The 72,089-nt window shown below is 42.3% G+C and overlaps 2 protein-coding genes across 2 annotated transcripts; both read right to left on the bottom strand.

Moving 5' to 3' along the window:
- Nucleotides 1–25,437: 25,437 nt before the first annotated feature.
- On the bottom strand, nucleotides 25,438–26,598 carry LOC131008064 (uncharacterized). Its single transcript, XM_057934965.1, has one exon. The coding sequence runs from the start codon at nucleotides 26,596–26,598 to the stop codon at nucleotides 25,438–25,440; it is 1,161 nt and encodes a 386-aa protein (XP_057790948.1).
- A 24,160-nt stretch (nucleotides 26,599–50,758) lies between these two features.
- On the bottom strand, nucleotides 50,759–54,644 carry LOC131008063 (uncharacterized). The gene is made up of 3 exons (XM_057934964.1): nucleotides 54,496–54,644; nucleotides 54,324–54,381; nucleotides 50,759–51,091 (listed from the first exon to the last, which is right to left on the bottom strand). Exons 1-3 carry the CDS (start codon nucleotides 54,642–54,644, stop codon nucleotides 50,759–50,761), a joined length of 540 nt encoding a protein of 179 aa, XP_057790947.1.
- Nucleotides 54,645–72,089: the final 17,445 nt, after the last annotated feature.

Genomic DNA, 72,089 nt, shown 5'->3' with positions numbered 1-72,089 from the left:
GTATTGTTAGAACCAGCGCTATGCTGTTTTCCTTGGTCCCTGCAAATTATGAAGACATGAGAGTTCTTATATTATAAGAAAGTAAAGGTAAGCCCTTTAAATTGTTCTCTGGCATTTTTGTTACTCCCTCCCCTGGTCTGACTAGTTGACTCTGGGACGATGCAACTAGTCAGAGGATTCGCCCGCGTGGATGACGTCACTAGCATTAAATGCCCGCCCTTTCTACAGTGCTTTTTCCGTACCCCGAGGTTACTTTTTAACCTTTGCGTCTTTTCGTCTCTCCGTAGAAATTCTTAGCCATTGATTAATTCCCGTATGCCACGCGTCATTCATCCCGTATGGTGGTAGTTGCCCGCGTACATTACTTAGTCAGTTTCGAAATTTTGCTTCCCACTATTCATCTTCTCCACTTTTTCCCTAATTCCTTCATCTGCGATTTCCGGCGATTCTCTCCCTGTTCCGGCGTATTTTCCCGCGATCCCTCCGCTCCAGTTTTTACTGTCAATCTTTTCCTGACCTAGGTAACTCGCGTATCCTCTTCTCCCGATATTTTGTGTTTAGTGTAAGTAGTTTTGAAATTTGTTGGTGCTCTGATTGAGCGTGCTAGAAACCCTAGGTTTTACATATTCTGACAATGGCTTCCACTTCCGCTCCCCAGCCCTCGCGCTCGCCTTCTTCCCGAGATTCTTCGTCTTCCTCCCCCCGACTTCAGGGTCTTGAAAGCCTTCCTTCCCCTTCTATCTCGCATAGTTCTCAGGCTACTCCGAGTCCATCTGGGCCTAAGAAGAGAACCAAAAAAGCCCCCCAACCCCCTAAACCTATTCCTGAGTCTCGCCTTAGCTTTACGGCGATGGAAAAGATGAGAAGCAAGTGTCGTTGCCCTGATGGCTTAAGATTCGAAGCCTTCTCTAAAGCCTCGAAACCCCCGGAACAACTTCGTGACCACAAAACAATAGCCATCTGGCAAGCCCAGATAGACGCTGGCCTAAGGCTTCCTCCTCATCCTCTCCTGGTTGACGTCTGCAACCATTTTCGCATCCCCTTTTATCAAGTTACCCCTTCTGCCATCCGAAGGTTATATGCCTTCCATATTCTCTACCGAGCCCATGGTGTTGGGGACACCGCCAAACTATTCTGTCAGACCCAATCTCTCCGCATGCAGGGCAGTCCCTTGTATAGCTTTGCCGGTCTTCCGAAATATCCCACCTCCTTCCTTTCCTCCTTAAATTCTTTTGACAAAATTTTTTTGTTTAATTACTGTTACGTGCGCACCCTAGTTGGTTCCTGGCGCGATTACGGCGCCTTGGAGCTGGAGTGGCATAGTCCTCGGACTACCTATAAACCAGCCTCTCAGGCTGCTCCCTCCAATTTTGACCTGGGTGTCATAGCGCACCTTAATGCCATGAATAAGGCTGAGCCCCTATCCTGTAAATATCTCGCCGAGAACAATTCGGCTCTGGCGTACAATGGCTTATTTCCCCTATATCTAAAGAAATCGATAGGTAAAAAATATGAGTTAGAAAATATATTAATTTTTGTTACCCTGATTCTAACGGTGTAGAATTTTTATTTGCAGACATGGCTTGGAGGACCAAGTGCGGGCTCAATTTGGCTGCCGTTGCTTCTCCCACCCGCAGCGGGGAACATGGCTCGGGGGGCTCTGCTTCCCGTACGGACCCTCCAGGTCAACCCACTGGGTCCGAGATGACCACCACTCTTGCTGTGGTAGAGGTCCCAGAGAGAAACGTGGAGGATTTACACACATTTGATGCAGAGGAGGTTGATGCAGGTTGCCTTGTCCACAGGCGCAGACGCCCCAGTACTGGTGATGCATCCGGTGCTGGTGAGGAAGATGTCCAGATTGTGGACATTACTGATGAAGTTCCTTCTCCCAACTCAGCCCAGGGCATCGCTACTCCCGAGCTCTCGAAGAAGCGGAAGAGGGGCTCCCTGATCTCCGTGGGTGAGAAGGAGAGACAAGAAAGTATGAAGAAGACCAGCAAGTCCGTGGAGCCAGCGAAGAAATCTGCTGGTAATGTGAAGGCTCCTTCCTCTGCCGCCAGAAAAGGCAAAGGCAAAGTTGTGGCCCCTCCTGCCGAAGAGTCAGAGGATACTATTCCTGGCCCGATTTCAAGTTTGTCGGGGCAGGCCTTTATTGATGCTTTGTCTGTCCGTGTTCATTCGAAGGATAAGGAGAAAACAGAGAACTTGACACGGGGGGCTCTGGCAAGTCAACTTGGCAAGTTGACTCTTCAGGTACCTTGCAGCTTGTATCTTATCTAAAAATTTAAGTTATTAACCTCTTGACTGTTCTGGTGGAACCCATTTCTCTGAAGAAAATCATTCCTTTGGTGAAGAATACTTCTTTGTTCTGACATGATCCATTCTATTTCCTTGCAGGTGGAATCTCAGCTCTGGGGAGCTATCCAGCACATCCACGATTATGATGTGTTGGAGAAAGAGAGAGAGAAAGAGCAGGCTGCAATAGCCAAGCGTGATGACGACGTCGCCGGGGTAGTGGAACGTCTGAGCGGAGCTGAGGCGGAAATTGCTGAGTTGAAGGCCAAGCTGGCCCAAGTAGAGGTGGAAAAGTCATCCCTGGCCTCCGAACTGGCAAGGGTGACGAGGGAGAGTCACGAGAGTCTTATCAGATTCAAGGCGGGGTACGAAAAAGACTACAGGGAGGCCAGACGTGTCTGGAGGAAAACATTTGTGGAGGCTCAGAACCGTGCTTATGTCCTGGGGGCGCGAGACCAGCGTTTGGAGTACTTCTTGTCCCCTCAAGGCCAACACTTCTTGGAGGTGATGTTCGAGGGCACCTTGGAGGCCTTCAAGCGGACTCCCGAGTATCTGGAGGACTTCGGGCCCCTCTTTGCTTACGTGATAAAGCAATCCGCCACGAAGGCGTTAGAGATGGCGGGGGCGTCTCCGGAGCAGCTTGCTACCCTGGATCTGCGAGCCTTGATGGATAACCTCATGGATGAGGACATAAACAAGCTGATGAGGATCCCTGAGAATTCCCCGGAGAAGCCGGTGTGGTGGTATCCAGTGCTGGAGGAGGCCCTTCCTTATTTTACCTTTGGGGTTGAGTCTGCCTCGTTGCCCTCTGCTCCCATGTATATGCCTGCCTTCTCTGCTTCCCTGGTGGGCTTCGTGAACCGACTACGGGATCCTATTGGCAACAGCACCCGGAAATTTTCTCAATACAGCATGGAACCTCCCCTGCCCTCTGATCTGGGGGGATCCGCCTCCTCCTCCTCTGCGGTGGATCAGCTTCTTACCCTGTATAGAGACGAAAACACATATGTACAAGAAGCTGTGAAGCTGCTGGACATGGAGTCCCGTCTCCCGAAGATGAAGGAAACTGGCATGCTGCCGGTATTTACAGAGGGAGCCTCTGCTAGCCAAGTCCCTGCAATTGTCACCTCTGCTCCAGTCTCCTCTGCTCCTGCTGAAGATTCATCTGCTCCTCCCTCTTGATGTCCCCAATCTCCTCCTTCTGACTTTGACGGACATTTTTGTAACTTTTTAATTTTTAAAAAACTTGGTACTTACCTCTGATGTTCGATGTACAACTTATCTCTTTAGCATTTCCTTTTGAATGGAATTACTTCATCATTTGTCTTGCCTTTTAGATTTCTGTGCTGCTTCTGCTTTCCTTCGTATTTTGTGTTATTTTTGTTGCCCGTTGATGTTGAGTTTGCCTTCCCGGATCCCCAACTGTGGTATATATTTTTGGTATTGATGTTGATTTCTGTCTTTGTTGAAATTTGAGTGACTCCTCTGACGAGGATTTTGGCTGACTCCTCTGGCGAGGATTTTGATGACTCCTCTGACGAGGATTTTGGCTGACTCCTCTGGCGAGGATTTTGATGATTCCTCTGGCGAGGATTTTGGCAGACTCCTCTGGCGAGGATTTTGGCTGACTCCTCTGGCGAGGATTTTGATGACTCCTCTGGCGAGGATTTTGGCTGACTCCTCTGGCGAGGATTTGGCTGACTCCTCTGGCGAGGATTTTGGCTGACTCCTCTGGCGAGGATTTTGGCTGACTTCTCTGGCGAGGATTTTGATGATTCCTCTGGCGAGGATTTTGATGATTCCTCTAGCGAGGATTTTGATGACTGACTCCTCTGGCGAGGATTTTGGCTGACTCCTCTGACGAGGATTTTGATGATTCCTCTGGCGAGGATTTTGGCTGACTCCTCTGGCGAGGATTTTGGCTGACTCATCTGGCGAGGATTTTGGCTGACTCATCTGGCGAGGATTTTGGCTGACTCCTCTGGCGAGGATTTTGATGATTCCTCTGGCGAGGATTTTGATGACTGACTCCTCTGGCGAGGATTTTGCTGCCGCTTCCCGTTCAAGCCTTCCTTTGTTGTTTCCCATCCAATGCATTCCTTTGCTGCTTCCCATCCAAGCTTGAACACTCTGCGCGGAGCATGAGGACCCGGGGGGTGCAACCAACTTTCGCGGCTTATGATTAAATAGTAACCCTCTGCGCGGAGCATGGAGGACCCAGGGGGTGCAACCAACTTTCGCGGCTTACGATTAAATAGTAACCCTCTGCGCGGAGCATAGAGGACCCGGGGGGTGCAACCAACTTTTCGCGGCTTACGATTAAATAGTAACCCTCTGCGCGGAGCATGGAGGACCCGGGGGGTGCAACCAACTTTCGCGGCTTACGATTAAATAGTAACCCTCTGCGCGGAGCATGGAGGACCCGGGGGGTGCAACCAACTTTCGCGGCTTACGATTAAATAGTAACCCTCTGCGCGGAGCATGGAGGACCCGGGGGGTGCAACCAACTTTCGCGGCTTACGATTAAATAGTAACCCTCTGCGCGGAGCATGGAGGACCCCGGGGGGTGCAACCAACTTTCGCGGCTTACGATTAAATAGTAACCCTCTGCGCGGAGCATGGAGGACCCGGGGGGTGCAACCAACTTTCGCGGCTTACGATTAAATAGTAACCCTCTGTGCGGAGCATGGAGGACCCGGGGGGTGCAACCAACTTTCGCGGCTTACGATTAAATAGTAACCCTCTGCGCGGAGCATGGAGGACCCGGATGGCGCAACCAACTTTCGCGGCTTATGATTAAATAGTAACCCTCTGCGCGGAGCATGGAGGACCCGGATGGCGCAACCAACTTTCGCGGCTTACGATTAAATAGTAACCCTTTGCGCGGAGCATGGAGGGCCCGGATGGCACAACCAACTTTCGCGGCTTACGATAGCTTCCCTCTGCTCTGATGGCAGCGTGATTCCTCTGCTTTTCCCTTGACTTGCTGAGAAGCAATTTTTGGATTTTTGAATTTGAAAATTGGGGACTACGGGTATACACCCTACTCCCCCCTCTGGTGACATGTGCAATGCTCTGCATGAACATGTTAAGTAGCATATGTAACATAAAAAACGATAATTAAAGTAAATGAAACAACACCAGGGAATTCCCTAGAACCATATATCTGTTTTATTGATATTATGGCCCCGGACCTCGTTAAAACCCCTGTGGAGAAAAAGAGTATCCGGTCTACATTGGCATTAGTCCTGCTAAGTAGCAGTTATACATAGAACTTTTTGAGATTGTTGATATTCCATGGTCTAGGAAGAGCTCTGCCGTCTGGATCCGACAATGTATACGCTCCACCACCTAGGACCTCTGTGATGATAAACGGGCCTTCCCAATTAGCTTCGAACTTGCCCATTGCCTTCAACGCATCAGCTCTTTTGAGGACTAGATCTCCCTTTGACAATTTCCGTGCTCTGACCCGCTTGTCATACCCTGCCTTGATAATGCCTTTGTATTTTGCTGCTCTGACCCGGGCTTCATCCCTCTGTGCTTCCACCAAATCTAGCTCTGCTCGGCGAAGTTCAGCATTGTGCTCAGTGTCGTAGGTTGTTATCCGATATGATTCCAATCTTGCCTCCGCTGGTATTACCGCATTAGATCCATACACCAGAGTAAATGGTGCTTCACCCGTGGCTGTCTTTGGGCTAGTGCGGTAGGCCCAAAGTACAGTATCCAGCTCTTCAACCCATTTGCCTTTGCTCTGAGTCAGCCTCTTCTTGATCCCTTCGCATATTGTCCTGTTGGCCAACTCCACCTGGCCATTTGCTTGCGGATGAGCTACCGAGACGAATCTTTGAGTGATGTCCATCTGATCACAGAAATCCGCTATCCTCTGCCCTGTAAACTGGGTTCCGTTGTCCGAAACGATGATCCTTGGGACCCCAAATCTGCAACATATATTTCGCCAAATGAAGCGCTCCACAGTCACCTCATCGATTTTCCCCACAGCCTCAGCCTCGACCCACTTAGAGAAGTAGTCCACCGCTACAAGCAGAAAGCATTTGCCCCCTGGTGCCGTGGGCAGCTTCCCGACTATGTCGATACCCCACTTGTCGAATGGACATGCAGCGTACATAACGCCCATAGGCTCCCCTGGAATGTTGATTCTCCCGGCGTGTCTCTGGCAAGCCTCACACTTGCGGACGAACTCTCTGGCGTCTTTGTTGATGTTAGGCCAGTAGAACCCTGCCCGAATGATTTTGCGTACAAGGTCCCGGAATCCCGTGTGACCACCACAACAACCTGCATGAACCTCGTTTAAAGCAAAATTAGCTTCCTCTGGAGATAAGCACTTTAGTAAAGGCTGAGTAAAGGATCGTTTGTAGAGTTGGTCATTAAGCAAGCAATAATTTTCGTATCGGGCCCTCTGATTAGATTCCTTGTTCAACCACTCCCCTGTCTTGAGAAAATGTATAATAGGAGCCCGCCAGTCATCTCTGATTTCTACTGAAAAAACTTGCAAAGTCCCCATCTCTCTGGTATCACAGAGTAAAATAATTTCATCACTCCAGGTTTGTTCCACTGCACTAGCCATTCGCGCCAGTAGGTCTGCTTTCGTATTATCTTCCCAGGAAATCTGCTCGATTTTGAATTCCATAAACTTGTCCTTCATCTCGCTGATCTTGCGGTGGTACGCCCTCATGCGTTCTTCTTTGACACTATAACCCCCTGAATATTGCTGGGCCACTAACTGGGAGTCTGTCTTGATGATGACATATTCGGCCTTGAGTTCTGACAAAATATGTGCCCCTCTGACCACAGCTTCATACTCCGCCTCATTGTTGGACAGTCGGCAAGTGAATTTGATTGCAAACTGATATGTACCATACCCCGGTGATGTGATGTATATCCCAATTCCGCATCCCTCTTTTGTCACTGATCCGTCCACAAAGGCAACCCAAAACTCTGGTACGGGACGACGAGTTATTTCTTGGATGAAATCCGCCAACGCTTGTGCTTTGATCGCTGTTCTTGGCTCATACTCCACATCATATTCTCCCAACTCCACAGCCCATTTGACCATTCTTCCCGACAAATCCGGCCGCCCCAACACTTGTCTAAAAGGTAGGGCAGTGCGCACCACTACCCGGTGTGATAAAAAGTAAGGCCTCAACTTTCTTGCCGTGACCATGACCGCCAGAGCAGCCTTCTCAATCTCTGTGTAATTTAGCTCGGGACCTTGGATGATTCGGCTGATGAAGTATAGGTTTCTGGTGACTTCCCTCCTCTCTGATAAGCACAGAGCTGATGGCATCTTCCCCCACTGCTATGTACAGATACAACGTTTCTCCTGGGACCGGCTTGGTCAGAGTCGGGAGCTTTGCTAGATATACCTTGAGATCCTCAAATGCCGCTCGGCATTCCGCTGTCCATAGAAATTTAGTGCCCTTCCTTAAGATTTTGAAAAATGGCATGCTGCGCTCTGCTCAGAGCAGTGATGCGCCCGTTCAATGTCTGCACTTCCTTGATCCCTCTGGGTGGCGTCATTTCCATAATGGCTTTGACCTTTTCTGCGTTGACTTCAATCCCTGCGGGCGTAACTTTGTAGCCCAAGAATTTCCCTGTTGTAACCCCAAAGGTGCATTTCGCTGGATTCAGCATGAGCCGATGCTTTCTCACCACAGTGAAGATCTCCTCAAGATAAGAGACGTGGTCCTCTGCCCTTATACTCCGCACAAGCATGTCATCCACATACACTGAGATATTCTTGGAGAGCTGTTCTTTGAAGATTTTTTCCATCATCCGCTGATACGTGGCCCCCGCGTTTTTCAAACCGAATGGCATACTCTTCCAGCCATAAACCCCGCAACAGACGGCAAAAGCCGTTTTAGCAATGTCTCCCTTGTTCATCTTGACTTGATGATATCCCTGATATGCATCCATCATGGATAATAAAGCACATCCCGAAGTGGAATCCACCAGCTGATCAATCCTCGGCAGAGGATAGTGGTATTTTGGGCAAGCAGCGTTCAGATCTCTGAAATCGACACACATCCTCCAAGTATTTGTTTTCTTTGGTACCATCACCGCGTTTGAAATCCACTCTGGGTATTGCACTTCCACGATGTGCCCTGCTTCCAACAATCCATAGACCTGTTCCCTTATTGCAGCGTCCTTCTCGGCCCCAAAATTCCTTGTTCGTTGCTTTACTGGCTTAATTTTAGGATCCACGTTAAGGCAATGCTCTGCCAACCCTCTGTCAATTCCCTTCAAATCGGCGGTGCTGAATGCGAACACATCCGCATTTCTGCGCAAGCAAATAATGAGCTCGTCTCTGACTTGATCACTCATGGAAGACCCAATTTTGGTCTGAAAACCCTCTTTCCCTGGGGACAATTCGATCATGTTGCAAACATCACTAGTAGACACCAGCGCGGTTTTTTCTGTACTGTCCCTGTCCTTCAATATGTCCGCCAATTCCTGGCGCTCCTCTGCCGAGGCATTCGTTTCGCCCACCTTCCCCCTCTTCCGTGTATCCAATCCCTCTGTCACTCTTTCCCTTTTCTGCCCTGCTGAATGTGTAAGCATTTGTACATGGCAAGCTTTCGATGCTGTTTGATCGCCACAAACTTCTCCCACTCTCCCCCCCTCGATGGGGAATTTCATTTTCAAGTGAAACATAGAGATCACCGCCCTAAATGCCATCAATGCAGGCCGGCCAAGTATCACATTGTAGGAGGGCTTTGGCATGTCAACCACCAAGAACCGCACCATCCTAGTTTTGCTATTAGCAGCTGTAGTGCCGAGATTTAACGGTAACTCCACATAACCCAGAGGCATGACCATTTCCCCTCCGAACCCAAACAAAGGGGCATTCGTTGGCTCAATATGAACGTCGATTCCCATGTTTTGAAGGCACTCCCAATATAAGATATTCACCGCGCTGCCCGAGTCTACGAAGACACGGTGAACGATACAGCCGGCAATGTCTGCCATAATAACCAGTGCATCATCGTGCGGGTACATTAGTGTACGTAGATCCTCTGCCCCAAAGGTGATCGTCGGCTCTTCTGCCGCGCTTGTAACCTCCATAACCTGCTTATGGTAGTATCCTGACTTTACTGCTCTGACCACTTGTTTCTTAGCCCTATTTGATGTGGGCGTTCCATTCTCTCCACAAATCATATGAACTTCCCTCCGATACGGGGGAGGAGGTGCTTGTCTTTCTGGCCCTTCCCTACGATTATCCCGATTGTCATTTCTTTGATCCCTATTATTCCCCTGTTCTTGTCGCTGGTCTCGGTTATTTCTCTGATCCCTCTGATCTCTATGATCCCGCTGGTCCCTATGATCCCTCTGATCATTCCGCCTCTGGCCCTCGGTTCCTCTGTCAATGAACTGGTCGAGGTTTCCCTGGCGCACCAGTAGCTCTAACTGGTGCTTGAGATGTCCGCAATATTTTGTGTAGTGTCCAAAGGAATTGTGATACTCACACAGCTTATTATTAGGCCCCTCCTGTGGCGGCCCATCCCGGTAGGTTCCCGGTGCCCGAAAGAATGGTTGATACTTTACCAAATGAAAGATTTCCTCCTGTGGTTTATTTAAAGGCGTGTACTCAGTAAACCGTGTGACTTCGTTCACGGTACGTTGCTGCCGGGGCGGCATTTCTCCTTGGGGTGGCAGTACCCTCGGAGGTAACCCTCTGAATGGTGCTCTGTCCTGGTGTCTCTGTCTCTCTGGTGCTTCCTCAGCTCTTTTAGCTTTATGTTTATCGTTTTCCGCTTTTCTCGCCATCTTGGCGTTTTCCAATTGTAGATAGCCTGGCAACCTTGCCATAATATCATCAAAATGCGTTGCAGGTCGGATCTGTAGCTCGTCAAAGAAGAGCCCCGGCTTGAGCCCTCTGACGTAGGCACAATTCTTAATTTGAGATTCCGCCTCTGGCACCTCCAGAGCGGCTAAGTTAAATCTGGCAGTATATTCTCTCAATGTTTCATTTTGGTCCTGTTTGATATCCATCAACGACAGAGCTGACTTCCCCACCCTTCGCGAGCTTGCGAACTGACGTAAGAAGCGGGTCTGTAAATCCTCAAAGGAGTGAATAGAATTGAGGACAAGCGTTCCGAACCATAGCTGAGCTGGTCCAGTGAGAGTAGTGGAGAAGATGCGGCACTTGATGCCCTCAGTGTACATATGCAGTGTGACCAACCCCTCGAACCGATTGAGGTGGACCTCTGGGTCGGTGGTGCCATCGTAGTCTAGCGAAATGGGTTTATAGCTCCTGGGTAAAGTGTCTGCTAAAATATCATCAGAGAAAGGACTACGGTTGCTGATGGAATGAAACCTTGAAGTCTTGGCCCTTTTGTCCTCCTTGTATCTTCCCTGCTCCCTTCTGTCCCTTGGCGCGTCATGGCCGTGACGCTTGTGAGCCCTATGCCCTGGCCTGCCAGAGGAATACTCCAGCTCCCTTTCCTCTGCTCTTTCGGTGTACCGTGATTTCTCTGGACGATGGGACTTCTCTGCTCTGCACGACCGCTCTGACCTCTGTCCCCTGTCGTCCCTCCGGGATTTTTCCCTCAACGATTCTTCCAGATTCTCGAGTTGGTGTTTCAGCTGCGACACTTGGTTTTTCAACCGTGCCTTCTCCTTCGGTCTCTCTTCCTCAAACACAAGGGAGACGAATTGACTATCAGACTCGTCAACCCTCTCCTTCCTGACAACACTGTTGAGCCTAACACAGCTCCCATCTGGTCTGGCTAGTTCTCTGTCAGCAGCGTCCCCTTGCATTTCCCCAGGCATCACAGCCTGTTTGTTGATTGCCAACATGTTTGCCTCCTGAGCAGCGGGAGGTGGGGCCTCAGTGCCCTGCGGGTTGGCCGCTCCAACCGGGGGGGCTACAGTGGGGATGACAGACAGCATCGGAGTTCCCAGTGCCTGACGCATATTAGCATAGCTGAGTAAAGCCATCATTTGCTCTGCCAGCCCGAAGTTAAGCGATCCCCCTCCAGACGTGGGGGCCAGACTTGGCAGATCAGAGCCCGGTGTTACAAGAGCAAACCTCTGGGTATTGACGTTCAAACATGTTGTCGGAGTGGCTGAGATAGCCTGAAAACCCGGTGGCACAGTGAAAATGGGGTTACCCTGAAGGCCATTGAACAGTGAGGTAGGCACCTCGGTAGTGACAGCAGCAGAATCGAACTCCTTCTCCAAGTTGCGGTGAGCATCAGAGGATCCCATAGTACCTGCACATAAACAAAGTGAGAAAGAATCCATACGGCCAATGAATAGATCCTCCCTTACTGATTGAAAACCCAATATGAGAAATTCCAAGCACCGGCGCAGAGGCCGTTAAAAAATTCCCTCAAGGTAACTCTATACACTGGGAAATAAACCCAGGGCATAGATTAAAATAACAGAGCCCGAACAACAGAAATTTCCCCTGTAAACTCTTATCAAGATCCGGCAGAAAAAATAGAGTGTCCAGAGAACCAAAGTAAGAGATCCGGAGATAGACATAAACAGAACAACCACCAAGAAGCTTGTTAGCACAAAACGTTAAGCATGATATATAGTAAGGAATTTGCAAGAAAACGAACATCATAACCCGAAATTAGCACGATCGTGTGCTATTTTAACCGAAAAAACCCAAAAACAACAGAGTTATCATGGCAATCAGCCGGATTAGTAGTATAACGCGCTAAACAGGGCATAGAACGAGGATTAGTCGAAGAAAACATGGAGCACACCGATAATTATCATCCTCAGACGAAACACAACCACAAATTAACAGTGTGAACCCAATCACAACAGAAACAGAGAATTACCCCACAATCCACCGATAGAAAACGAAGATTAGCCACAAAAACATGAAAAACATCGATAATTATTACCCTCAAACGAAAAACATCCACAAATCAACAACACAAGCTAAATCATAGCAAAAATGGAGCGTTAATCAACATCCTACCGAGGCGAAACACCGTAAATCATCAACCAAAACCCAATTCAAGCAGAAACAGAGCGATACTCCGCAATTCACCGGTATAAATGTTAGATCTATAAGTAAAATCCCAATTCTACGAAGAAACCTTGTATTCACCCATAATTAAACCGATCAATCGGTAAATAAACCCATATCCCCCCGATTCATGATTTACGGCTTTCACCACCTTTCCCCATGCACCAAAAACATAATTAAACACAGATCGTAAAGGATTAAAAGCACATCAACCCGAAAAAACGTAATTAACAGCTCGCAATCATCTGGGTGTCCGAATTATCGGCTCAAATGGTACCGACACACGCAAACCCGATTGGAATTTCAGATCTGCATGCGCCGGCGTCCACAACCTCACATCCTAACTCAGTAGCCTTCCCATAGACGGCGCCAGTTGGTGAATCAAGGACCAACACCTAATCTACAAAGCGATAAATATAGACTATACCTAGTGTGAATGATCGGAGAAGGCAAAGTAAACAATCGGAAAACTCAGAACGGGAGAAAAGTAGCTGTTGTATTCGAAAATAAGAGATAGCGTAAATACAATGCACGAGCTCAGGTTCTATTTATAGATTACAAATGGAGGGTAACATGGTAAATTCATCTGTGGTGCATGCGCCTTGTGTGGTCGAAGGGTAGGATGGTAATTTCGTTTTCACGCGGGAACTCTTCCGCGTATTCTAGTGATTCCGCTGATGAAGGTAGTTCCTCTGGCGAAGGCTGCTTCTCTGGCGAGGGTGACTTCTCTGGCGAGGGTGACTTCTCTGGTGTATAAGATGCCTTTAGTGAGTAAGATCCCTCTGGTGAGGATGATTTCCTCTGACGAGTGCGCTTCCTCTGCCATACTTATTCCGCTGGTGGAGTCGATTCCTCTGATTTGCATCATTTCCCTACTCTGCACATATCACTCCTCATCACCTTAGATCATCAAGATCTACGGTTGATTCATCACCTTGTTGGATAAATTCATGGTCCTGAGTTCGAATCCCAAAGGTAACAAAAAATTATTTTTCGCAATTCATGCCTTTATACAGTTTATTCATGCGTGTTATACATAAAATTCATGCATTTTTGCTGGTTCGTAATTCTTAAAATAAGGGTGGTTTATTGAATAATCGCCCACTATATATATATATATATATATAAGCTCAATCACTTTCAAAAATAGTAAGTTATGTTTTCATGCCAAAAATCACCTTACTATTTTTGGAAATAATTTTTTTGTTTCTATTTTTTTATCAATTTCGATGATAATAATAATAATAATAATAATAATAATAATAATAATAATAATAATAATAATAATAATAATAATAATAATAAATTCATACAAAAACGTACTAAAATTTTAATAAATGTAAATCATATTAGAAATTCTATTTTTAAGATATATATATATATATATATAATTATTTATTTACAAATTTATATTTTAAGCTAAAGAGTTCTAAAATGAACAAATATAAGTTTAATCTTTGTAATTGCATTAAATTTTTATAATAAAAAATATAAAATAAAAACAATACTATATAGTAAAAATATAAAAAAATAAAATAAAATAAACAAATTTTAAAATGTTATGATCCTTGATCATGACAAATTTTAAATTTCATCTTTGCTAGGTTGTATTTGTTAATTTTATGAAAATATAAATTTTAAAATTAAACTATATATTCATTAAATATATATATATATATATATATATATAGGGAGAGGTTCAAATAAGAACCACTAAATAAAATTAGAACAGAGAACCATTTTAAACCATTCGATCATCAAGATCTACGGTGGATGCATCATCTTGGTGGATGAATGCAGATCCTGGGTTCGAATCCTGAAGGGAGCAAAAAATTTATTATTTTCGGATGCATTAAATTTAATAGCGAATGCATTAATTTATATAGTAGATGCATTGATTTTAATGGTTCTTATGTTCTCACGATAAGTGTGGTTCTCACTATAACCGCACCCTATATATATATATATATATATATAATAGATATAGATATATATATATATATATATATAGATATAGATATAATATATTAACACACTCACACACACACACACACATATATATTAGTACTGTGTATATTTTAGTAGAAATTTTGTATAAGTTATTTTAATATAATGTGTATATATTATATCATCTTTAATTTTGTCATGTATGAACGAAATTAAAATTCAGGGAAAATTCCGGAATGAGCTAAAGTTTATGTATTTATATTGCAACATTATATAGTTGAAAAAATAGCAAAATTCACTAATAGTTTGTGGATTTATAGTCAATTAACGTCTCAAAAAAAATATTATGAAATGCAAATCAGTAAAAAGTAATTAAAAGTTCCAAAAATCCTTTAAAAACCAATAGAAAATTTGAAAGAAAAATATCTAGATATTTTGGTGGAATTTTTTTAAATAGATAATAATAGTCGTTAGTTAAAAAGGTTTTGACAGGATCTTGGTCATTCATTTTATATGCCACCAATTATAAGATGATTTTATCTTCATTTTAATGCTATTATCTTTATTAGAGCTATTTTATATTAGAGCTATTTTATATAATAATATAAGTAACTTGTAGAATTTTATTTTCTAAATATAATATTCTAAAAAATATAATTTTGTTTGCCGTGCATCGCACGGGAGTAATACTAGTTATGTATAGAAAAAAAAATTAAGAGATTTTAGATAACATGGATTTGAACGATGTCGTAGATGATTTTGCATGTAAATTTTTTTACTAGATAAAGTCATTTTTTATAAGTAATGGAAAATTTATTTTTTAATATATTGATGCGCTAATATATTGAGGGCCCATTTTTATAATTTCGCCCAGGCCTCATTATTCTGAGGACCGGCCCTGTGGAGGAGGGATTCACTTTTCCGGTACAAATGTTTGAACCTCCAGTCAACATCAAAGTCAAAAATAGGAATCGTCACCAGATGAGATGGAAAAGTTGTTTTTGAGCCTGCATACGAGTACTTCTTGATGAAATTCGGATCAGAGATGAAACGATTCCAAGATTTATCCGTGGCCTTGAACCGAAGCACCTCCTTCACCGGCAGCCAATGAAAAAATCGGCTCTATCACGTCCCGATTCAAATATCTCTCCATACAATTTTTCTACCGGCATAGATATTTCTTAAAGGATGGAAATGATTTCTTGAAGCGGAAAAAGAGAGACTAGGTGATGAACGGAAGGGTTTCTGACTACATATAATAGCAGCGATCGGGAAGGGTTTCTGACTACATATAATAGCAGCGATCGACTAAAGTAGCGTACTGCAAAGTCTTCTTTTTTTTTTGGCGAGAATGTGCAGCAAACCTGAAAGAGGAGAGACATACAAAAATAATTATGATAATTGAAATTTTGACACGTATAACATTATAATTTAAAGTTTTACTATAAAATATAATGAAGATGTAAACAAATTATTGGTTCAATTACCTGACTTAAAAATTAGAAATTTTGTTATTAAATATAAAAGGATTCGTTTATAAGCCTACACTCAATAATTACGCAACTGGTTTTTCTTTTTTAATATTTAAATCCAACTATTAATATTAAATATTAAGTCTATGCTATATTAAAAAGTCAACACTCAATTGGAAATCAATTTTAAAATTGAATGATAATTTTGTAGTTATAATAAAATTGAAGATTATATATATATATATATATATATATATATATAGTTAATATATAAAACTATCCACTTTCATATTGTAAAGATAAAAATTGTCCACTAAGATAAAAATAATAAAAACTGTCCACTTTTTGATTGAAAAGACAGAAATACCCTCCTTTAAAAATGTGTAGTCTCTCTTTCTCTCCTTTCTCCTCTCTCTCTCCACTCTCTTTCTCTCTCTTCTCCCTCACGGTACACTCCCTTCCCCCTTCTCTCTCTCTCTCTCTCTCTCTCTCTCTCTCTCTCTCTCTCTCTCTCTCTCTCTCCCTCCCTCCGTTCGAGCTCAGATTGCCGGCGAAGCGCCGCCGCCTCGGCCTCGTCGCCTCCGCCATCTCCTGTTTCGCCCCTGTTGGGGATAGATCCAACAATCACTTGAATAGGACGTCGGGCACGTCCGGGTCGGCGGGCACTAGCAACCTGAAACCACAAATACGTTAGAGCCCTTCAAGGAGCACCGGTGGGGGTGTCGATGGAAGGGCCTCCGACGCTCAAGTCAGTCAAATAATTCGGATTAATTGATAAGAAAAACGGATATAACGCGTAAAGATGATTAAATAATAGAGTAAAGATGAGATAATGAATCTCGACGGTCGGACTGGTCTGTCTGGTTGGTCTGCCTGACTGATCAGAGCAAGCCCCAACCCAGAATGTGAGAGCGTGGAGGCGTAGAGATCGAGCAAGCGAAGAGAGTTGAGAGCGTGAGTAAGTAGAATAGCTGAGAATACGAATGACTGCCCGGGTCGAGTGACCTAGTTGGTTTTCTTATATAGTGTGGTGTCTTGACGGCTAGGGTTTTTCCGGGACGTCCGTGAAACCCTAGTTGTTCCGATATTTTCGGGATCGTCTCCTTTACCTGCCTTCTCCTCCGAGTCGCTGCCCTCTGTAGGGTTTGACGCGATTGGGCCTTAATGACTCGGCGTATGGGCCGAATAAAATTGGAACTAACTTGATTTTTGGACTGGGCTGATTATTTGGACCACGAGTATTTATTTAAATGGGCTGTACGAAATTTGCCCATTACAGTTTGCCCCCCACTCTCTAGTTTGATATTTATCAAAATAGAGAGTAAATCTATTGAGTAATTTAATTCGTTGTCGAGAGATGATTTATAGATTTTCAAGTGGAGATTTTTTCGAATCAATAAAATCAGAATGATATGTGGATACCCAAAGTGGTCTGGTGTAATTGTATTGCAATTATGCAAATATTAATTTGGACTACGAAAGTATTCAATAGCTTATGGATATTGGACTAAAATATTTCTTGGGCCCGAAACCAGTTTAGAGGCGACATTGCCTTAAAATTGAATATACGTTTATGCATTCTGTATATAGTGTAGGGAAACAGTAGATTCGTAGGACTTAATGGATTGGAAGCTTAATTAAAAGATTGTAATCAAATTGGTGGGGCCCACGTTGGAGATAAGCTAGCAATTCAACTTAGCTTTTGTGGAGTGAAATTGAAATTCACGTGCTCAGGCTTCATATGGCCCCTTTCACCCATTTTATATGATTGGGGCCCACGTAATTTAATTTGCCACTTTTTGACCACTGAACCCTCATTTATGTTTGGAGAAAGAAGTGAAGAGGTAGGGGGTATTTGTTGGGCGGCGGTTCACGGCAGTTTCAAGAGGAAACAGGGGTGACCCACGGCGGTAACTCTCGTCGGTTTAATTTCAAAGATGGCGGCGTATGGTTTTGCAGCGGAGACGGTGGCGCGAGCAGCAGCGGGCTCTTTCTCACGACGATTTTCTGCTCTTGCGTGGCACGGGACGAGGGGGTGAACTTTAATTTTTCAAACCCAGTTTGGGCAGCAGATCCGGGTGGTGACCGAAAAAAGGAGACGAGCACCGCTTATCTGCTAGATCTGGCCGGAGATCCGAAGGAGATTCGAGGGCCGGATGCAACGATTCAGAGGCTGGAGGCGGCGATGTTCGTCGGGCGTCGGGAGGAGACGACGTCCGAGAATGAAGAAAAGGAGCTTCCTCATGATCTGTGCGTGTGAGGTGGAGGAAGCGACGTCTTTCCAGATCTGACGTGGTTGTTGTGGCGGTCCGGGGGAGATCGACGATCAAGGCAACAATGGCTTCCGGCGGTGGTGTCGTGGCGGCGGCAGATCTTTGACGGGGAAGTGTTTGACGGGCTGTGATTCAGCCCTTAGTATTTATTCTTTTCCTTTTGTCTTTTTTCTTCTTCTTCTTCTCTCATTTTTTTTTTTTTAATTAAATCTCCTGATTTTAAGAATGAATGAAGATCTGTATTTGTTTTGTTGGTGAATAGGTGGAGGATATGTTTGCTTGCCTTGTTGGGTTAGTATGGCTGATGCCCAAATGATTGTTGTGTGGAAATGTGTTTGGCTGGTATATTGTTCCGCAAGAACACAACTAACATATGATTTTAGAATTGTTTGGCTGGTTTGGCTGGGAGGTATTGCTGCCCAGATGGTGTCTGGCACCTGCCCGAGGCGTGGCAACGAGGCTGGATCTGGATGGTATGCTGGCCTCCTGCCCAAGAGGGTTGCAGGCTGTCCTTTGGAGAATTGGCGTGTTTGACTGGATTGGCAGGATGGCAGCTGGAAGCATAGCTAGTCTTGATGTTATTAGCTTTGGCTGACATAGCTATCGAATTGTATAGCTAGGTGGCTTGGGCAGTGCAGTCTTTTTATGTTGTACATTGATGTAAAATGTCAAATGTTGAGTTAGTGAAAATATTGTCTGACAGCTCCTTTCGTGTATTTATTTTTCCCTATTAGCACTCCCTTACAACTTCCACGTCTAATATATACAGCTCTCATATTTTGCCTGCAAAAATTACCACCAAACAAAAATATACTGCATTATACAATGAGTTAAGGAAGGGAAAACTTTCATTTTTACCCAACTTATTTGGAGTTCTTGGATTTTTGGAGTGGAGCTTGTAGAGAGAGGATTTTTGGAAGCTTTGAGAAGGTTGGTTTATTGTCTCTATATTCTACCACGTTCTTTATGAATATTCCAAGCATGCTTATTTATTTGCTTCGTTCTTTGATCGATTTGTCGTTTATGTAACTCTCCTTTGATCCGTTGGCCCTCTAGTAGATAGTAATCTGATTGTTTCTTGGGAATATGCTTATTTTGTTCAAGTATGAATATATGTGTGATTGTCATGTTTGACAAGTTGGGTTGGTGCTATATGATAGCTCTCATTGTTGCCAATGCCATTATACGTATCATGTTAGTAGTGTAGGGTATGTTTAGTTAGTCACATATGATATCTCTATTTGTTCAAGTATGGGTATATGTGTGATTGTCGTGTTTGACATGTTGGGTTGGTGCTATATGACAGCTCTCATTTTTGTTTTCCAATGCCATTACATGTATCATGTTAGCGGTGTAGGATATGTTTAGTTAGTCGCGTATGATATCTCCATGTCTAATTTTTGTCTATTCTTGTTTGTGTCTATTGTAAACTTGGTTGGCGTCTTTGCTCTAGGTAGCTTGGTTGACATGTCTCGTAGTCGAGGAATTTCTATGGAGTCGTCGAGTAGAGTTGTCGATTTAGATAGTGATGACGTGCCTGTTGGGGTGCCTTGTAGTCGTGGGTCTCCGAGCATGGCTGACTGCTCTGGGGAACCTGACTACATGGCTGGTAACGGGGTGGATAGCGATGATATGATTGATGGGGGTCGTCCTAACAACATCATACTTAAGAAGAATGAATCATCATTGGTGACGTTGGCTGACTTGCGAGAGATCCGGGCATCATACGACATACCAGATTGGGTGAGCTTGCATTCTCCTTCAGGCCCTGAGCGAGCTGATTGGGTGTTGCCCGGGTGGGCCTGCATGTATGTTCAGATGTTTAAAGATGGGTGTCGTCTTCCACTTCCTAGATTGATTGTCGAGATGTGCGACTACCATAAGATTCCTCCTAGTCAGTTGATGCCGACTGTATGGCGTGTTTTGATGGCTTTGCAGGTGTTTGGGGAAATTAACAACATTGATATTACATTGGCTGAGGTGTTAGAAACTTATCATCTGGCATCTAATCCAGGTGATACCGGTCGGTATATGTTGAAGGTTAGGGGTAACAGGTCACCCTTGATCTTGGGTGCTGACACCTTGCATGCAAGGTGGAAAAAGAAGTATTTCTTTGTATCTTGTGAAGCTTTGGGTTTGGTTGATGGGTCTGAGATACCTTATGCTTGGAGTTCTGCTAGTGACTGTTGAAGTGAACTATATTTGTATGTTTGTCTACCATCATTGACTTAATAAGTATTTCTTTCATTGTTTTGCAGATCTGAAAAACTTTCCTTATCCTACTATCCGGTTGGGTGTCAAAGAGAGACGTAAGCAAATCTTGAGCTATCCCGAGGAGGCTCGTGATTGGCGGGTTATCTTGTCTGACGATAATTTGAGGCAAAGTTCGCTGTGGAGGGGCAGTTCCTTTACTTCAGAAGGTACGGTCTCCTTGTCGACTCGCCCTCCGCCTCGTACGGTCTTTTTGTCTTCGTCTTTGGAAACTTTATACGGACGACAAGGCTCTCAGATCATACCTGAACTGACGGTAAAGGAACGAGCTTTTGCAGCACGTGTCATGTCGAAGTCTTATCAGTTTGAGATGAAGGGGCCCGATGCTGCGTTGGAGAAGATGCGTGCGGGAAGGAAGAAAAAGAAGGTGACCGAGGTCTCTAGTGATCTCGAGGTCAGCGAGACAGTCATTCCGGTCCGCTCTCCGCCTGTTATTCCGGTCTCTACTTCGCCGGTTCGAAAGGGCAAGGAAAGAAGGCGCGACGACGTTGATGATGTTGATTGGGCTGGTGACTCTATTCGTCTTACCTTTCCATTCGATGCTTCTGCATATGCGGATGTCCGCCCGTTCCGCAAGGAGTTGGGCAAGTTACTTTGGCCGGAGGACCGCAATGCCTTGGTTGGATTGAAGTCTGGTGCCCCTGATGCCACTGTCGACCATATCTTTCTGGTGAGTAGGAGTTAGACTAGTTTCAATCATTTTTTCTTTTGTTTCAAGTGTGGGTGACTAGTTGCTGATTCATGTTATCTCTATTGCTTATGTAGGGTTTGCAGGGCGTGCTTCATTTGTCGGAGAGGATCCGAGAGCTGGAGAAGAGTGTGAAGAAACTTCGAACTGAGCGGGTTGATTTGGACGACATATTGAAGGGTCGTGATGAGGAGATTGCACGTTTGAAGGTAGAGCTGCAAACTCAGCTTGATGTTGGGCGCCTAGCAGGTGATCGGGCGAAGACTTTGGAGGAGCAGCTTGAGGCCGTTAACTCTACGGTTTCATTTTTGACGGAGAAGCTTGAGCTTGTCGGTACTGAGGGGGAGGTCCAGGCTAGGGCCCAAATGGCTCAAGATTACTTGGACGGTCGGGCTGAGACTTGGAACACGGCCAAGATGTTTGAGGCTTATGCCGAGCTGATGGAGAGGAGAGCTGAGGAGGCTGCCGAGGTTGCGGATCTTGCTGCTTCGCTTGGAGGTTTGGGCACTGGTGGCCCCTCTGCTGATTGATGACTGTGCTTCATTATCTGCAAACTTGACTTGGTTTTGTAATAGACTTATAATATCTTAACTTTTAGAGCTTTCGGGCCTGTGTGCCTATGAGTCTACTCTATGTGGACGATTTTCCTTAGTATTCTCTCCTCTAGTATGAGCTTGTGCTAGTTTGATAGCCAAGCTTATAGTTAGTCTACTCTACTATGTAACTCGAAGTTTTCCGGCTTGGCCGGCCCCCTGGGGTTTTACCCTTAATATTTAATCGAGTTGTGATCCATTTGGTTGTGCAAACTGTTACGCTCATTCCCCACTTTATCTAAGTGCACGTAGGGCTGGTTCAGTTGGTTGGTGTATGTGTTCAATTGTTGCTTAAGCTAAAAACTCTAAGTCGATGTGCAGTATGTATGGTAGGGATGACTGGTTGGTAGGGGTGGGGGGGCTGCGCTCCGTAGAGCTGCCTACATACCCTTTTAAGGGATCAAGCCCAAATGTAGTTCTGACCTGCATGGAAAGGTCAGTAATCGCGTAGTAAGTTGGGTGGGTCTCGTAAGACCTAAAAAAGTAAATGAGTGTAGAGTTAGACGTGATACTGCTTGAGATGGATGGCATTCCAGCTATTGTTGATGTCGCGTCCGTCTATCGTTTGTAACTTGTATGCTCCGTGTCCGACTACCTTAGTGATCAGGTAAGGACCTTCCCAATTTGGGGCGAGCTTGCCTGCTCCTGCTTCCTTGGTGTTCTGAAATACTTTCCGGAGTACCCAATCACCTGGTTGGAATGTTCGGGTACGAATGTGCTTGTTGTAGTGTTTGGCAACACTTTGTTGATATGAGGCAAGTCTGATGTTCGCCTTGTTTCTTTTCTCATCGAGTAGGTCTAACTCGTGGCACATAGCCTCTTGATTGTCGGTGTCTGTGGTGAGCTCGTACCTGGCGGTAGGCACTTCACTTTCGGTGGGTATGACTGCTTCCATTCCGTAGGCTAATGAGAAAGGAGTTTCTCCTGTCGAAGTTCTTGTGGTCGTTCGGTATGACCAGAGCACGCCGGGTAGTTCGTCTGCCCACTTTCCCTTAGCCTTTTCCAATCTCTTCTTGAGAGTGTTCATGATGGTCTTGTTGGAAGACTCTGCTTGTCCGTTTGCCTGTGGATACCTTGGGGTGGAGAAGCTTAGCTTGATATTCCAAAACTTACAAAAGTCTTGGAATTCTGCACTGATGAATTGTGACCCGTTGTCTGTGACGATCTCCTTTGGCACCCCATATCGACAAATCAAGTTTTTCCAGATGAAGCTTTTGACCTCCTTATCTCGTATTTGGTGGAATGAGTCCGCCTCGATCCACTTGCTAAAATAATCTGTCATGGCTAGCATGTATACCTTCTGTCCAGGTGCTGTAGGTAGCTTGCCTACGATATCCATCCCCCATTTCATAAAAGGCCATGGTGATGTGATGGAGGTCAGTGGTTCCGGGGGTAGGTGTGATACTTGAGCGAACCGTTGGCATTTATCGCATCTTTTGACGTAGTTGGCTGAGTCGGCTTTCATGGTAGGCCAATAATATCCGTTGGTTAATGCTCGGTGTGCTAAGCTTCTTCCACCTGAGTGGTTTCCACACTCCCCTTCATGCAACTCAGATAAGACGTATTTCGCCTCTGCAGGGTTAATGCATTTTAAGTATGGACCGGTAAAAGAGCGTTTGTACAACTTACCTTGAATAATGGAGAATCGGGCGGCCTGCGCCCTAAGTCGGCGGGCTTCATTCCTATCGTCGGGTAGCTTGTCATGCTCCAAGTACTCCATTATAGGGGTCATCCAAGTCTGTTCAGGTGATACTTCCACCACCTGGTCTTCCTTGTCTTTCCGAATGGCAGACCATTTGAGGCAGATGATCGGAATTGTCTTGGGCTCTGCGGCTTGGATAGACGATCCAAGATTGGCGAGGGCATCTGCGTGGCTGTTGTCTCCTCTCGGAACTTGGGCTATGGTGAACTCCTCAAAGCTGGACTGAAGTTCTTTGACTTTGCCCAGATAGGCGACCATCTTAGCATCCTTGGCTTGGTAAGCGCCTTGAATTTGGTTGACCACGAGCTGAGAGTCACTGAACACGCTAATTCGCTTAACTCCCATTTCCTTTGCTAGTCCGAGTCCGGCCAGCATGGCTTCGTACTCTGCTTCATTATTGGTGGCTTTGAACTCACAGCGGATGGACTGCTCCACCACGTCACCTAGTGGGGAGATGAGGACAAGACCTAGTCCACTTCCTCGCATATTACTGGACCCGTCTACATATAGTCTCCACGCTCTGACTTGGTCGGGTTGCTCGGTCATGCAGCAGAGTTCCTTGTCGGCCTGCATGGTAAGGTTAGGAGTAAAATCAACTAAGAAATCTGCTAGTACCTGAGACTTAAGAGCCGTGCGTGGCTTGAATGTTATGTCATGCTCGCTCAACTCCACCGCCCATTTGGTCAGTCGTCCTGAGAGTTCTGGTTTGTGGAGAATGGCCTTGAGTGGATAGGTGGTTATGACTTGGATTGGATGGCACTGAAAATAAGGGCGTAGCTTTCTAGCTGCGTGTACCAATGCGAGAGCTAGTTTCTCCAACTGGCTATACCGTGTTTCTGCATCCAAAAGAGACTTGCTTACATAGTAAATTGGAGATTGCTTTCCATCATCCTCCCTGACCAACACCGCACTCACGGCTGTATCGGACACAGCCAAGTAGACCAGCAAGGTTTCATGATCCTTGGGTTTAGCTAGAAGAGGTGGGCTAGCTAAGTACTGCTTGAGTTCCTGTAGGGCGGATTCGCACTCCTCTGTCCACTCGAACGATTTGGCTTTTCGTAAGGTGTTGAAGAATGGGTTGCACCTTTCGGATGACTTTGATATAAAACGACTAAGTGCGGCTATCCTCCCAGTCAGCTTCTGGACGTCTTTCACACACGTCGGTGAAGAGATCTTCTGGATTGAATCAATTTGAGCGGGGTTGGCCTCTATCCCTCTTTGTGTCACCATGTAGCCTAGGAATTTTCCTGCAGTTACACCAAATGAACACTTAGTAGGGTTTAATTTCATATTGTAGTTCCTTAGGATGCTGAATGTTTGTCTGAGATGATCAATATGATCCTTCGCCTGGATGGACTTGACGAGCATGTCGTCGATGTAGACCTCCATCGTATTCCCAATTAATCTCCCGAACATCTTGTTGACTAGGCGTTGGTACGTTGCTCCAGCATTCTTCAATCCGAATGGCATATACTTGTAGCACCATAGCCCTATGTTGGTCATGAATGACGTCTTCTCCTCGTCGTCAGGGTGCATCCGTATTTGATGGTATCCAGAGTATGCATCCATGAAACTCAACAGTTCATGGCCAGCTGTCGCATCTACTAGCATGTCAATATGTGGTAGAGGGAACTAGTCCTTCGGGCACGCCTTGTTGAGGTCTGTGAAGTCGATACACACGCGCCACTTGCCATTCTTTTTCTTCACTACCACCACATTAGCTAGCCATTCGGGGTAATGTGCTTCTCGGACGAGTCCGTTCCGTAGAAGCTTTGTGACTTCTTCATTGATGATCTGGTTTCTTTCGGGAGCAAATTTTCTTCGTTTCTGTTTCCTTGGTGGATAATGTGGGTCTACCTGTAACCTGTGAACAATAATGCTCGGATCAATCCCTGTCATGTCCTCATGGGACCAAGCAAAACAGTCATAATGCTCAGTAAGGAATAAAATAAGCTTCTATCTAAGTTTGGGATCGAGTTGTGCCCCTATCCGAATTTTATGATCCGGATAGTCTGTATTGATTTGGATTTCGTCTATCTCCACTGCTTCTTCTTCAGCAAAGCTGGCAGATCGCTTTCGATTGTCGGCCTTGTCGGGTTGGTTTGGTTGGTCATGCTGCACATGTTGCTCTAGCTGTGGTGACTGCTCCGCCTTGGTGTTGGGCGAACCCTCTTTCTGTAATTGCTATTGAGCATGTTTTGTCTTCATGGTAGTCTGGTAGCAGGCTCTGGAGTCCTTTTGTTCTCCCCTAATCTCCTTGACGCCCCACTTGGTCGGAAATTTCACCACTTGATGAAAGGTGGAAGGGACTGCTTCCATATCGTGGATCCATGGGCGACCGAGGATGACGTTGAATGCGGAAGGGGCATCGATCACCAGGAATCTAGTTGACAAATTGACCCCTTCGGCGTAGACGGGAAGGTCGATTTCCCCCACGGTTGTCTTGCTCTCACCGCTGAAGCCTATGAGGACAGCGGTCTTCCTAGTTATGTTTGACTCATTCAAACCCATCTCCCTGAAAGCATTAATAAACATGATATTGGCGGAGCTGCCGTTATCGATCAGTACTCGTTTCGTTAAACAATTTGCAATATAAATAGAAATAACTAGAGCATCATGATGAGGGTTAAGAAGCTTGTCTGATTCCGTAGTTTGAAAGCTGATTGTCTGGGTTGGCTGGTCTGTCATAGCTTGACCAGTCATATTTTCTCTCGTTCTGCTAGACCTGGCTTGCCTGGTATGCCTCTTTGCAGCAGAGTGTGTAATCCCGCTAACCTCTGATCCGCCAGAAATGACATTGACTGTTCTCTCATGGTTTGGCGGGTTGGGTGGGGTGACTTCTCTGCGCTCGTCTCGTCTATCACTTCCATGCTTGAGGGTGTGTTGACCCTTGTCTGTTAGGAACTCAGTTAGGTGACCTTCTTTGAGTAAATGCGCCACTTCCAATCGTAATGCAATGCAATCCTCTGTTCGGTGTCCATGGTCGGCATGAAACTCGCACCACTTAGATCTATCTCTCTGGTCGGCTGGTGCCCTCATCTTTTCTGGCCATTTGACTTTGTTGCCTAGATTCTTGAGAGCAAGGACTGCCTCAGCCGGTGAGATGGACAAGTTGTACTCTGGTAACTTGGCCCTTTCACGTGGTCGCGTCTCGTAGGGTTGGTCATACTGTCTCCTCCGGTATTCTTGTCGTGGAGACGGGTAAGGCTCAGACCGCCTATCACTCGTCCTCCTTTCCACCCTGGAGTCTCTTCTAGAGTTTCTGCTTGGTGAAGATCGGTGGTGGCTGTATTGATCTTCCTCCCACTTGATTTGTGCCCATGCCTTGGCAAGCACGTCCTCCATTGTTCTACAAGGGTATTTGGTGAGGTCTTTGTAGAGGTCTGAGTCGGGCAGGAGACCCTTTCGGAAGGCGGTGACCGCTGTCTGGGTGTTGCAGTTGGTGATGGACACCTTCTCCTTGTTGAATCGGCTGATATAGTCTCAGAGAGATTCACCACGCTGTTGCACCACGGCGTATAGATCCTCCGATATCTTCTCAAGTTTCCTGCTACTAGCATATTGCTGCACAAATATATCTGTTAGTTGAGCAAAACTTGAAATAGAATAATTTGGAAGGTTGGTGTACCACTGGAGGGCCGGTCCTGTCAGACTAGAACCGAACCCCTTACACATGCAGGCCTGCCTTAATTCACGAGGAATTGCGGCGGTGAACATCCTTTGCTTGTACTGAGCGATGTGGTCGGTCGGATCCGTCGTGCCGTCAAACATTTGCATGCTCGGAAAGCTAAATTTGATGGGCATTTCCACCAAGGCGATTTCATCCACAAATGGCGAGTCGGCATAGTAGTTCTCCGAACTTTTGTGGATGGGTGCCGGGACACCGGGGATTCGCTGGATCAAGGCCTCCATTTCTGCCAACTTTCTCGCCAAGTCTTCCTCTCTGATTGCGTATGGGCCAGTTGTGGTTGGTTGGGCGAATTCATTGGTAAACAACTGGTCCTGGGTGAATTCCCTCGGACCGTGTCCGTCAGCTTGTTGGTTAACTTGGGTTGGCGTGACCGTCTGGTTGAGCCCCAGTATGGCCGGTTGTATGCCTCCACCGGCGGCATTGCTCACTGCTGCGCCCTGCGTGGTGAAGATGGCTCGAGCATGTTGTCCTCCGGTGGTAGTTGTTCCATCTTGTCGGAGTGTTCCTGCGGCTCTGGTGTCTGGGTTGAATTGACCAAGTTCCCGTACTTGCTCCAGCGTAGATGTTGTCGTGTTAACACCTGCAATCAAAGTCGCACGACCAGGGTCAGTCTGACTACCTACCACATTACGGCTTCTTACCGAAGATGACGGATCCATCACGAGATGGTTGGATCCGTCCTTATGGCTGATCGGTGTGTCTCCCAAGGGCTGCATGGAAGACACTCGGGCTCGGAAGCCGGGAGGTTCGATGATCTCGATGGGCTCCATAGCTTCGAGACGGTCATACAAGTTGGCGTTCTCCTTTTCCAGCTTCTTGCATCTCTCCCGCTCCTGATTCATCTGTTCAGTCAGGGCGGCGACCTGGGCGGCCAGGTTAGCCTGATCGGTTTGAGCAACCACGTGGGGTGCGTCAGGAGTTTCAGATCCGTCACGACCGTCAGACATGATTGTTGCTCGAAGAGATCTACGGAAAGTGCGTTGATTCGCTTGATTGCTAGGGCCCCACGGTGGGCGCCAAATTGTTGGGGATAGATCCAACAATCACTTGAATAGGACGTCGGGCACGTCCGGGTCGGCGGGCACTAGCAACCTGAAACCACAAATACGTTAGAGCCCTTCAAGGAGCACCGGTGGGGGTGTCGATGGAAGGGCCTCCGACGCTCAAGTCAGTCAAACAATTCGGATTAATTGATAAGAAAAACGGATATAACGCGTAAAGATGATTAAATAATAGAGTAAAGATGAGATAATGAATCTCGACGGTCGGACTGGTCTGTCTGGTTGGTCTGCCTGACTGATCAGAGCAAGCCCCAACCCAGAATGTGAGAGCGTGGAGGCGTAGAGATCGAGCAAGCGAAGAGAGTTGAGAGCGTGAGTAAGTAGAATAGCTGAGAATACGAATGACTGCCCGGGTCGAGTGACCTAGTTGGTTTTCTTATATAGTGTGGTGTCTTGACGGCTAGGGTTTTTCCGGGACGTCCGTGAAACCCTAGTTGTTCCGATATTTTCGGGATCGTCTCCTTTACCTGCCTTCTCCTCCGAGTCGCTGCCCTCTGTAGGGTTTGACGCGATTGGGCCTTAATGACTCGGCGTATGGGCCGAATAAAATTGGAACTAACTTGATTTTTGGACTGGGCTGATTATTTGGACCACGAGTATTTATTTAAATGGGCTGTACAAAATTTGCCCATTACAGCCCCCGGCCTCGTCGTCTCTGCCCCGGCCTCGTCGTCTCTGCCATCTTCTGCCATCGTCTCCGAGCACCCCCACCACCACCTCCACCGCCACCTCCTCCACCCCGCCCGCCCCCTTCCGCCGCCGTCCGCAACCCTCCTCATCACCTGCATCTTCGCCTATTGCCGCTCTGGCTGGCCCCACCTCGCCGCGCAGCTCTTCAAAAAGATGAAGCGCCTCAAAATCCGCCCTAATTTGCTCACCCTCAACACTTTGCTGAATTCACTGGTAAAGAAAGATCTTTCCTCTCGCTCTACGCATTTTTGTAAAGAGTTGTTTGATGATGCTGTGAAATTGGGGATTTCGCCCAGTGTGGTTACTTTCAACATCTTGATTAATGGCTACTGTTTAGAATATAAGTTTAACGATGCAATTCATTTGTTGAGGAAAATGGAGCATGATTTTAAGGTAATGCCAGATAATGCTAGCTATAACACTGTTTTAGATGCATTGTCTAAGAAGGGGAAATTACACGATATGCGCGATTTGCTGTATGGTTTGAGGGAGCTGGAATTGGGGGAGGATCGGAAGGAATTGGAGGCAGAATTGAAGAAGATGGCGCCGGTGAATGGAAGGACGGTGTTGATATTCCACTCGATGAATCCATGGCAGCTGTAGAGATTCAATTTTTTTTTCTTGTGTTGGTGATTGGAAATTTATATTACATGTGCTTGATTGAAATGAAATTTTTTAGTTATTGTAAGAAATAAAATGAATAATATTTTTTTTAGTGTTGATTTGTGGATTTTATTAAAGAGATTTGATCGATTGAAAGAGAAACATATTTTGGATAATTGATTAATGTTCTTGAATTCACAACCAAATTTATGAATTCACAACATAATATTCTTGAATTCACGCTCAGATCTATGAATTCACAACTTAATGTTCTTGAATTCACAAGCAACTCGATGAATTCACAATTTAATATTCTTGAATTCACAACGAGATCTATGAATTCACAACCAATATAAATTCTAGTTTTAGTTGTGAATCCAAACTTTAAAAACTCAAATTCACAACTATTTGAATTCACAACCAAAATAAATTCTAGTTGTGAATTAAATTCAGGTTGTGAATTCGACTGATTGTGAATTCACAACCAACATAAATCTGGTTGTGAATTAAATTTTGGTTGTGAATTCGTTTGTTGTGAATTCACAACCAAAAAATTCTAGTTGTGAATTAAATTTTGGTTGTGAATTCGACTGGTTGTGAATTGAATTTTGGCTGTGAATTCGACTAGTTGTGAATTCACAAACAAAAAATTCTGGTTGTGAATTCGACTGGTTGTGAATTCTCAATTCATAAAGGGGTGATGTAAAGTGGACATTTTTTTAATTTTTAATGTGAAGGGTATTTTGGTAACAGTGGATATTTTTTAAGTTTTTTATTCTAGTGGACATTTTTTATCTTTACAATATGAAAGTGGCCATTTTAAAAATCCACTCATATATATATATATTTTAATTTTCTTTTTATGTTCTTATTTTTTTTGTTTTATTTTTTTCTAAAATTTTACAATTCAACTAATTATAAAATATTTAATATGCATATCAAATTAAAGATCACGATAAGTCTTTAATTTAACATATTTTATATAATGAATGAAATAGCGGTTTTTATTAAAAAAGAAAAGAAAAACCAAGAGAACCCTTGAGAGCATAGAGAAGCAAACTAAGAGTCGAGCCACAAAAACCCAAAAGGAAAAGACCAAGAAAAGAACACGTTCATTAAGCATGAGGGTCTACTTCAGGAGCTCCGGCCTAACCATTGCCCCCAAGTCGCCCCGGCACAACCCAATGAGAGAAAGAACAGCACCCCGAACAACCCAAGCAGACACACAACAAGCCAAAACCGATGACACCAGCCAAGACAACAGCCTGCACACCAGCTGCTCGACCAAATGCCTACCAACAAACCACCCAAACCGCGCCAACCCACGCACCAAAAACACGCCAAGAGGTACCCCGACAGCAAGTCCAGACACCACCCTTTGCTGCAGATCAGACCCAGACCAAAGACAGCCACCAACAGTCCAACAAGAAACCTCACCAAACGCATACCAACTGTTTGTCAAAAGACCAAAGAGGGAGAAAACCCCAGCCACCCCTGCCAAGCTAATCAGCGCACCTTGCGCAGGAAACTATGAGTCGCCACGTTCGCGACCACCAAAGAATTGATCCTATCATGAGGCCACCAGCCCTCCGGGCAAGAAAGATTAGCCATAGAATCCGCTACATCATTGCCTTCGCGAAAGATGTGAGAGACCCAGAAAGTGAAATCCATAAGACGATTGAGAGTCGCTTTCCACGCCGCATAAAACCGCCAAGGTATATCGAGGGTTCTTTCCTCTAAAAGCTTTACGACATAAAGAGAGTCGGCTTCCAACTAGAGTTTATGCCAACCGTGTGAATGCGCTATATTAATCGCTGTAATCACCGCAAGTAATTCCGCTTCAAACGCATAGCCCTTGCCACCATTCAAATGAAAACAACCTCTAACCACACAGAATTTATCTCTATACACCCCACCTGCTACAATCTCCCTAGGCGAACGACTTCTAAATATTTAAGTTAACATATTTTATATATAAAACGTAAAAATTGTATTTATTTAAAAGCTAATTGTCTGTAAGTCCATAACGTATTTCAGTATTTGGTTTTGCACAAATACTGAAAATGTGACTTCTAAATTCATAACTCTTCTTTTTGTCTGATTTCACGGTGATAAGTTTTTTCGTACGTCGACCCCGAAAATGACACGGTGACGACCGGAATTGACGGTGACATATTTATTATATATAAATATGTGAATTTTTTTTTTCAAAAAAAAGACAAAAAAAAAACATTATTAAGTGTTGATTCTGCAATTAATGCAATAATGCATGCCGGACTCATTATTCATCAATTTGTTACAAAAATTATCACCTCAATCTTTTCCACATCCGGGAGTTAACTTATTAAGCATAGAACGGACATCATCGCGAAAATATCGTGACTGCGCATTCACACTTAACTAGCGTGCGTTGCACGGCGACTATTGAAATTAAATAATATTTTAAATATATATATGAGTTAATATATGAAATTGGCCACTTTCATATAGTAAACTTAAAAATTGGCCAGTCAAATAAAAACTTTAAAATTTGGCCATTTTTTGTGTAAAAGTACAAAATTACCCCTACAATAAAAATTTAAAAATTAGCCACAAATTCATTCCCCACACATTCATAATTTTTTACTGTCTCTCTCTCCTCACTCTCTCTCTACGTTTTCTCTCTCTCTCTCGCTGTTCTCTCCCTCTCTCTCTCTCTCTCTCTCTCTCTCTCGTCCTCGCCGCCCGTCCGCCGCGCTGCTCCGCCCCCACTCAATGGCCGCTCGCTCAGCCGCGCAGGAAGGTCCTGCACCGTCGCTCCTCCTCCTCCGCCGGCTTCGGCCAAGCGCGACGAACTGGCCGCCGCGCTCGGTGCGATGGACTCGACGCCGTTCAAGGTGAGCTGCCTGCGGAGGCTGGGGTCGATCGTGGGATTGGGGGACGAGGTGAAGGAGGATTTCAAGCGATTGGGCGGAGTCGCGGTGCTGGTGAGGATAATGGAGCAGGTTTTGGGGGAAACTCCGATTTCGCGGCGTTTAGGGCTTGCGAGGAGGCGGTGCTGCGTCAGATCCCGGTCTCCGACGACGACGAGCAGATCCTGCAGCTGTTGATGAGCTCCGACTGTATGAAATCGATGGCGATCGTGCTCCAGAGAGGGAGCGGCGAGGCCAGATTCGGCGTGCTTGTGTCGGCGCTCATGGTCGGCCTCGCCATTGTCTTCGCGCACGGTGCTTTTAGGGTTCCGGAAGATCTCTTCCTCGACGAGGCGGAGCCACTGGCTAGGGTTCCCAGCCTCCTCTCCTTCCTCGCCGGCGGCGCTCCCGCTCCTCAGCCGCCCATCGCCGCTAGGGCTTGAGAATATCCCCAAATCAGGAACGTTCGATTATAATTTTTTGGATTAGATCAATTATGTATACGAATTCTTTGATTTTCCCACCAGTATATTTTAGTTGAGTTTTACTGGCTGTAAATTTTCAGCTTAGTATTGCTATCTATTGAAGAAACTCCTTTGTTTCGACAAGGGGAGATTTAGCATTTTACGAAATCTCATCCAACTTGCAACCATCTAGTTTGGTGGAATGGACAAGCTCGACATTGATTATGAATTATATTTGGACTATTGGATTTCCGTTTTTTTTTTTTCTGAGCATGAGTTAGATGCTTATTTGTGTATAGTACACAAATAAGGTTTGATATATTAGAGGATATACGTATGAATTCACAATTTAATGTTCTTGAATTCACGACCACATTTACGAATTCACAACTAGATTTAAGAATACATTTATGAATTCACAACTAGATTTAAGAATTCACAGAATTCACAACCAAGTCGATGAATTCACAACTAGCTCGATGAATTCACAACTTAATATTCTTAAATTTACAAACAAATCTATAAATTCACAATCAAAATAAATTACAGTTTTAATTGTGAATTCAAACTTTAAAAACTCAAATTCACAACTACTTGAATTCACAACCAAAATAAATTCTAGTTGTGAATTAAATTCAGATTGTGAATTCGACTGATTGTGAATTCACAACCAACATAAATCTGGTTGTGAATTAAATTTTGGTTGTGAATTCGTTTGGTTGTGAATTCACAACCAAAAATTTATAGTTGTGAATTAAATTTTGGTTGTGAATTCGACTGGTTGTGAATTAAATTTTGGCTGTGAATTCGACTAGTTGTGAATCACAAACAAAAAATTCTGGTTGTGAATTCGACTGATTGTGAATTCTCAATTCACAACCAGTGTGAATTCACAACCAAAAAATTTTGGTTGTGAATTCACACTGGTTGTGAATTGCGGGATTTTTTAAAGGGGTGATGTAAAGTGGCCATTTTTTTAATTTTTAATGTGGAAGGGTATTTTGGTAACAGTGGCCATTTTTTTATGTTTTTATTTTAGTGGACAATTTTTAATTTTACAATATGAAAGTGGCTATTTTCAAAATCCACTCTATATATATATATATATATATATATATATATATATATATATATATATATATAAGTAAGTGTGATTTTTTTAAATAACATAGTTCACACCAATTACTCAATAAACAACCTTAATTAGAAAACACATATTAAAATTTCATTACTTGAAATATAAATTAATTATTTTTAATTGAGAATAAATATAAATATATAAATTCGTCAAAAATCAAAAGCAAGTAGAAATAATTAGATATCATATAGATATCCTGAGATGTAAAAAATTACTACTTGCATATAATTTAATACTCCATCTATTCTTAAATATCTTCATTTATTTTCATTTTTGTATGTCCTCAAAATATTTTCCTATTTTTGGAAATAATTCCACTAATTATTACCCTTACAACTTTTACTTTTTGTGGGACCACTTCTCCACTCATCAAATGTACAACTGAACTTTGATTAAAACTTGTATCGCCTCCCCTTGAAGATGTTTCAAGGATGGAGAAAGCATATTCTTTTAATTGAATGCATATTCAAATCATATTTACTCGGTTATTTTGTTTAAATATCAATTTCAAAAATAAAGTTCCTTTGAGACATTCAATGGGTGAACATCCTCTGCCTTAAAGGTTTAATCTTCACCATCCAATGAGTCCATGTATTAATTGTATAAAATAAGAATAATTTTTCAACCTTAAGAGCTACGATAAATTCATGACTTTGCTAAATGAATTCATGGTGCAGGGTTCAAATCATGTACCATGAATTCATAATTTTTACAACAAATTACAATGTTTCATAGTGAATTCATAATGGACTCATTTTATACGATAATTGTAGTTTGTATAATGATCACTTCCATACATATGAATCAAAGTCGTAAAACACATGAGAAACATTTTAAAATTACGAATCTTAATTTTTTAGACAAATCAAATGCAATGAAGGTTAAATTAATGATAATTTAAATTTTAAGAAACTGTAATTTAATTAAATATAGTATATTCAATTAGATCAATTTTATTAAATATAGAATAATCAATTAGATCAATTTTCAAAAAACTGTAATTAATTTAACCTTATGTAAACAATCAATTAGATCAATTTTTTTTTATGTAGTAAAATATTATATAATAAATTTTATATTATATGGAGTGTTATAAGTTGGCCCAAAATTAAGGTAACAATTATAAAATGTCTTAGTTTTTAAAGAAACAAAAAATAAATAAAATAAATAAATTCCTAGTAGTGAGTGGTAGATAGGGTGCTAGACATTATCTATATCTACATATGAAAACACAGTTTATGGCAATTTTGTAATAAAATCATCAATTGAAGACAATGATAGAAGTTAATAAAAATGGGAGAGGAGGGATCGATAATATAACTAAATCCCACTATAGGCCAAATATAGGGAATAACTGAAAAAAGAGAGAGGAAAGAGAAAGGGGAGAGAGGAGGGAAAATAAAAAGAAAATATTTAATATTTAAATTTTTTAATTAACATAACTTATTTGTTATAATTTATTTTTAATTATTTTTATCATAATTTTTAATTTAAAATGTATATTGAATATTGTTTTATGAATAAAAAAATATGTAATATAAAGATCTTATATAGACTAGAGCACTTCCAAAAGAATGTTGTTTCACTCTTTATTTATTTATTAACAATAGTCAAATTTGTTTCATAATTTTTTTCAATACAAAATCTTAAATTAAAGTTTATGACAAAATATTTAATTTGAGAAAAAGATAATCAAAAATAGATTTGAAACAATTTATGATTATTTAAAGTTTCAGAGTAAACATTTTTTTTAATCTCAATTTTCTTCTCTCATTAATGTTAATCATACTACTATATTAGTTTTTCTTTTATTTCTTTTTATAATAATTTTATTATGAAATTTTAAATAATTATAACTTATTTTTTCATAATTTATTTTATATTATTTTTACACCAAATTAGAGATTTTATCATTGTATTTAATTTAAGATGTATACTGATTTTTTTTATGAAAAGAAAAATATATAATATAATTTTTTTTATATAGAACCAAATAAGATCATCTCCCAACAAAATATTATTTCACCATTCATAAGTTTAAAAGTAAAATTTTCTCTCTTCCTCTTCCATAAATGCTGAACATTGTGTTATTTATTTATTTAATTTTTATATTAATTTCATTGTATTTTCTATATTTTGTTAGATATCTATATATATAATACTCCCCCCGCCCCTCAAAAATTTGCCCTAAGGGAATTGGCATGAGTTTTAAATAATTGTAATTGTAAAATTGATGGTGAGACCATGTACAAAAATAGAGAGTAAAGAGATTGGGGCAAACTTTTGATGGACACCTCAAAAAGAAAATTATGGCAAACTTTTTAGGGACGGAGAAAATAGTTTTTAATGAAACTAAAGAGAATGAAATCTTTTGATTTAATTTAAATCACTTTATTGTTAAAATATCTATTTAAAAGTTCAATTTGTATTAATTTTAATATAAATTTGTATATAAATAATTAGTTGTCTGTATACGAATTTTAATATTTACTTATTCACTTACATAAACATATTCTTTTTATATTATTTTTCTCAATTATATTATGTATAGATATAAATTTGCTTATATTTTGTAACTATTTAATATTTATATTATTTATTTAAGTATATCATTTAATTTTAATACTCGCCATGCATAGCACGGGTGAACGTACTAGTTATTATTAAAATGATACTCTAATAAATCATCCATTTTGCCAATAATTCAGGAGCATGATTAACTTCCGCAAAAAACTCAACACAAGCATATGTAATGCAAAGTTTGCTAATTTGAATGGATTGAGATAAATTTTAAAAAATGGCGGTAATATTTTACCGTTAAAAACTCCTTTTTCATATATATATATATAGATATAGATTTGGTGACGTTGGCTTCGATTCCGATGGTGCATGCCATGTCGATTATTCGGTGATTAGAATAGTTGAGAATGATAATTTTGTGATAAATTGGAGGTGGTGGCATTATTTAACTTTTGAAATGACAATTTAAATACAAAATGAAATTGACAATTAACCCTAACATTAATAATAAAAAACAATTTATTCTTTTACCGCTACGCATAGGAACTATGCAACCTGTTTTCTATACTTTTTTTTTTCTTTAAATGCCATGCTGGCGCCTAAGTTTTCTCATTAATTAAATCCAACGGATCGGGAAATGTTTCCATGTTGGAATTCATTAGAATTCACAAAACTCATATATTTTGGCAAGTTGCGCCGACCTATTTCAATCTTTTGTTGGGTATAAATTACATGAAAATTAAAGTGGTCAACCGGAATTTAATAATTTAATAAAGTAACCATGCATGCATGACATACCATATAATTGTTAGAGCATTCGCGGCGCGGTTACGCACCGCGTCGATCTGACGAAAGGAGCGCACCGCGCGTCGAAGCACCGCGGCGGTGCGTCCCCGAGTCTTAGCTTAGCACCGCATCGCTGGGACACGCGATTTAAAAAAAATGAAAAAGTTGCAAACGGGGGGAGGGGAAGAAGAAGAGAAATGGGGGAAAAGGGAGGGAAAAGAAGAGAAATGGGGAAAAAGTTGCAAAAGGGAGGGGGAAAAGAGAATTATTGTAATATTTTTAATTTTAAAATTTTATATTTTATTTTAATTATTGTAATGTTGAAGTTTATTTTTAATGAAAAATAGAATTTTAAAATAGAAATGTAGAAATGAGATTAAATGGAAATGAGGGTTTAAGAACTCCCTTAAGCAGCTTTGAATTAGAGATGGGAGGTGCTAAGGTGGGACCATCATTTAAGCACCTCTCATTGAAGACGCTCTTATACAAAAGTAGGAGATGAAATAAATCCATCGTGTACGCAATCAAGAATTTATTTTTCGTGTTACATTGGGAGTTGCCCTAGACTTCATTAGGTCCTATATTAACAATTTTTAAACTAATAATGCATAAATTGAAATGGAAATCCAATTGTGGACCAACAAAATAAAAACCTTTGTGTATAGTAGGTTTCTCAAATAGTAAGGCAGTTTAAATAGGACAAATGCCAATAATTCAAATACATGCACGCACACAACCACGAACTCCCACAAGCTCAAACACATGTTCCTTCTTAATTTGTTTTTCTTTTTTAAACGTCGATCCCAAATATATATTCACTCTGTAGAGGCTAAGATCTATAATTGAAGTTGACGTCTGCACATCCGGATAGATTGGGCACTAGCAACCTGTCAACACAAGAACACGTAAGAGCCCTAGGTTGAGCACCGGGAGGGGGTGTCGACCGTAGAGCCTCCGACGCTCAAGTCAGTAACGAAATAGCAAGATAGAATGAAAAACAGAATGGACTAAGGGAGAAAGACAGGTTGAAATGTGTGGTTATTCCAAGGTGTCAGCGGCGTCGGAGGGTGGAAACGGTGACAGCCGGTTGTGATAATGAAAGATGGAAAGCGGCCAAGTTGGTTGTATCTGACTTGGAAGAGTAATCAGCCTGGCGGCAGAGTAGAGAGAGAGTTCAAGAAGTAGAGAGCAAATAGAATTTTGTGTCCGTTTGATGACCTAGTCAGGCTGTTTATATAGTGGACATCCAGCCGCTAGGGTTTCTACAGTTTGGCCGCGTCAAGGCCCTTATCTCCCGGGTTGTTGCGATTTGGACGGGATCACAAAGATTTACCTGTCTGATCGTGCCAGCTTGGTGGGAAACGTGTTTTAGGGTTTGACGGCTGGGCCTTGTAACTTTGTCTTTCTAGGTTGTCAATAACCATTGGGCCGCATGCAATATAGCCAGCTTGGTTGTGGACTCAAGTCGGTTCTATAGCTTTCTGGACTAGATGGACCAATCTGTTGGGCCAATTTGACTTTTTAGGGTCATGCCAGGTTGGCGAACTAACTTGATGGATTTGGGCTAAGTGTAAATTATTCAACCGGACTATTGAGACAAGTTGGACTTGAAGTGGGATAGTCATCCTGGGTCGATCCAGGTTGATCTCGAGATAAGTATAACTTGACTTATCAGGCTGGGCGAACAAGTTTTCTTAAGTAAATGGGTTAGCCTTGTTATTGATCCAAGTTGGTTCGAAGTTTGTCGGGCTGGACTGACCGGGCTGTTTAGCTCATTGGTCCAGCTTGGAAGGTTAATTGGGCTTGAGCCAAGTTGACGAATTTTGCCCACTACAGTTAGCCCCCCACTCTTCAATTAGAATTTTCTAATTGGAGAGTTAGTTGATTCCGACTATCTCGTATAGGTGAATTTTTTGGGAATATCGACTATCCCTGTTTGCTAAGCTGCAACGGATTGCATGATTAGCTTGCAAGTTGGAGGGCAATTCTCTTTAGCATGGCGTGAAATTAATATTCTTGCAATTTGGGCATATGTCAATCAATTTATGTCAAATCGAATTGTGTCGTGTCTGAGATTTGTTGCGACGGTAGACGACGTGAGCCTATTCGAAATTGAATGTCATCTTGTAAATAAATGAGTCGGACTGGCTCTATTTGTTAATGTGAGATGATAATATCAGTTTTTTAAATACGTGAGCTGAGCCGGATCCTTTTGCCAACATACAATTTGGTGTTATACCAGCTTGTAGTTAAAGAATAACCGGTATAGGCTAGATCAATTTGGAGAATTTCGGATAACCGGTATAGGCTAGATCAATTTGGAGAATTTCGGCGAATAATCGTGATGGAAATTTACAGCTTGGATATTTGAACTTGGCTAACTGAAAATAGGCGAATATCTCGAAATATTTGAGTTACTCTAGCCTGGCTCATTTTTTTGAAACACTTAAGCACTCCAGCCTGCATACAACATATTAAATCTATTTGAATAATCAGTTTTTCAAATTGACTAACTCCAACCTGGTTCGAAAATTGAAGAAGAGGATTAAAGTGAATATATATGGTGTATCCAGCTTGGTCTCGAAAAATAAATGATGAAGAATGAGCATATAAATGCTAGAGCCACGATGACTCTTTTTGGCCCAAGCTGAATCTGTCCGACTGCGTAAAATTGGCGTGTTGTTACCAGCGTGTATTATTAAAACAGGGATACAGCCTGTAAGCTCTCTCAGAATAAAGCTGGTATATACACTTTTAAACAACTTGACTCCCGAGCACCGAAATTAATAACATCGCTGAAATGTTATTTGAAAGTTGATATATTTTGTCTTGAATTCCAGGCTGGTTTATTTTGGGGTCCAGCCTATATAATTTGACTTCACAGCCTCTTGAGAAAAAGAAAAAGGCAGATCCCCTTTCTCTCTCCTCTCTGGATTGGCGAAACCAAAGAAAAAATAGGAGATATCCCTCTCTTCCCATCTTAATCCCTCCATCTACAAATGATGGCGGATCCTCTTGGGTTTGCAAGCGTGGCTTCATGGTTGCGGCCGTTGGGTGAAGATTGGCCAGGAGGCGGTGCCCGTCGTCAGATTATCCGAGGGAGGAGAAGTAGGGTGGCCGGATCCGCGGTTTTGTTTGAGAGATCTGAACAGGGGAGATGAGAGGATGAGCGAAGGCCCGGGCCGACGGCGGCAGTAATTTGTGACAGAAAGAGAGTCGAGTGAGGGGGGTGAGATTTGAGCTTTGGCCTTGCAGAGATTCGAGCAGCGGCGGATCTTGGAAGGCTGATTCGCCGGTGATTTATGCTTAATTGTTCTAATATTAAGGGTTTTCATGTGCATTTTTTAAGTTAAATCTTCTGGAAATTGGTGCGTTTTATGGTTTGTTTTATACTTTGCAAGAGATTTAGGTTTTATAGATGGAAGAGTGCAATTTTGGAGATTTTGGGCTAAGAATGGCGTTTTTAGGATAGCTCTGTCGCCAGAGTTGAGCTGCGAGCGTAGCTCTGTCACCAGAGCTGAGCTGCGAGCGTAGCTCTGTCGCCAGAGCTGAGCTGCGAGCGTAGCTCTGTCGCTAGAGCTGAGCTGACTTGTAAAGTTAGAGCCGAAATTTCCAGAGCTGAACTTCCCTGTGCATAGCTAAAATCTGCAGAGCAGAGCTGAATTCGTCATAGCTGACTTCCAGCTCTGTCATGCCGTTCCAGAGCTGACTTCCAGCTCTGACTATCTTTCTAGAGCTGACGCACCAGAGTTCGTTTTCCAGAGCAGAGTTACTCTCGCCAAAGCTAAATTTCCAGAGCTGACTTCCAGCTCTGCCATGACCGCCAGAGCTGACTTCCAGCTCTGCCATGATCGCCAAAGTAATTTGACAGCGCAGAGCTAAAGATCGACAAAGTCAACGTTTGCAGAGCTGACTTTTCAGCTCTGCACTTTTCAGAGCTCGCTGATGCAGAGCTGACTTTCAGCTCTGCATTTACCTTTGCAGAGCTGTGATTTTTGCCAGGATGGAGTTTACTTGCAGAGCACGCCAACTGGACTTACCTATGTTTATACGATTCTTTTGCCTTTAGAGTCCAGCTTTGGATGGCAACTTTGAGGATAAGTCTATAAATAGGGCTTTGTTTTTCATTGAAAAGTTCCTCGTCTTTTGCCCTAATTTTTGTGTTCTGCCGTGAAGAGTATTCCAGCGCTGCACTGCACCAAGACTTAGGCTTTTATTGTTTTCCTAGTTTTCGAGTTTTCAGTTCTTTATTGCTTTTAAGTTTGTTTCTTTAGTTTTAAGTTTCGAAGGTGTAATCACGTGACAGATTTCATCCTCGTGACGTTTACGGTATTTCGTATTTAAATTCAATTTATTTCTGTTTAATCATGTTTATGCTTTTCGTTTATGTTTATGCTTTCTTTTCCATTATGCAATTTAAATCTTGCACTTTAGTTTCATGCCTAGATTAGAGGTTTTTAATTTATAAGTATTTAATTGTTTAATTTAATTTTGTTAAATCCAGCGCTGTCGTTTTATGCATAGTAGATTAGGAACTTTAATTTACAAGTCTTTAAATCCAGCGCTGCCTTTACTTCAATTGCATTTAAATCTTGCCTAGGGTTTAATAGTTTAATTCGCCTAGTTAATTTTAAGTTCGGTTTTTAATTAAGTTTTTAATTATATGTTTTAGTTTAATAATCAAATTCTTTACTGTTTTTCCTGCGATACAATTAGAAGCCCTTAAAGATCTTCCTTGTGAGACGACTTGGGTTAGCTTACACGTTACAATAGATCTCGTACTATTGCGAGTCAATCTAGATTAGTGTTTAGGTTGAGTCAAATTTTGGCGCCGTTGCCGGGGATCGAACCCGGGTCACCCGCGTGACAGACGGGAATACTTACCACTATACTATCAGTCAATTCTATAAATTCAAGGATAACTTTGCCAGTTTGGATTACTGATAATTGTCTTTTAAGCATGGCCTTGATTTGCTCTTTGTAAATCACTTTCTTGCGGAAGCTTGTGTTTTGTAGGATTATATGATTATATGTTTGCCCTTTGATGCATTGTTTAGTATTTAGCGATTTATTTGTTTAGGTGTTTCTGGACATGTCTGCCTCTTTTGTGTCGAGTGGGTCGAGTAGTGAAAATTATAGATCGTTTGATGATGACACGAGCTGTCTAGATATAGTGAATGGCGTGACAAGGAACGAGTCTCGGGCTCGGCGGGGCACAATTGTTTTTTAGTCTAGGATTGGGCAAAATTTTTCTGGACAGCTTGAAGGTAGTATTCCCATGTACAAGCTGGGAGATAGGAGCCCGAGGTCTGCTATCACATTTGACAAGTTGGATGAATTCGTGTTGCCTATGTTATTCCTCTTTATGCCAATCTGGCTGCTCCATCCGATTTGGAAAGGCCCGACTTGTTATATCCAGGATGACGATCATGTATGAGTGTTTTCTCTAGATGGGTGCCCGCTTTCCTCTTCCTCGACTTGTCACGGCCGCGCCCGCTAAGAATAGCGAACTCGGGGAACCCACGACGAGGGGAGGGAATTTAGGAGCGGGGTTAGAAACGGGGCATGCTTGGCTTCTTGATGACTCGACTTTGTATAAGGGAAACACTTGAAAGAACTAGATATTATCGAAGGCCACAAGGGGTCCGTGCATAAAAAAAATATCCAAAATGGATACCCAAGGAGTTCGAATACATTGTTAAAAGATACATATGGTATGACTAATGACATAACATCTTGGCAAAATCAGTGTTCGCAGCGGAAAAAGCAACAACTCGAGCATATGTATGAAGACATATACTATACTCTGAAGTTCTCGTCCTAGATTGACCAAAAGCTCCGCTTGCATACTACACCCCCGATCACAGCTCAACCTGCACATTTAGAAATATATGCAGGGCTAAGTACGGGAGTACTTAGTGGACACATGCCGAAAAGTACATACATGCATAATATTTTATTGTCAAGCCTTTCATCGGTAGTAAGATACGAGGGTTTTCCTTTAAAGACTCGTATTTACTACAAAAATATCAGTTCTTTCATAAATATCCCGCGCAGGCATTTTAACATCATTAATCACCATATCAGTAACTCGTGCCGAGAGGTAGGCCTCCCTCTACGGACACTATGATCGGCCAACCCGCTAGATGACTCACGATCACAAGGGTGTACACTAATTCCGAAGGGATTTGCGGTCCCATCCAAAATCCGAATTCGATTATCATCAGATAGGCAATTAATAACAAGGCATAAAGCATTTAGGCATTGACAATATCATTCAAATCATAAGCATAAAGTTGTAACAATTCTATAATATGGTTTTAGTTTTCGTAAGAAAGCCCACCTAGTAGTGGTGACTCACGGCTAAGCCTTAGACTCTTGCGTTCAACCTTGATTCGGGAAAGAATAACGTAAGGTCTTAGTCCGCGGAAATTCTAACATAAATGAGGATGCGTAATGCATTTATGCATGGCTCATATCCCTTTTTATTAGCCAATTAACCCAACTAGGTTCCGTCCCATGAAGTCAAGTAATTAACTACATTGATTCGTTCTCATTAGGGCGTCCTAAACTGTCCGTAAAGCATAATAATCTCCCTTCGTGTAAGCAAGGGAAAGGAAATAATAAAGGTTAAACACCCTAAGTTCTCTTCTCTCTCTCTCTCTCTCGGAGGTCCGCTCTGGCCTCTAAGTCCGCGCTGGCTGAGTTAGCTCTGTGGCGAAGTGATTCCTCTGGCGAGGAACGATTCTTCTGGCGAGGCGATTCCTCTGGCGAAGTGATTCCTCTGGCCATTCCTCTGGCGAGGTGACTCCTCTGGCCATTCCTCTGGCGAGGTGATTCCTCTGGCCAAGCGATTCCTCTGGCGAAGCGGTTCCTCTGGCCTCGTCCCCTCTGGTCTCGGCCCCGCTAGTCTCGTCCCCGCTGGACTTGTCCTCGCTGGACTCGTCCCCTCTGGACTTGTCCTCGCTGGACTCGTCCCCTCTGGACTTGACCTCGCTGGACTCGTCCCCTCTGGACTTGTCCTCACTGGACTCGTCCCCTCTGGACTTGTCCTCGCTGGACTCGTCCCTGCTGGACTCGTCCCCTCTGGACTTGTCCTCGCTGGACTCGTCCCCTCTGGACTTGTCCTCGCTGGACTCGTCCCTGCTGGACTTGTCCCCTCTGGACTTGTCCTCGCTGGTCTGGGAAGAGCGACGGGGACTCCAGTTTTCAAAACCAGACATCTCCGTCCTTATCTCGTCTCGATTCTCACTCGTATACAGACCTTAATCTCTACCTATGTGAGCATGCTGTGATTATTCAAGTTCGTCTACGTTTTAAGCTAAAGTTCTTGTCGTTCATCAAGGTTCAAGTCGTAGGTTCCACTAAATCGTGACTTAACATGCTTTCTGTTCATTCGTTTACAGCCCATAAAACATGATCCCTGTGAGTGTGATGCATGCCGATTGGAGTAGCAACAAAGGTCGAAGGTTACCTTGGTATTTCGCGTGCTTTGGTTGGGTAAAGAACGATGGTTTCTCTCTCGCTTTTTCGAGCGTCGAGGTGCAAACTGGAAATGAAATGGCTGCTGTTCTTAGGTTGAAAATAGGCGGAAAGAATCATGGCGAAGGGTGGAAAAATAAGCCGAGTTTTTACCTTGTTCAAGGCGGTAGCAAGAATCTCGCTTTACTCCCCTTCGTGCTAGGCGTCGAGAGAGGTGAAACTCCTCGCTGTTGCTGCTGAAACTCTAAGTGTTGGAAGGAGAAGGGGTGGCTCAAGGATTGAAGGGTGAATTTATACTTGGAGCTCGGCTGTGTGCACTTGAGTGCCGAAGGGAGAGCATAGGCTGAGATAGGGTGTAGTAGGTGAAGTGGCGTGAGCCCTTTCGATTTCCCTGCCAATGGGAGGAGCTGCTGCTGCAGTCTTGGCGTGCGGCTTTTCGGCTGCCCAGCCAATGGGAGGAGAGCTGCTGCTGCTGCAGCTTGCGTGGGAGGCCTTTCGGCTGCCCAGCCAATGGCTGTTGCTGCAGCACCTTATCCACCTTTTCCTTTCTCCCATTTTTCCTTCTTTTCCTTACATGTGGCGTTAGCAGGTGGCGGATAGGGTGGCGTGGGCGGTGGTGTGATTTAACAAGATCTAAGTAAAATCCTTCAGTGTTGCTCTCTCTCTGTATTAGAACTACTGGTTTCGCGTTTCTGATAAAATCTATACTTGCTAAATTAAATCCGTAGATTTAATTCGTTCGTCATCCTAATACTCAAATTAAATCCGTAGATTTAATTCGTTCGTCATCCTAATACTCAAATTAAATCCGTAGATTTAATTAGCTTCAAAGTCGGAAATAATTCACGACTTAGTAACATCATGAAATAAACTCCATCTTGATAAATAACACAACTTTGCTAAGTTGGTTATAACTGAGTACTAATAGTTCATCGACTCAAAGGTTCTCGTCGCGGTCTTAAACACGCGAAGGTAATTAGACATGCATACTGCTAGTGTAGTGACTCTGTCTCCAAAATACGTAATTCAGATACATAGCTGAAAACTTAAGGTGCTTCATTTACTGGTAGATAAAACACGAAATACTGGAATTATATACTGATAAAAGAGCGGGTTGTCACACGACTAGTGTTTGAGGCTTGCACTTACTACCGCATCGCTCAGGGTCAATTAGTTCCAAATGTGTGGCGCATTCTCATGGCCATTCAGGTTTTTAGCGAGTTGAGGGGTGTTCACTTCAGTTTTTCTGAAGTTTTGCAGGCTTACAGCTTGGAGAAGCATATAACTGATGATGTTCGATATCAGTTTAAGGCAAATCGTCCACTTGTGCTATCTCTTCCGGATAGCGCCAAGAGTTGGCGTTCTAGATATTTTGTCATATCAAATAACGCAATAGGGGAACCGCATGATTCGATTGTGCCCCAGGCGTGGGAAGCTTGTAGTGAGTGTTACATGTTGGATGACTTGGAATTTTTGTTGTAGTACCATGCTATCATTTTTATGTATTCATAACTTACACTTTTCATATTTTCTTATTTTGCAGCTTGTCTAAGGAGAGGGCCTACCGGCTTGGCTTTCGATAGTGCTAGCAAGATCGATTGGTTTTTAAGTTTTAACGAAGAAGATCGCTATTTCTGTAACATTTTGACCGAGGCCAACTTGCGAGTTAGCTCTTTGTGGAGCCACGTGCCCACTGGTATTGCTTTGCTTATCACTTCTATTTTATTCCAACTTGTCATCAATACGACTAAGTGTTTTTATTTTGATGCAGATCACAGAATGTCGAAGCCATATGTTCCTCCTCTACTTGGGAAGGGCGCTGCTATGGATGTGATCCGTAAGAATAGGCATAAGGCTGCTAGCTCGAGTGGCGCGGTTACAGATGATGTTGCTACAGCACGTGTCCCGCACTAGGCTCGTGTTCCGGTTCAAAAGAAAAAAAGGTCTGCTGAGGTTGACCCCACTTTGTCCGACCGGGTGGACGATCATGTCAACCTGTCTTTTCCAAATGTATCGGCGCATGCCCAGCTTGGACCTGTCCGTGGGATGGCCCAACATCTATTACTCCCACGTGATAGGGATTACTTGAAGAAGATGGGGAGTGGCAGTGTGGCTAGTGAGCTCTTCGATCACGCCTTCTTGGTAAGTATTTTCAAGTAAAGATTATTTTATTGATCTGAGAGTTTTTCTAACTTGTTGCATTTTTGTGTTTGTTGTAGAGTTTGCAGAAAGCCGCCTTCCTCATGGAGGGACTGTTGCTATGGAGGCAGAGCTTAGTGAGTTGAGGGCTGAGCGGGAGAATTGGAAGGAAGAGATGGCGGCCGTCAAGAAGACGCGTGATGAGGCCCGTCAGGTTGTCAAGAGGTTGGAATCTGCCAAATTGGAGGATGCTTACCGGCTGGAGCGAGCTGCAAGGAACTCGAAGCCAAGGTTGTTGCGTTGGAGCAACAAATCCTCATTACAAACTGTGAGATGGAGGTTCGAGTTTGGGGTGAGATGGCCTTGGCGTATCTCAAGAATCCGCCCCCCAAAACTTGGGATGTCCAGCAGTACATTGATGAGTTCAATGAGTGGAAGGCTGGCAAGGAGGAGCAGGAGAGGTAGCTTGCTAACAACTTTGCTGGGATGACTACTGGAGACGACCATCCTTAGGCGTGGGAGTTATTCCTTGATGCGGGGAAGAGACATCTTGTTATTTTTCTTGTGTTGCCTGTTTGAGACTTGACTACTTGACTGACTGCTCGCAATGGTAAGCCTCCAGCTTAAACTTTAGACCATTGGGTCGGCTCAAGCTGTCTGTCTTATTATGATGTTTTATATGTGAACTCTTGGGGAGTCAACATTGCTAACTATTTGAGAGACTTGGCTTATTCTATGAATTGATGTGGTTTCCTTATATCTTGTCTCACTATATTTGCATACGAATTTGTTGAAAACATATACGTTCATACGTTTGAATATCTCATTTGATGAAATAAACAGCCTTATTCAAATCACGCTTCAATATCGCATGGATTGATGCAACATATTGCAGCTTGTATATTTGAAAAAACAACAATGTGTCGAAGAGATGAATAGACGTAACTTGTCTTCATATTTTTATTTCATTGCGCCAACCTGGATCCGATGTTGGAGAATTTATTGCATTTGAGCAAGGCCAGGATGGACTTTAACTTTATTTGGTTATCCAAGTTGGAATCGGCTGATGTTGGCCAACTTGTGATTTTGACTTGGGCAAATTGTGCCCTATCTTGGTGTGTTAGTTAATCAAATAATTTCATGCAGCATGCCAGTTTGGGATTATTTTTGAATCACATGCTGGAATTGTAGAGTTGTCGGGTCTGAATTGCCTAAGTCGAATACTTGAAATTGAACCAAGTTGGTATTCATTGGGTCGTAACGGCTTTGACCAACTATGGCTAGTACAGTATGATGAGAGTATATGAACACGTGGCAGATTCTGACTTATAAAAGATAAATGTGTACAAATTTCTTAAATATGATCGTCGATTGCTCCCAACCAGGTAGTTCATCCAATTTGATGATTAAATCAGACCAGACGAATCATCATTGGCGACTTGTATCTCGAGGCCGAGACACGTCGATTTGAGGTTGGTGGCTGCACTTCAGAGAGTTGCCACTTCGGAGAGTTGCCTACATACCTCTTGCGAGGATCAAGACAAATATAGTTCTTGGGCCGCTTGCGGCTGGTTTGGTGAATTTATTGGCAAATAGTTGGTACTGGGTGAACTCAATCGAATCGTGTCCGTCCGCCTGTTGGTTAACTTAGGTTTGCGTGATCGTTTGATTGGGCCTCTAAGTATGAGGGGTTGTATGCCTTCTATGACGACATTGCTCATTGCTACGCCCAGGGTGGTAAAGTTGGTTCGGGCAGGTTGTCCCCCAATGATGGCTGTTTTATCTTGTCAAAGTATTCCAGTCGGTCTGGCTTCTAAGTTGAATTGACCAAGTTCATGTGCTTGCTCCAATGCGGGCGTTGTGAAAGTGCGTTGATTTGCTTGATTGCTAGGGCCCCACGGTGGGCGCCAAATTGTAGAGGCTAAAACTACAATTGAAGCTGACGTCTGCACGTCCGGATAGATTGGGCACTAGCAACCCGTCAACACAAGAACATGTAAGAGCTCTAGGTTGAGCACCGGGAGAGGGTGTCGACCGTAGAGCCTCCGACGCTCAAGTCAGTAACGGAATAGCAAGATAGAATGAAAAACAGAATGCACTAATGGAGAAAGACAGGTTGGAATGCGTGGTTATTCCAAGGTGTCGGCGGCATCGGAGGGTGGAAACGGTGACAGCCGGTTGTGATAATGAAAGATGGAAAGCGGCCAAGTTGGCTGTATCTGACTTGGAAGAGTAATCAGCCTGGCGGCAGAGTAGAGAGAGAGTTCAAGAAGTAGAGAGCAAATAGAATTTTGTGTCCGTTTGATGACCTAGTCGGACTGTTTATATAGTGGACATCCAGCCGCTAGGGTTTCTACAGTTTGGCCTCGTCAAGGCCCTTATCTCCCGGGTTGTTGCGATTTGGACGGGATCACAAAGATTTACCCATCTGATCGGGTTTGACGGCTGAGCCTTGTAACTTTGTTTTTCTAGGTTGTCAATAACCATTGGGCCGGCCGCATGCAATATATCCAGCTTGGTTGTGGACTTTAGTCGGTCTATAGCTTTCCGGGCTAGATGGACCAATCTGTTGGGCCAATTTGACTTTTTAGGGTCATGCCAGGTTGGCGAACTAACTTGATGGGTTTGGGCTAAGAGTTCACAATCGTTCAAATCCATGTTATCTAAAATCTCTTAATCTCTTTTTCTATACACAATCGTTCAAATCCATGTATAAATTTTACTTGCAAAATCATCTACGACATCGTTCAAATCCATGTTATCTAAAATCTCTTAATCTCTTTTTCTATACATAACTAGTATTACTCCCGTGCGATGCACGACAAACAAAATTATATTTTTTAGAATATTATATTTAGAAAATAAAATTCTATAAGTTACGTATATTATTATTTAAAATAGCTCTAATAAAGATAATAGCATTAAAATGAAGATAAAATCATCTTATAATTGGAGGCATATAAAATGAATGACCAAGATCTTGACAAAACCTTTTTTACTAACGATTATTATTATCTATTTAAAAAAATTCCACCAAAATATCTAGATATTTTTCTTTCAAATTTTCTATTAGTTTTGAAAGGATTTTTAGAACTTTTAATTACTTTTTACTGATTTGCATTTCATAATATTTTTTTGAGACGTTAATTGACTATAAATCCACAAACTATTAGTGAATTTTGCTATTTTTTCAACTATATAAAGTTGCAATATAAATACATAAACTTTAGCTCATTCCAGAATTTTCCCTGAATTTTAATTTCGTTCATACATGACAAAATTGAAGATGATATAATATATACACATTATATTAAAATAACTTATACAAAATTTCTACTAAAATATACACAGTACTAATATATATATATATATATGTGTGTGTGTGTGTGTGTGTGTGTGTGTGTGTGTGTGTGTGTGTGTGTGAGTGAGTGTGTTAATATTATATATAAATATTTATATTTATTGAATATATAGTTTAATTTTAAAACTTCTATTTTGATAAAATTAATAAATACAACCTAGCAAAGATGAAATTTAAAATTTGTCATGATCAAGGATCATAACATTTTAAAATTTGTTTATTTTATTTTATTTTTTTATATTTTTACTATATAGTATTGTTTTTATATTATAACAATTTAATGCAATTACAAAGATTAAACTTATATTTGTTCATTTTAGAACTCTTTAGCTTAAAATATAAATTTGTAGATAAATAATTATAGAGAATTTATAGAGAGTTCAATGGAGACCACTCCCCTATATAGAGAATGAAGACCAAATCTAGTTCCTTGATCTAACTTAATCTAATGGTGGTAATTTAATTGATTAAATTTATTAATTTTCATTTATTTTATAATCAAAAGGTCAAGCATGTCATTTTCTATTTAACCCTAATCTCACTCACTCTCTCTCATTCACGCTCTCTCTCTCTCAATCACTCTCCCCTCTCATTCACGCTCTCTCTATCTCTCAATCACTCTCCCCCCTCCCCCGCCGCCTCCCCAATCTCCTGCTGCTCCGCCGCCTTCCCATCTCTCCTACTGCTCCGCCGCCTCCCTCCCCGCCACCTTCCCAATCGCCTCCATCTCTCTTGCTGCTGCTCCGCCTCCATTGCTGCTCATGTTTTCTGACCTCTGATATCCGTCACGATTTGAGGACCTCCCACCCCTGCCACCAAACTCGCCCCTGCCATTGAAATCACCCCTGCCGTAACCCCTTCCACCTCCGTAGTTCCCACGTCCTCTTACTCCCTCATTTCTGAATCCAGAACCCCTTCCAGATTGAAATCTCCCCTTGGCATTTCCTCGAGTGTTCGTAGACCTCTTCTCCTCAACAAATGATTGGCGTACACCAATTGTCACTGGAGAAGCCTGAAATGTCAAATTGAATGTTCTTAGAGAGAACTCCATTAACATGGAGATTGATTCCTGAATAGAGTCTTATGAGGGCTTATGAATAAGTTCCAAAAACGGGCTTATTTCAATGTATAAGGTGATATATCGAATAGATATGAATAAGCTTATTCAGGAATATGCATCAAGATAATTCAGGAATTTAATCTCGATCTTTTTGTACTGTGTTCGTTGAAAAATAAATGAACATGATAATGTTCGTAGAAAAACAAATGAACATATAAATGAACATGATAATGTTCGTAGAAAAACAAATGAACATACTAATGTTCATCAATATGTTCATAGGAAAACAAATGAACATACTCATGTTCACCTATTATGTTCATTGACGGATCAGGTCCCAGAATTGGAAGAGAGTAATTTTCGGGATTTGCTCAACCAGATGCCATAATTCGTGGATTTGAGTGGACGTTTTTGCCCTTTTTGGATTAAATAAATGTAATTAACCATTATTTAATTACATGAAAAATCAAATCAGGAAATAATCTGGATCATTGATTGGATTGAGATGAATGGCCTTGATTTGGTCTTCATTCTCTATATAAGAAATGGTCTCCATTGAATGCGACCCTATATATATATATATATATATATATATAGAGAGAGAGAGAGAGAGAGAGAGAAGGGTTCAACAGAGAAGCTAAATATTGTGGAGAATAGAGAATTCGTAAAATAAAAACGAACAGATCTATAATTTGTTGAACAAATCAATGTACCGCATGAACAACAATTTGCCCCGGGTTCGAATCCTGCTGGTGGCGAGTTTTTCTCTATTTTTACTAAATACGTCTGTTAATTACTTATGTTGATCTGTTCGTAAAATATACAGATTTGTTCATGATGAATAAAAAGATAATTCTCTGTTGAACTCAACCCTATATATATATATATATATATATATATATAAATATTGTCAAATCTGTTGATCAGACCAACAATCCACTCTGCAAGTTCTTAACAGGTGCACTGCAAACCAAACCGTGTGCTTGCCGGGTGCACACAACCGTACCACTGAAGAAACCACTTCTTCAGTACCCACACTTCACTCGTGTCGGATTTCTCTTGCTTAGCACAACCCGCGCTAAGACTCTCAGAGTCAGAGTACCTTTGACTCATCCAAAAACACCCAGCGGATGGACTCAAATTTATACGAGGTCGTCCTAGTGCAGTAAGGTGACTCAAGTCGTCTCACACGGAAGGCTTAACAGGGCTTTAATTGTGCTACTCACAAGAAACATAAAGAAAACCTAAACACTCTAATCGGGAAGTGGGGTCTGACACTATCTCACTCTTTTGTTCACCAAAACGAAATTGAAGGGAAGCATATAACGTTAACTAGGCAGTAGATAAGGAGTAACTAGGAACGTAGCGATAAAACATTTAAACTATAAAACTAGGGTTGTAATCTAACACTCCAAACCAAACCAACGTGAAATCATAATCATCAATCAACCACTATCTAGGCATGAGAACAAAGTCAAGCATCAAATTCAATGAGAACTTTAATCGCCAAGAGTGAGATTCCTTAACACACGCAATCAAAAGGAAATTCCGCAAGCAAAACAACGACGAATTAACTAGGCTCTTAAATTATCAAGAATCAACACATTCACGGAAATTAATCTAAGATCTCTCATTCATCAAGCACATAGAGGGACAAGAAAGAAAAACAGCCAAAGGACTCAATAAACTAAATGAGTCAAGTGAGTTCTTACAAAGAGTACGATCCAGAAATCCAATCCAATGGAATGTAAACTGACATGAATCTTTAATCCAACGAATCCACAAGATGTTGTTGATGTTTAAGTTACTCAAAAACTAAGGGAATACAAGTGAAAATCGCCTTGGAGGCTGCTGGAGTCGAGAGTCATTGGAAAACCCTAAAAATTAGCTTTTAAAAGGGAAAAATGTAACTGCCGAGATGCCCAGGGACGGCGGTGGCCGTGGGACGGTGGCCGCCGTGATACAGCGCCGCCGTATGCTCCCTTCGCTGGCTCTTCAAGAAAAGTGTACGGCGCGCGCCGTGGGGGCGGCGGCCGGTGCCTGGACCGCGGTGCCTGGACCGCTTTACTTCACAAAAAAAATCCCAAACGATGCCAAACATCTCGATTAATCCCGAATCCTGCAACACAACAATAATACCACCAAATAACATCGAGCAAGTGAAGAATAGAACTAAAAGATACGAAACATGCTCGAATACACAACAAAACGACCCACAAGCACTACCCAAAAACGAGGTAAACAACCCCCTCCACACTTAATTTCTTGCTTGTCCTCAAGCAACAATCACAACATCAAATGGAAATCCACAAGCGATTCTTCTCACGAAGCAAAACACCAACCAATCCAAGTCTCTCTAGATATCTATGTCCCCAATCAAGTGTTCAAAGCTAAGGTTTAAAATGCAACAACAAGATGATACAACTCAATCCGATCAGACCCAATTCTCCGCAATGGGTGAATTTCCTAATGCAATTTCCTTTGTAATCATATCTCGTTCCTTTCATTTCACATTCTTTCATTTTTTCACATTTCTTGGGGTCAAGTTATTTTTGTTCTTAATAGATAGGCCATAATTCACGTGATTGACATTTTTGGAGGTGATCCAAAATCTTCTCGTGTGGTTTTCCATGCTCATAATGATGCTATTAGAGGAGCAGAGACCCAGAGCTATCGAGTACTCAACAACCAACCAAACATTTCAACACAGAGATAGATATTAGGATATTGCAATGAAAACACTCCCCCTAGCATCTACCGGACAAATCACGTCAAGAGTTGCTCATCAGGGTGTTGCATCCAAACATTAAACTAATTACACCGCATTGGAAACATATCTAACACAAGAGACAAGGACAACAATAAACTCGAATCACAAACCAGAATCGCTAGTGAACCACCATCGACATGCGAGGTGCACTTTAAAAATAAATAAGAAATCAAGACAAGGGGACCATTCGCCCCAAACTAAGCAAACAAGCCACAACAATCAAGCATGCAACGTAGCAATAGGGTATAATAATCCGCATGCATCACAATCAACAGTACGCCCAATGATAAACTCCACAACACCTCCCCACAAACAATTAACACCCCTCCCCCACGCAGAAAAACATGCACTGTCCTCAGGGCACAACGAAGAGAAAGTTAGAGAACATCCCTGAATAGGAGTGCAGCCACGCACGGCAACGACAGTAAGGAGGTAGTCGACCAAGAGCCTGCAAAATGAGCAACCACAAAACCTAACACAAGAAACAGCATGAAACAGGATAAACAAGAAAGAGAAGACTATGTACAAAGATGGGTAAGGGGTAGCTCAGTAAAGGCCCGGAGGGGGGCCCGAGGGGTGCCGAAACTGGTCTTGATTCTGCAGGGTGAAAGCGGCCCACTGCTTCTCTAGGTCGGCAATGTAGTCATTGTTGTCTGTGAGGCCCTGGTTGTATTGGGAAAAGCGAGCATCATAGGCCGACACTTGTTCACGCAGACGCGTGACCTCCCCGGTCATGGTGTTCACCTGGCCGTAAACGTCGCCCAACTATGCCTGCATGGGAGTCACTTGGCCACCAAGAGAGTCGAGATGACCATAAATGTCATCAATCCTGTCATAGAGTCCACCCATCGAGTTCCAAACCTGATCAAAACGAGAGTAGGCATCCTGGCGAAACTGGCTAAAGGACTCATCAAAGTGCGCTTGGAACTGCTGAAAGGAAGCGGAGGAGCCGGCATCAGGATCATAAGTGAAAGACGGTGGTGGCATAGGCTCCTCCTCCGCGTCATCATCTTCCTCATCCTCGTCATCCAATATATGCCGTGCCGAGGAGGAAGTGCCCTCGCCCAGGTTGCGTTTCTGCAAGAGAGAACGGACATTGGGACGGTGTGCATGTGGAATGAGTGAGAGATCAGAGGCCACAAACATCTTGAGCTCGGAGCGATCGATAGGCCTGGCAGCAACGGGGTGCAAGTGGGAGGGGACACTGGTCGGCGGAAAGAGCTTGAAATGCAGGGCTAGGGCGGTAGAAATGGGGCTCAAAGAGGGTTTGAATCCTCCGTGCCGGGACATGGAGTCAAGCTGGTTCCAAATAAAGGCGGTGGCATCAATCTTCTTCTTATGCTTGGCACACCATAACATGTAAATTTCCGACGCGTTGACCTTGTTCGCCTGTTCCTTGCCCAGAATGCAGAAAGACAAGAACTTGTGCAGTATGCCCATCTCGACGTCTCGGAGCTGGCTGCTAGGAGTACCCTGGCCGGTCCACGTGAGAAAACCTGTCAACTCCTGCCAAGCGTTGGCGGCCACCCAATGTGACGGCTGGCCCTTCAATGGCTTCGGATGAAAACCAAATACTTCGTGCATCACCCGGTAATTGATCACAAATGGCCTATTAAGGAGGCGACAATGCAGCTCGAGCTTGTCGGTGGTGAAGTTCAGGGTGCACAAGAATTCCAAGTGCAATGGGAGCAAGCCGGGCGGTGTGGTAGTGGCAAACTTGTAGAGGCCAAGATTCCGGAGGTGTGTCTCAATAGTGTTGTCAAGCTTTAACTGCTTGAGCAATGGCCACAGCAAGCATCGGGGTGGAGTGACTTGTTTCTCCTTGAGGGCTTTCCACCGAGTACCCTCCCATGCTTCATAGATAGCGAATGGGGCACCATAGAGGTGGCGGATATCCGGCGGTGGAGTAGGAGGGCGGTTGGAATGGCTAGGAGAGGTCCGAGGACTAGGTGGAGCCTCGTCCTCGTCGTCGGAGAGACGAAGACGGCGACGGCGCTTGTACGTGGTGAGGTTGGCCATAGCAGGATGGGAGCGGTGGCGGCTGGGCTGACGGCTGCGGATGTGGACGACGGCGAATGTGCGGACGGCGGCGGATGTGCTGTGACAGAGAGATATGTCGGTGGCGGTTTAAGACAGCGGCAGCGGTAAGCAGCGGCGGTGGTTGAAGGCTACTGCGGCGGTGGATGTAGCTGCGGCGGCGGCGGCGGCGGATGTGTGGCAGCGGCGGCAGATGTTTGGGAGGTGTTGAAGGTGATGGTGATGGGAGGGGAAAGTGAGAGAGAGAGAGAGCTGAGGGAGATGGTGGGGTAGAGGGGTTAGGGTTTGGGTATTTAAAGGGAAGGGGCGGGCTGGGCTGGGCTGGGCTGGGTTTGGGAGTGACGGCGGCCGCCGTGGGACGGCGCCGCCGTGGACTCCCTACGGCTTTTGGCTGGTGTAGGGGTGACGGCGGCCGCCGTGGAAGGGTGCCGCCGTGGACTCCCTACGACTTTTGGCTGGTGTGGGGGTGACGGCGACCGCCGTGGGACGGCGCCGCCGTGCTCCCCCTACGTTTTTTTGGTTGATTTTGTTTTAAATGTGGTACGGCCACCGCCGTGGGATGGCGGCGGGTGTGTCTGGACGTCCAGCAGCCCATTCTCGCCTCCTTTTCAACTCGGTGAGAGTCCGTCATGCCTACTTCCTGCACCACCATAATAAAACACTTGTTAAAACCCAAATAAAACCAGCAAAACGAGAGAAAACACCCCAAGAACATAACTCCACACAACACGAAAGAGAAAGGGGAAAGAAAGAAACGTGGGTTGCCTCCCACAAAGCGCTCTAGTTAAGGTCGAGTGCTTGAGACTCCACTACAACGGAAACAACTTCATGCTCCAAATAGGGCTTCACCCTATGCCCATTGACTGTAAAATGCTCATCGGTGCCTTCCTTGGTCAACACCAAGACGCCATGGTTAAGTACTTCTTTGATGATGAAGGGACCAATCCAACGGGACTTGAGTTTTCCCGGAAAGAGTTTCAGCCTTGAGTTGAACAACTGCACTTTCATGCCCGGGTGGAAGTCCTTTTGGACAACACGACGATCATGCATTTTCTTCACTTTATCCTTGTAGATTCGTGCATTCTCATATGCCTCATTACGCAACTCATCAAGCTCTTCCATTTGTAAAGCTCGGTGTTTCCCTGCAGTCCGAAGGTCCAGATTTGTAGCCTTGATAGCCCAATAGCCGCGATGCTCGATCTCAACCGACAAATGGCAAGCTTTGCCATATACAAGGCGGTAGGGGCTCATCCCAAGAATACCTTTGAAAGCGGTCCGATATGCCCATAAGGCATTAGAGAGCTTGATGGACCAATCCTTGCGAGATGGTTGCACGGTCTTCTCAAGTATGCCTTTTATTTGTCGGTTGCTAGTTTCGGCTTGCCCCGAGGTCTGTGGATGATAAGGGGTTGCAACCTTATGAGTGATGTCATTTTTTCGCATGAGCTTCTCAAATAGTTTGTTACAGAAATGTTTTCCCCCATCACTAATGATAGCACGGGGGAACCCAAATCGGCATAAAATGTTCTCCTGCACAAACTTGAGGACGACATTAGCATCACAAGTCCTCGTGGGGATTGCCTCAACCCACTTGGACACATAATCAACCGCCGATAAAATGTACTCAAAACCATGAGAGATGGGAAATGTGTCGCAGCCCGACGCCTAGCCAGTGATAGCGTAGACTGGGTATCGATACGACTAAATAAATTAATAAGGTAAAAAGAGAAAACTAGATCGAACGTCAAGCGGAAGCAATCACTGAAACGTGATAAACCAAGAAAGATGACATCATCATCAATAAAAATATTATTGGCTTTATAACTTTTAAATCTCGAGATTCTTGTCAACCTTTACAAAGTAGACATAACTAATTACTCACAATGACTTGGGATATACAGAGTATCGCAGCAAAATGCGAACAGACTATATGTATGAAGACATATAGCCGGGAGTAAATTTCTTGATTAAATTCATAATAAACCTCAACATCTTGATGTTACCGCAAGAAAAATAATTACGGTATAATGAAGATCATCCGAAACAACATCCCTGCTAGCACCAGTCCAATCTCCCTCCTCGCTTATCCTGCACGTTTAGAAATACCTGCAGGGCTGAGTACAGAATACTCAGTGGACATATGCCGAAAATCAAAGAAAACTAGCTCTTAGAGCTATAGATTGAACTTGCCACATAAGCAATACACGGGGATTTTACTCAAAAGAACCCGTGTAAGTAGTTAACAATCATAAACATCATAACAAATGACCGGTCAAAATTCTCGTTATGTATGTGCCGCATCTACAAATCATCATTATAAAGGTACTGAGAAGTAGGCCTCCTTCTCAAGTACCGTAATCGGCTGACCCGAAGGACAGCTCACGGTCACCTCTATGTACACAATCCCGCTTTTGGCAGGACCTGAATTCGTCTCATCAGTAGAGGGTGACATACAGGCTCGTCGTCATCAAAACTTGGCAAGTCAATTAGTTCAACATCAATAAATATCAAAATATTTATAAGACTCATAAACATCATCAACAATAATAATTTTCATCAAACTGAAATTGACAGTTAAATCACATCATTTATTTCATTTCGTATAAGAGGCCTACGATACGCAGGGGATCTCTATATACGTATAGTAAAAATAATGCCCACCTGATGTCCTAGCTTACTCTCGTAGCGTTCGGGGTGGACTCACTTCCATCCTCTGCTCGTATCTTCAGATACCATCACATCAGAGTAGTTCATGATAAGAATAAAAGAGATTAGTCAGAAACTTCCTGACTAAGAATACCATTCCTATCTTAGTGCTATTTTATCTCCTCATCACTACACTCCGTCTATCTCGATCTCATATCGTAAACACTTTCTAAGTAATCACTATTCTATTATCAACTTATCACCTAATTTAGGTCTAGGCTCTGTCAAGGAATCAACTCATAGATAAATAATCCATAAGTACATAGCAATCACATACACAACTCATTTTTTTTTAATTTAAATATATTTTTAGTCGGGGAAATTTCCCAAAAATCTATTTTATAAATCATTCTTAAACCAATTATTCAAAAATTAACTTAGATAAACAAGTTATGCCATTTTATTTCATTTTTCATGTATAAGCTCAATTCATCTTCACTAAGCCACATATAGGCATCTTTAATTCATATCTCATCTCATAATCAAAATCTTATTCAATTCACTCTTTCTGCACTGCCTTAACTTAAGAGAATAAACTGTTTCTCCTCGAAACTCTCCTGGGTTCGAGACTCATACTATTGGAAACCTCTTTAAGCCTAGTTTCATTTAAAAAAAAGTAGGTTGAAAAACTTCAACTGGTGTAAGAGATATGGCCGTTCTCCCACAGTCTACCATATTCGGCAGTTTCGTGCAACTGGAAGTTTCGAATTTTGAAAAATAGTAAACATTTCCGAAATGACTTGAAATTTTGTGGGTAGCTAGATAACACATTAATATATTTATCATAAAAATTTGGAAAGCAAAAACTCAGGGGAAGATACTGAAAAGGGTGACTCTAAGGTCTGTTCTTCCAAACTATCGGTAGAAAGTTGCAGTTGGTGTTTTGCAAAAGGGTAGTAAATGAAGTCCAAATGACTTGAAATTTTACATGGACGTTCATAACACTCTGATATACGCACCATAAAAGTTTCAAGATTTTTGGGTATCAATAACCCTGTCGAAATTCATCAAGTCAGTAGCTTTTTAAAGGTTTTCAAAATAACTCATCAACTTACCAACTTTAAGCATATAGCCAAGTATACCCTATTTTTCATCAAACTAACTCACTTCAATCTTCATCAAACACCTTTAATCATCATTCTAATCCATCAAATATCATCTCAACAATCTCAATAGCTCATATTCATAACCAAATCAACAATCCATCCATGAACTTCAAACTTCTCAAAATCATGTAAACTAACTCATCTAAAAATTCACATATCGATTTAAATCCATCCTTTGCATGTCTAAATAGGATCTCAATAGCATGAATATAATCTCCATTCAATAATAGAAGATGATTTTTTTAAAGGGCCTTTAACCCTAATTTTCGGAAAAATGAAAAGAGAAAAAAAAAAGTGGGGTTTTCATGCTATTTTCATCCATATACATGCTAATATAACTCAAATATGATTAGATTTAAATAAATCTAACACTTACTCAATGATTTTTGAGTAGAAAAAAAAAATATCCTCTTGACTTCAAGCTTTAAAAACATTCCATAGTTGCTCTTGATTTGAAGTGTGTAGATGTTTAGAGTTTGTTTTAATGGAAGCTTATGGTATAGAAATGATCTATGAAGCTTTGTATATGATCATCAATGGAGGATGATGGAGAAAATTGAGAGAGAAGAGAGAGAGGGAGGGGACGGTTCTATGGGTGAGAAATGAGGGAATGAATAACCTCAAACTTGCTCACTAAGTATATTAAGGATAATCCTCACATGTTGGATAATCCACTTGGCCACTTGCATAATTTACCTTAAGTTAAAAGTAATTAACCTTAGGTTAAAAGTAACAATTAGTGTAAATGTAAAATTATATAGTAAAAAGTGTAGTAATTGTGTAGTAACAATTTGATTCATTAAAACACTCACTAATTAAATCAAAACTACACATTATACACTTAAGTGACCAACAATAATTATAACATAATTATTGCTCACATAATTCACTTCACATCCGTCTCGGAAAAAAAATAAATTCCGAGAAGTTCCGTTAGGAAAAAAAAAACTCGATTGATATAAAATTTTATTCATCGATTGAAAAATAAACTCGTTCATTACTCGTTTGAAAATTAATCTCGTGCAGTAATATTCAAGAAAATCATAATCACACATGTAACAAGTAGGTCACATAATATTCATTCAAATAATCTCACTTAAGGCGTATCATCAAAATCACTCAAAGTCTAACGTCAAATTGAAACTCTAACGTCAACTCAATCATCTCACTATTTCAACTCTTTCTCTATAATGATTGTCACTTACTCACATCGACTTTATTTCTAGCCGAGCATCCTCTTAAATCTTAATAAAATAATCTATCTCGGATAATAATTATACTCCCTCACTCAGAAACAAAAACTGTCGTCTCTTCTCAATTCAATCAGTATTTCTATCAAACTTATTTACTCTAAGTGATTCACTCTCTAGCTCCATCATCGAAATTCTAAACTATTCATATCTCATTTTATTGAGATATTTCATCTCATTATATGCTAGTGTTAACACCTCAGTGCTCTCTATAGCGCTATAGCGAATCTCAAAATAAGAAAATGCGGGGTGTTACAAAATGGCCCCCATGAAATCGATGCCCCACACATCGAAAATTCCACAACTATAATGTTTGTTAGGGGCATCTCATTCCTACGGCCAATGTTTCCCACTCGTTGACAACGATCGCAAGCTAAATAGAACGAATGAGGATCCTTAAAGAGAGTTGGCCAATACAAACCGGATTGAAGCACTTTGTGAGCCGTCTTTTGACCGCCGAAGTGGCCTCCACAATGAGCGTCATGACACCACTGTAAGACGCGTTGTTGCTCCTCGTTGGGCACACACCTTCTTATCACTTCGTCCTTTCCCAACTTAAACAAGTAGGGATCCTCCCAATAATATTGCCTGCAAAGAGACAGAAAACGCTTCCTCTCTTGGGAAGTAAGGTTAGGTCGAAGTTCTCCACAAGCAAGATAATTAACAATGTCCGCAAACCAAGGGACCGAAGTCAAAGCATATGCATGCTCAAATGGGAAAGACTCATGGATGGCAACATCGTTTGACTCAACCAAATTATGCTCAAGTCTAGATAAATGGTCGGCCACAGAGTTTTCACTCCCTTTCCTATCCTTGATCTCTACATCAAATTCTTGCAACAACAAAATCCAACGAATAAGACGTGGTTTGGCTTGAGACTTGGTCAACAAATACCTAAGAGCGGCATGATCACTATGTACAATTACTTTAGACCCGATGATATAAGCACGAAATTTATCTAAAGCAAAAACCACAGCGAGCAACTCTTTTTCTGTAGTAGTGTAATTTACTTGTGCATTATTCAACGTCAAACTAGCGTAGTAAATCACACGCAACATTTTGTCAACACGTTGACCAAGCACTGCACCCACGGCGGAGTTAGATGCATCACACATAATTTCAAACGGCATTGACCAATCGGGTGCAACCACAATTGGAGCCGTGCTCAACTTCAGCTTCAACAACTCAAAAGCATGCATGCAAGAATCATTAAATTCAAAAGGCACATCTTGGGCAAGTACACGGCATAAAGGTTGGCTAATCTTAGAAAAATCCTTAATGAAACGCCGGTAAAACCCGGCATGACCTAGGAAACTTCTAATCCCTTTCACATCAATAGGTGGAGGTAATTTTTGAATGACCTCTACCTTTGCTTTATCGACCTCTATACCATTTTTAGACACGACGTGGCCAAGTACAATGCCACTAGTCACCATAAAGTGACTCTTCTCCCAACTTAAGGTCAAATCACTAGTTATGCACCTTTGCAAAACCACATCAATTTTAGCCAAGCAATCACTAAAAGAGCAACCAAACACGAAAAAGTCATCCATAAAATTTTCAACGAAATCACCTATCATTTCCGCGAAGATCGACATCATGCACCGTTGGAAAGTCCCCTGTGCATTGCACAATCCGAACGGCATCCTCTTCCAAGCGAAGGTGCCAAAAGGAGTGGTGAATGCCGTCTTGTCTTGGTCCTCTGGCGCAATAGCTATTTGGTAATAACCTGAAAGGCCATCAAGAAAACAGTAGAAGTTATGACCGGCTAAATGATCAAGCATTTGATCAATAAAAGGGAGAGGGAAGTGATCCTTTTTCGTGGCGGCATTCAACTTCCTGTAGTGGATGCACATGCGCCAACCCGTCACGGGGCGAGTTGGCACCAACTCTTGATCGTCATTTAGGATGACCGTGATTCCTCCTTTCTTCGGCACCACATGCACCGGACTTACCCACTCGCTATCGGCGATGGGGTAGATGATTCCCTTTGCCAAAAGCTTGAGAATTTCTTTGCACACCACCTCCATGAGGACGGGATTCAATCTCCTTTGGCCATCTCTCTTGGGCCTCGCTCCTTCCTCCAGGTGGATCCTATGCATGCAAGTGGCGGGGCTAATGCCTTTAATATCCGCAAGACCCCATCCAAAAGCTGCCTTGTTTTTCTGCAATACCTTCATCAACGCCAACTCTTGCTCGTGCGTGAGCTCGGCAGATATGATCACTGGCTTTTCCTCCTCTCCTTCCAAATATACATACTTGAGGTTCTTGGGGAGCTCCTTGAGTTCCAACTTCGGCTTACTCTTCGTGGCATAGTCAATCACCACGGCCTCATCAATGGGGAGCTTAGCCTTGCGAGCCCTTTCTCTTTCTTCGGCTTCACGAGCAAACTCCTCCATGTCCGCTGACCCTGCAAAAACGTCAACAACTTCTTGCTCCTGCACAAAGAACATCTCAGCCAAACCATCAATAGCATCAATGCAAGAACATTCATTAGTGAGTGAAGATGATGGCATGGCTCGATTATGATGAACGGAGAAAGACACTGACTCTCCTAATACGGTCATTTTAATGGTGCCATTTTTAACATCTATCAACGTGTTAGTAGTAGCCATGAATGGTCTTCCTAGTAATAGAGTATGCTCTTTGCCATTTTCATGTACCTCGCCTATTTCCAACACTACAAAATCAACGGGCACAATCAAGCCACCCACTCTAACAAGGATATCCTCGACTACCCCATGAGGATACCTCACAGACCTATCGGCTAATTGCAAACACATGCGAGTGGGTTTCAAATTTCCTAACTCTAGTTGTTTGAAAATAGAGTAAGGCATTAAATTGATTCCAGCCCCCAAATCTAACATCCCCGAGGCCTCCTTACCATTTCCCAAGGCAATGTTAATCACAAAACTACCTGGGTCTCGTTGCTTGGGCGGCAAGGGCTGTTGCATTATGGAGTTTGCAACCTCAGACACCAAAATCTTCTCGTTGTCCTCAAACTTCCTCTTCTTGGAGGCCAACTCCTTGAAGAACTTCAAATATGCTGGGACGTCCCTGATCACATCTAGCAAAGGTAAGTTCACATTCACCTTTGCCAGCATGTTGTAGAAATCGGTGAATTGTTGGTCCAGCTTCTCATTCTTCAACCGGCTCGGGTAAGGGATCGGGGGTTTATATAGCTTGACTGCCTTGTGGAGCTTCACTTCGGACTCCTTCTCTTTCTCCTCCTCTCTTGGCTGCAGTGGCTCATTTACTTGCTCTTCCATGCGGGCTGCCTTGGGGGGGTTCTTCCACATGGGCTTCCACTTTGTTGTCCACCACTTTTCCACTACGTAAAACAGTGACTGCTTGAGCTTGGTGGGGCTGCAATCCTTGGCCATGGAGCTTTCCTGGCTGTTGCTACTGTTGCATCTGGTTCAAGGTCCCAGAGAGCTGCCCAACGGTTGTCTCAAGACGCTTGATAGTGGCAGACTGAGACTCCATGCTCTGTTTGGTCATCTCCATAAAGGACTGCATAGTATCCTCGAGAGACGGCTTTTGGGGTGCCACTGGCACTGCTTTTTGAAACTATTGAGGTGCATTTTGGTGCTGGTGCGGTTGCTGGAATTGCCCTTGCTGCATCGGTTGTTGCATGGGTAACTGCTGGTACTGTTGATACTGCGGGGGTTGCTGTTGCTGGTATGGTTGAGGGTAATTCTGCTGTTGAGGGAAGGTGAACTGCTGTTGAGATGGGTAGAATTGCTGCTGGTTCTGGTACCCAAACTGCTGTGGAGGTCGGCGGAACTGATTGCCTTGGTCTGATCCCGACCCTTGGCCAGGAGCTTGGTTCCTCCATCCAGAATTCTGCTGACTTCTCCAACCCGAGTTGGAGTTTTGTTGCCCTTGATTAAACATGGGCCTCTGTTCAAATTGAGGCCTCCCCGGATAGCCCTGAGCAGCATAGACCTCTGCCTCTCCTTCAGGTGTGAATTCCCCCATTCGATGGCATTCGTTGGTTCCATGGCCAAAATCTCCACATATGCCACAACCTTCTGCTGGTGGCGTGTGAACGGGTGGAGCCTCCACCTGGTTCATTCTGAGGTGCTGTACTTGCCTCATCAAGTCCGCTACTTGCTTCTGAAGCTCATTGTTTGGGGCTACTGCATTAGCTTCAACTCTCTTTCCTCTTACCGACTTTTGTTGGGAACTCGCGGCCAGTGTATTGAAAATCTCCTTGAGCTCATTGGCTGTCTTCCGGGCAATGTTGCCCCCTGCTGTACTGTCCACCATGAACTGTGCCGTCTGTATCAATCCGTCATAGAAGAACTGCATCAACATCACGGGTGTTAATTGGTGCTGTGGGCACTGGCGGAGGAGCTCTTGGAATCTCTCCCAAACCTCGTGGAGAGGCTCGTCGGCTCCTTGCATGAAGTTCATTATCTGGATCATAATCTCCTGTGTCTTATGATTAGGGTAGTACTTGAGCATGAACTTCTCATATGCTTCTCCCCATGTGGTTATGGAGTTGGGCAGTAGGGACAACAACCACGTCCTAGCCCGGTCCTTGAGTGCATAAGGTAGGCACTTGAGTCTCAACTGATCCTCGGTGAGTTCCAGCAGTGGGAAGGTCTGCACTTGGGTGCAGAAATCTCGGATGAATTGTAAGGCATCCTCACTCGGCATCCCATGAAAGAGCGGTAGCAAGTTTAAATCATTGGGCTTCAGATTATAATTTCGGACTGCCGTGGGAAGCACTATCGCCGAAGTGCTAGTGTTCCCAATAACCGGCCTGGAAAAGTCTTCCATGTACTGTACATTCTGTTCCGCCATGACTTCTTGGTCGGGATTGGGATGAACCTCTTCTTCTTCTTCTTCAGAGTGTACTGAGTGTGTATCCTCAATGGCTTCCAGAATGAAGTTGGAAAAGATTCCCTCTCCACAATCTTTCTCTTGATATTGTGATTCCACAAAGTTTCTCGAACTGGACTCGGACTCCTCCTCCAGGCTAGAAAGGACCTCACGAGGTCGGTGAATGTTGTCGAAGTAAGGCACTAGCTTTCTCTTCAAGCTGCGGCGACCTTGCATACACAACACTAGCAAACCAAATCAAACGCACCGGAGGAAGAAAATAACTAAGTCAAAAGAAAGAAGCAAAATAAACACGAAAAACAAATGCAACACAACTAACCGCCTAAAGCCTTCCCCGACAACGGCGCCAAAATTTGACTCATCCAAAAACACCTCGCGGATGGACTTGAATTTATACGAGGTCGTCCTAGTGCAGTAAGGTGACTCAAGTCGTCTCACACGAAAGGCTTAACAGGGCTTTAATTGTGCTACTCACAAGAAACGAAAAGAAAACCTAAACACTCTAATCGGGAAGTGGCGTCTGACACTATCTCACTCTTTTGTTCACCAAAACAAAACTGAAGGGAAGCATATAACGTTAACTAGGCAGTAGATAAGGAGTAACTAAGAACGTAGCAATAAAACATTTAAACTATAAAACTAAGGTTGTAATCTAACACTCCAAACCAAACCAACGTGAAATTATAATCATCGATCAACCACTATCTAGGCATGAGAATAAAGTCAAGCATCAAATTCAATGAGAACTTTAATCGCCAAGAGAGAGATTCCTTAACACACGCAATCAAAAGGAAATTCCGCAAGCAAAACAACGACGAATTAACTAGGCTCTTAAATTAACAAGAATCAACAAATTCACGGAAATTAATCTAAGATCTCTCATTCATCAAGCACATAGAGGGACAAGAAAGAAAAACAACCAAAGGACTCAATAAACTAAATGAGAAATCAAGTGAGTTCTTACAAAGAGTACGATCCAGAAATCCAATCTAACGGAATGTAAACTGACATGAATCTTTAATCCAACGAATCCACAAGATGTTGTTGATGTTTAAGTTACTCAAAAACTAAGGGAATACAAGTGAAAATCGCCTTGGAGGCTGCTGGAGTCGAGAGTCGTTGGAAAACCATAAAAATTGGCTTTTAAAAGGGAAAAACGTAACTGCCACCGCCGTGGACGGCAGCCGCCGTGATACGGCACCGCCGTATGCTCCCTTCGCTGGCTCTTCAGGAAAAGTGTACGGCGCACGCCATGGGGGCGGCGGCCGGTGCCTGGACGGCGGCCGCCGTGGGACGACGGCGGATGTCCGCTTTACTTCACAAAAAAATCCCAAACGATGCCAAACAGCTCGATTAATCCCGAATCCTGCAACACAGCAATAATACCACCAAATAACATCGAGCAAGTGAAGAATAGAACTAAAAGATACGAAACATGCTCGAATACACAACAAAACGACCCACAAACTACCCAAAAACGAGGTAAACAACCTTTCTGAACTCCGAATCACTCAAACACTCTAATCTTTCTTCCTGAAAGGAGGTTTGAACGGGTGCCAACTATACTGCAAAGAACAAGTTCTTTGGAGCAAGTTTGACCTTGGTTTCTGGGTAAACAGAAGTTTGTGTAAGGTCTAAGAGAATGTATGTAATCAGCAGTGACTGATTTTGGCTTTGGAATTCTCTTATTCGATTCAAGCTTTGGGGAGGTTAAGCTTTAGGCTGAGTAGCGATTTTGGCAGAGCTTCAGCTTATGTCGTTGAATCGGTGAAAATTGAAGTGATCCTCGAGCGCTATTTGTAGGAGAACACTTGAAGTGATCCTCGAGCGCTGTTTGTAGGAGAACTCTTGAATAGATCCGTTGGCGTAGAACATCCTCAAGATTTCTTTCGTTGGAGAGCAATTCGAATTTGGGCTGAGGCTTCAATCTTCGAGGTTCCTTGTTTGGTGGAAACGGCTCTCTTGAGGGACAGGAGATGTGACGTCTCTGATAAAGTAGCCAACAAATAGGAATGACATCTGCAGAGATAAGAAGATCCTGAGATCTCTGCATTTAATGCGGCTGTACTTTTGTGAGTACGTGGCTTCCTTTGAACGTTGGAAGATCAGTCCGAGGAAGAATGTTTAACTGATAATTGACTTTAGTATCAGTCCGCTGAGTCCACGCGGGACGCATTAAGTAATCAGTTCCAAACTGATTCTTCAATTGATACTTCAGTTGGTATCTTCAGTCTTCCGTCTTCAGTCCTTCGTCCTTCAGTCTTCAGTCTTCAGAACCGCAAGCTAAACTAGAAACGAACTCTAACACTTGAGTTCAAAACAGTTCTAGTCTATTACAATTAAGACCTATGCATTTTGGTATCATCAAAACAAGGATTAGGATATTCCACAAGGTTCCCAACAATTTTATATTTCGATTTGAATTTTTAAGTTTTAATATAATATAAATTTGACAATAAGTTATATTGCCCAATATTTTTTAGTATATATAAAGTCTATAATTAATGAGATATATTTAAAATTTTGGGCCCTCAAAATTATGTTACAAAATTATCATCAAATTAATTTGAAATTGATTTTAAATTGAACTTTGAATTTTTGACAATAAATTATGTTATCTAAATTTTTTAGATACATAAAGCCTATAATTAATGGGATATATTAAAAAATTGGGCCCTCAATTTTTTGGGGCCTTGGGCCATCGCCCATGCCCGCCCGCCCGCCCTTAGGGCCGACCCTGGTAATTAGGGGTTAATGTCTAAAATTGAAGGTCTTGGGTTCGAGTCTCCTGTGGCGCGGCCTAAAATTATTTTCATTCCTATTTTTCGTTGCAGCGAAAAGAGTTTCTATCTATTATTTTGATTTATTGTATTAGTTCTTGTCATTTTCTCTCATCAGCTTCATTCATCTCACTTTCTCTCAATTTAATACTTCGATTCTTAATTTATTTACTTAGATGCTAATTTTTAACGTAAATGACATTGTTTTAGTATGCCCAAATTAACATTGTATTAGTAATCGACAAATATGGTAGGTAGGATTTCATATAGCATTTCAGCACAAAATTTGACCAAAAAATAAGCGAGTATGCAAAATAATAAAAATATATAATAATTGAATAATTATAATATATATTTCAAAATTGATGTGCAAATGCCACTAAATTTATATACAGTAGGAAACCAAAGAGAAAAAGTAAACGTTTGTTTAGCATTAAGGAGATGTGATATTTCCGCAAAAGAATTAAATGTATCTTTATGTTATGCTTAATAAAATAATTCAACATATAAATATAATGTTTCAATGATATTTATTTTTTTATCTAAAGAGAAGAGGGTGAAAATAAAATTTTGTAGTAGAGAAGGAGAGAGAAAAAAAAAATACTAAGTTAATAACGACAACCTTAAAACAACCATGTAAATAAGAAAAGACAAAAAATATGAAAAATTGATTAAAAAAAAGAGGAGAGAGAAAAAATAAATATTTTAAAATTTTAAAGTATAATAATTTATTTGTTTTAAATTCATATTTGATAATTTTTATACCAAATTAAAGATCTTGAATTTATCTTTAATTTAAGATATATATATTGAATAACTTTTATAAATAAAATTTGATTTTTTAAAAAAAAATCACAAAAATATGAAAAAGAGAATATGAGAGAGAGAGAGTGTGTGTGTATAGAAAAATGAAAAAAAAACAGTGTGATGAAAGAGAAGAGAGGAGAGAAGAGAGAGAAAATATATGAGATAGATTTGCTGAGTTTTGTAAATACCCTTAATATGATTATTTAATTACCATATTGCCACAAACTGTGTTTTTATATAATAAATAGATGTCCCAAATACTTCAATTAGTTTTCATAAAAGGTAATATATTTTTTATTCAAGTACTAACATACCTTTGTTTTAAGTAACTTTAGAAATAATGCACTGTCAATGAATAAATATAGGCAAATTAAGAAGTTACTTGTATAATTTTTTTCAATAATTTTTTAATTCTTATACAAAATATATCGACATATGATTTTTATTTCAGATAGTTTGGTTGTATATTATCACCTAATGAGCAAGACACAAAATATCAGATCACCAATTAGAACATCATACCTGAACAACACACAAAATATCATAAAGATGATTTTTGAACTTATCAATGGGACCTATGAGAATTGAGATGAAGAGTAAATATACCGATAGTAGTAATTGAGAATGGTAAACAAATGAATTGATACAATCATCTATACCAAGTAGCACAAATAAGTGGTGAGCTGGGGCATCAACTATCAATTGTGTTGATATAAACTGAACTATAGAAATGAGAGAGAATTTCTGACTTCATTTCGTAATATGGAAAACTGAATACAATCAATGAAGCTAATCTATACATTTATATCTCTGCTAAAGCTAACAACCTATAGATACGATAATAGATGCAACAGAAGCAGTTACAACAACTTCTCAACGGCTCTTTTAACAGAATGAGCTAACTATGCTAACTGTGTTGAGTCTAAACTAACATGTGGATTATACTTAAATACAGCCCCCATAAGCTCAGCCAGGGTCGGACAAATGAAGATTCAAGCGACTACGAAGCAGATGAAAACGAGAATCAGACAATGGCTTGGTGAAAATATCGGCCACCTGATCTAAAGAAGGCACATGACCAACCTCAATAGTATCATCTTGAACTTTTTCACGAACATAGTGAATGTCAACTTCTATGTGCTTGGTGCGAGCATGGGAGACAGGGTTGCTAGCTACAGCAAGAGCACTAATATTGTCACATCATATCTATGGAGGAGCAGAAAGTGTGAGCCCAAGTTCAGAACATAAGGCTTTTATCCAAATAACATTAGTAGTGGTTGTGGCTAAACTTCTATACTCTGACTCTGCGCTGCTCCTAGAAATAACATCTTGTTTTTTTGGCAAACCAAGTAAGTAAGTTTGAACCCATAAAAATACAATGACCTCCAGAAGATCTTCTATCATCAACAGAACTGGCCCAGTCGGCATCAGAGTAACTTACTAATTGAGAAGTAGAAGCAGCATGAAAATGGAGATTAAGAGAAGTTGTGCCTTTTAAGTACCTGAGAATTCTCTTACAAGCACTCCAATGTAGGTCAGTAGGAGCAGAGAGATATTGACTTAGCTTGTTTACTAAATAAGCTATGTCTGGTCTAGTGAGTGTTAAGTACTGCAATGCACCAACAATACTTCTATAGAGAGTAACATAAAAAAAAGGAGTACCAGCACCTTTAGAAAGCTTAGTAGCAGGTGTCATATGAGTACTGTAAGGATTACACTCAAGCATTTTGGTTTTAAGGAGAAGCTCACACATGTATTTCTGCTGGCATAAAGTGAAAGTTCCTGCATAATAATGAACTCCAATGCCCAAAAAGTAATTGGCATTGCTAAGATGCTTCATAAAGAACTTGTTATGTACATGAGTAATAACTGAATTCACAAGCTCAGGGTTATCACCAGTAATCAAAATATCATCCACATGAACTAAGATGATAGTGAGAGAAGCACATTGAACTTGAAAGAACATAGAAATCAGAGGCTGACCGAGTGAATCCAAGAGAGCAAATTTCAGCTTTTAATGTGTCATACCATGCCCTAGGGGCTTGTTTTAATCCATAGTCACGAGGGCTAAAATACTCATTAGCGCTGTTTTTAACAATACATGAACATTTTGCCTAAATTATTATTATTATTATTATTATTATTATTATTATTATTATTATTATTATTATTATTATTATTATTATTATTATTATTATTATTATTATCTAACCAGTGCAAGTTTAATTGAAGACTTGGGATAATAAAAGGAATTTGAAGCACCTGCGCAGTCAAAAGGAACTCGAAGCACCTGCGCATTCAAGAGAACCCAAAGCACCTGCGCAGTCAAGAGATAACGGAGCCCCCGATGCAGAAGACTCAAGTCAGAAGCTAAAGTTAATGTACTAAGTGGCTTTAGGCCCAATTATCTAAGGGATGGGCTTAAAGGCTTTAGGGTTTATTTCTATGCGTATAAATAAAAGCTTAGTAATGAGTTAGAGGGCTATCTGGTTTTTCATCCATCAGTTATAAAATTTAAACACTCTAGCATTGAAAAACTTCGTAAGAACTCTCGTGGATGTAGGTCTTAGTGACCGAACCACGTAAATCCGTGTCTTGTTTATTATTTTACAATTAGGGTGAGGTTTTATATTTTATCAACTG

This window comes from Salvia miltiorrhiza, chromosome 2, assembly GCF_028751815.1.
Source record: "Salvia miltiorrhiza cultivar Shanhuang (shh) chromosome 2, IMPLAD_Smil_shh, whole genome shotgun sequence".
NCBI classification, from domain to species: Eukaryota; Viridiplantae; Streptophyta; class Magnoliopsida; order Lamiales; family Lamiaceae; genus Salvia; species Salvia miltiorrhiza.
The sequence above is the reverse complement of the archived record's forward strand: the minus strand, read 5'-3'. Positions and strand labels throughout refer to the sequence as shown.

Bases quoted from the DNA above. Each gene is read 5' to 3' on its own strand.
- LOC131008064 (XM_057934965.1), bottom strand. From the start codon at position 26,598: ATGGAGGACGTGCTTGCCAAGGCATGGGCACAAATCAAGTGGGAGGAA.
- LOC131008063 (XM_057934964.1), bottom strand. From the start codon at position 54,644: ATGACCGGGGAGGTCACGCGTCTGCGTGAACAAGTGTCGGCCTATGAT. The intron at 54,382-54,495 runs GTTTCGGCACCC...TTCTTGTGTTAG, and splicing joins ACCCTGCAGAATCAAGACCA to GTTTTGTGGTTGCTCATTTT. The intron at 51,092-54,323 runs GTGCGTGGCTGC...TTGACATTTCAG, and splicing joins ACCTCCTTACTGTCGTTGCC to GCTTCTCCAGTGACAATTGG.